The following is a 61,407-nucleotide window of genomic DNA, read 5'->3' on the forward strand; positions in this document are numbered from 1 at the left end:
AACTCAAGTGAAGATTGAGAACATTGAGCGCGCTGCTGCTAGATTGAATGGAGTTGTTCATTTCAAATGATATTACGTTTTCCACGAATTTTAGCATAATCTGATTTGACAATTACATTCAAAGGGGTACATGCTATAGGCAGAAATCGTGTGCACTTCATATCCAATTGCATGAAATATGTTTTACTATCCTTATTCTGTCTCACGGAATATACAAACTGATTTTTTACTTTGAAGAACGCCTCTGAAAAAAATGATGATCATATACGTGTAGTTGAAACGTGAGCCTGCATCAGCACGGTCTCTCAAAAGCATTATAATAGTTTAACTAGTTTTGAATGAGTACCTGTTGTTGAAAATGCCGGTGGATCTTGGCAATAAGAAAACCTACGAGGGTTGCCAGGGTAATGCAGCTCACTGTGAACTGTTCCATCATTTGAGTCTGCTGTTCTTGAGTATTTTCAGTTGAGTATCCAAGTGGTCAAGTAATATGAATAACATTCAATTGCATGTCATTAATGTATTACTGGCATGCAACGGCCCTTAGGTTTCAACTTGAGCCTGTGCGCATATGTTGACCAAGGACTTGGGTACCTGGGCTTTCATCTTTCCAGAAAATACAATATCTCGAGAGAAAGTCTTCAATGGATACCTATGGAATACGTTTGGTCCACAAGGCTACAGACACCTCTACAGGACCATGGACAGCGCTACACTGGACCTTTAGGTTAATTGCGAAATAATAACGATACAATATTAAACGTGTCTAAATTTAATACGTGCAGTGGGCCTATATCACAGGTTTTAATTGCTTAAGTGGGTGCGGTTTACTCCTTCGTCTCACTCGGTTTGTCTACGTTATTATCTAAAATTGCGTATATTTTAGCTGTCATTTGCAGTAGCCTTTAATGACGTTTTTATGCCATCGTGGTTTCAAGACTTTTTAATTAGCTTATCACGGAATTCAGTAATGCCGACTGCGAAAACAGTTAATACAGGCCTATAGGCGTACTTTGCGATACGGCAGTGATTTAAAATGCTTTACAATAGGCCTGTGTTACAACATTCATAACATGTTGACATTTTACGGTAACGTGTATTCGTGCCGACATAACATATGAGCAGTATGTCAAGTCAATATAGGAACAAAACAGGTAGCCGGCTCAAGTGGAGCCGGCCGGTAGTGGAACGGGAAAGATGTCTCCGTAGGCTGGGGGAGCGGAACTGTCCAGGGTTTCATCAGTAGACGCCTTCCCATCTGGTCTCTCCTCGTTCTCATGGTTCCTGTGAAGGATTTAGTAAGGCATTGTGTGACAGTCGGTATGTAATGGCTATAAATCCTTTAAGAAGTTTAAGTCTACGGGGTGTTAAATAAATCACAGCTTAATCAGCTATGGACAAGACAAAAAAGATTGTTTATATGGAAGTGTCTTAACGGCTTTGCTCTTGCACGTGGGTAGCCTTTATATGGGCTAGCTTCCCATCGTCACTGCGGGGAAATGGCTTAATTTTACTGTGCGAATCAATCAAACCGCAGAAGTGCTTTACGTCTGGCTGTCAGCAGCCAATTAGAGGATCTCGTATGAGTTACAAGGGAAGTAATGCTGCATTAAGTTCGTTATTGAAATTAAAGACCAAACAACTCCATGCTATTATTGAATGTGCAAAATGCATACAGGTTCACAAAATCTGTTTTTGTGTCGATTTTTGCGCATATACCTGCTATTACTGCTGTCCACCTGTAGGCTTGGTGTGCAATGGTCATCACCTGCGAATGATGGGTTATCCAGGGGATATATGGTACAGTACTGGGGCGGGCATGTTGTCCTTGACACTCCAGGTAATATCCCTCTGGAAGAAACATTATTTGCAGCGCCTCCGTCATGGGCGTAAGGTGGTGGAATATACTGGACCACTGTTGCCCCGTGGAATGTAATGGGTTGGTTAATTCCGGTGAAAACAAAAGACTGGGCGGACTGTGGAGGTTCTGCCTCTTGGGGTCGGTCATCACAATGTTTACAAAGCTTGCATGTCAGCATCTTGAATTTGCAGACGCCAATTAGCACAAACGTCACGCCGACTGAGAGAAGGATGGGCCCGAGCAACTGGGTCCATTCGAAACTCTTGCTGATGTCATAATTTATCCATCCCATTACCGTGAACGTTATTCCAACCAACCCCAGAAAAACTCCCGAGAACAGTAACGTAGCACCAGCTTTGTCCCCGTCTGACACTTCGATATCCGGTCTGGTAGGAGGGTAAGGAGTGACGGAGAAAACATTTAGTGAAAAATCCTCGGTGTTGTTGTTTCTGTCGCAGGTGTTCACTGCACTACAGGTAGTTCCACGTCGTTGTTCCATCGTCAAAGCTATTTTGAATAAACTTTTATTGTCTCAACCTAGGACTCTTTACATGGTGTGAGGAACTTACCAAACTCTGTCCAGTAAAGTCCAAATGTCCTGGAATAGTGGAAAATGCTGTGAATATTTAATGTAATGACTGAGACATTCAAAGTTACTCATTGAATGACATTGTGTCCCATTCAAGGTTTTTCACTTGTCCATTAATTCCGGTGTGCAGTCAACTGTTAAATCCAGCAGAAAAATGGAACTGGATTTTTGGAAAACAACGTCTGCGTATCTCTTGTAATATCGTAACCCTAAATTCATTTTACATTATTTATACACTATATTTCCTGGCAGTTATTCTGATAGTGACTATTACTAGTGCTCCAGGGAGAAAAAAATATAAATAGGCCTATGCATTTAAAGAAGTACGATTCTTGCTACTACTGTTACAACAACAAAAACAACAACTACTACTACTACTACTACTACTGCTACTACTACTAATAATAATAATAATAATAATAATAATACAATTAGTAGTACTTAAATAGTTAGTAAAAACTTCAAATGTGTATTGTTTCTTTTAGCAAATTTGAATTGAAACTTGGATAAATGTATTTGGGAACAAAACGTATTTGGGAACGTTTGGTTCATTGCTGATCTCATGAAATCAGCGGGGAGCTCATTACGCCTTCCTGAGTTAAGAGATAGCGAGAGGCGAGTCACGGCTGAAAGACGAGTGCACGCATAGATGGTGGAAGGCGAGAGCAGTAATCCACCTTGTCAACTATCATTTCACACTACAGTGTCTGAAGTCAATGTTATACATTACTCATCACTACGAGCCCATACTGCAACAGTTAAACAATCGCTTCAGCATGTTCAAGTGAAAGATTTCCCAAGTATATAAAACACTGCGTGCTCCTGAGCGATCACGCAATACGTGTCTTTGAGAATATGCAATGAGGAATGGTGTATTAGCTGGCACACATGCTCTGTACTAGATTGCTTTCACGGTGCTTTTAAAACAATCCCCGGTTGAGCTGCCAGCCTTCCTCTAAGATGTTACACAACCTAGAAATTTTATTCTTTGAGCAGGTAATTACAGTTATATGTAAAACCAGCAGTGCAAAAATACGTGGTTTTTTATAGCTTGTAAGCTTTCAACAAATTAAAGTCAGAAGCAGCATTTTGATAAATTTCATAAAGAAATGGGGAGCAAATTAGATGACGTAAAATATATAATGAAGAACAATGCTGCACAGCGACTCCATGTCTACATTCTCACTTGGCAAATATTTCGTTATGTTGTTCCTAAACGTGTTTTCAAACGGCTTGACATTTTAAATTATCATAGGCTATAACTGACATGCGTGACCTAATGTACTACCCGGAGGCATGTTTCTCCACCCCAGTAAAACACCTACAATAATAAATTATACATTTCCCATGCAAACATGGCCACATGCAGACGCGTTTTCTTCAGCTGAAATTGAAATAACCCTTTGCGAGTTGTAGGGAATAATGCTATTTGTGCCATTCATCCTTCCCCGGGGGAAAATGACTCAGGCTTCATGCTCAAATGAGGGCTCTCCCCAAAGTTTTTCTTAACTCTCACTTTGTGTTTATAAAGAAACTAAAATAGGGTGCGTGCTCCATCCTTCTAATAATTTTATTCCATCCGAACACTCAAAAATCCTTTTCTATCAGCACTGCCCTTGTAAAGTAGGGTCTATTGAAACAAGCGTTTTACTTAAATGCCATTAGGATAACATATTTATAATGTCACCAGAACCTAAGTCTGATGATCATTTACAGTAGATGAAAGGGGAGTGGCACACCAGTGGGAGCTACGAGAAAATCAAGCAAAAATGCAGCAGAACGGTACCCTTTTTATTGCGCTGTTTAGTTGATCTAAGAGCACACTGCCCCCGCCTGGTGCGATTGACTGAAGGAAAGCTAAATGAAAGCACGGACTCCCAGATTTTTCTGGGAGTCCGTTTCCCTTACCCAGAGAAAGCAGCCCTCCACCAAGGCCCAGGTCTTCTGAACCTGCCACATGCCACCCATCATGTGCGAAGTGATGCAGACCAGGGCGCAAACGATGCTGACCCGCAGCCAAAACACGGCGTTTGAGGGAGAAATGCCAGGAAGTGCTGCGAGGCCCATCGGTGTCCTGTTAGCCTACAGAGGACAGGCCTTTGATGCTGCGCTTTCGGGGCAATATTACACAGCTGCAGGAAGAGGAGAATCAGGAAGCATTTAACCAAAAGGGCGAATTGTTGAGATTCGCTCAAGCGCTGTTGTGTAGCGGGTTCACTATACATCCCAATACACATGGTCGTGCCGCTCTTTCTTTGTGAGCTTGCCCATTAGTTGCAGGGACTTTGACGTCCCCTTGCCCGCGCAACAACACAACCGCGCGTATACCGACTGTACACGCCGCAAGTGGTGTACCTCTACGCACAATTAAATTTTTTCGTGACATTTGCGAAACGTTATCTTTCAGAAGGGCTTTTTTTGTACAGATGGTGATGGATATAGAAACGTCCAAGGCAAAGAATCAATGTGTTTAGAGAACATCTTGGAGTTTCTGGACTGCAGACCCTTTTGATTAAAAAAGTCCAAATATTTGTAATTGGGACATTTCCCCTCAGCAGATCCCTGGCCCCCTGCTGTTTACCTTATTTAAAACCATGAGGAGGAGTGTGGGGCCGGTGTGCGGCCAAGCCCTCGGGGCCGGGGGAATAATTGTCGGAGATACGGGGTCCAGATATGAGACTCCATGAAAAGGCACTCAAGCGAGTGATCTCTTCTGAAGATCCAGGGACGGAACGGGCAAAGTACAGCGCAGCGGCCTGGGATCACTGCTAGCTCTGAGGGTTACACAACGGTTTAACAGAAATCGGCACGTCTGCCTTTTCTAACAGTGTTTTTCCACAAGTCGGTTCACCGCATTCCAGCTGCGGTGTATCTGCGCAAGTCTTGCGTGTAAAATAACACTAAAATTGGTAAGTTAACAAAAATGACGATGGCACAACAATATACAACTAAAAAGTTACAGAGCTAGGATGTCTCTTAGTGGAATGATGAACTGAAGTGTATTTGTAAGTGGTGCGGGTAAGAAACAAAAGGGGCAATCAGCATAAACCAGAATATGGGACGGTCTGTTTGATTCATACCATCCAAAGCCAGGAGAGAAACTTTAAAGTTCCCCGATCAAGCCAGTTCTGCTAATAACATAAGCTTCTGCTTGTCAAATCTCAGCCTTAAAATAAAATTCTAAGGTAGCTCAGTCACCTCAGTAAATAGACTAAAGGGGTATTAGTCAATATTCAAATGTCTGATACTAAACTTTGGACAATTAATGCCTCTTTCACATATTTCACAGTGCAAGAATGACATAAACATCATAGCCTTCTTAGTCATCTCTTGCTCTGTGATCCCTGGGTAGGCTATACTCCCCCATCCCCACCCCATAACTGCAATGCCAACTGTGAATATCACTGGTGCCTTATGTCCAGGCTTAGATTGGATTATACCTTATATCAATGCCTTGCAGTATAAGTAAAGCCACTAGATTTCACAATTTGAAAATGGATACAGTAGGGGGAAAAAGCGAAATCTTGCTTTTATAAACAGTGAACGTTGATTGACTCACTCGGAGGAGGTTTGTAGATGCTGCTGATCTCTGTTATTTCACAGTGACCAGCGACGGACGCCCCCATCCCCCTCCCCCCACTGCGCGTTAACAACAGCCAATTGCACAAAGCCTCTCGCTGCACGCTAGGTTTCCAGGGGCGTCGGTCACAGCCCGCCTCAGACCCTGCGGTGGGAGGACCAGGGCCGGGCCGGCTAAACGGTCCACACGGCACGCTGTCAGGAATCTGCCCATCCTCTCCATAACGGGTCCCCTGTCCCTCCAGAGCACCGGGTTTTGAAGCATGTTCCAGCTAAGTCAATCTCAGCAGGGGGCCGGGCTCTCGCTGCCCAATCCAAACACACCTAAGATAACAGCCTCAACGTCGAACTGGTCACCCCCTTCGACCGCAGCCACCACCCCCGCACCCCCCCCCTCCCCCCCCCACCCCAAAAAAGTTTTCCTTCCAAACCGCCAAAGGCAACAGGAACCAAGCGGAGGGCTATCTCTCGCTCCCTTTTTTTAATAGAGCTGACGGTTTGCGAAAACAGCATAAGCGTAAAAAGGTGTTTTTCCAGCCCCATGCTCCACTTCCATAAATCCCAGAATAATTGGCATCACGCAGCTCCAGCGGTTCATTCCCTGTGCGAGCGTACACAGCAGATCAAGACAGATTTCCTCTTACAGAAGACAATTCCAGCCCCGATATTTTGCCTTTCCTTTAAACTGTCAAGTGATATTAAAATTACTCCGCTGGTGCAACATGTGTTTTATATCCATGCTTTTCTTGTGTTGTCACCAGGCTCCAGATAAAAGGGGAAACCCAGAGGGAATTTTCTTTACGGGTTTAAAAGGCATCCCTATCATTACACTAACAATTCGGACACTAGTGTATAATGCAGGAATGAAAGAGCCATTTCCTGTTCCTTTTGTTGTGGTCGTGAACAGAAATGGCTTCTTACAGAACATGAGAAAAACTGTACAGCTTCTTTTTTGGGGGGGAGACTCTCAGTATGGTAAGGCTACCACCTTGGACAGTGAAGCCTGACTGCGAAACACTCGACATAATGTTGACAAGGAGGAGAGAGTGTGGGACTAAATACGTGGCCGTCCTTAGTCCCTTTGTGACAAATAGGGTGTGACATGCCTTTGCTAGCTTGGCACGGAAGCTAATTCTCTTTGCCGATCTGGCAGCGTTTGCCTTTGGAGTTGAATGTGTTTGAGCAGTTCCCGCACACTGCCCAGACTTGAGTTCATTACCGCAGTGATCCCTCTCATTCAGTACCTCAAGCACACAGGCTTGTTTGGAGGCTCAGGTGGGTTTTTTTTTTTAGCAAAACAAACAAAAATACCCATACAGAGAGAACTCAAGGGCAATGAAAGCCAGTAAGAGTGAGCTGAGGTTCCGTGCAGTTCTACAGAATCCGGTGAAGACACACAGAACCTGAGAACCCCCAGATGAGCAGGATTTAAACTGTTACCTCTCCTCCAGACTGACTCACCCGACAGCTATGTGCCACTGTGTTATCATTCAGTATATATGAAGCCCCGAATGAGCAAATGAGGAAGCTCAGACAGTCACTTTTCCAGCTTTGTGGTATCATGCAGGAATTTATGTGCTTTTTCCCATAATTGCATTAAGACCTGTATTTACCATAGTCACATTTGGAGATTTCCAGTTGACCACAGTATAAAACATGAACATTACAAATCACACTGAAGGAATGGAAGAATACTACAGACAATAAACACTGCTTCTGATTACTACACGGGTGGCAATTCAGCATGTCCTGAACTGCCAAATACGGCACATGCAGCCCTTTGAGGAAAGACAGTATAATGTGGGTAGAAATAATGGTGCTAGCAATCAGATCTTAGAACATGTTCAGTCACCATTGAACTACGCTGTTAAAGGAACATGGGGTCTCACAAACTCTCCTGCCTTTGAGTTGCCCAGCTTGCAAGGGGCACCATGCCATTCCCAAGTCACCTGCAAAACAACATTGCTTCTGTGTAGTGTCATGGGTCTTTATATAAGATAGCAGGTAATGAGAAGGACAGCCTGTGTAAGCTTCCTGTCACCACCTAAATACTTTCTTACAAGAAACCAAAGGTAAGTAGTAGTACCCATGTTAAACCCACTATGAAGAGCAAATCATCACATGACACCCACACAAAGTGACAGGAGAAGCGGAGTCGTTCCTCAGAAGGCGTACTGCATTCCAGCAGTTCTAATGTACACGGATGGATCTTACCCACTTTGAAAAAATATGAAAGAGGTATGTAGTTCCAGTTCCCACCAGAGGGGGCACTTGTCCATGTCCTGGTGAGTTTACAGATGCTGTTCACCAGGACAAAAACCAGCCCCCCAATCAAAGGACCCAGAATCTCCTGATGGATCCAAGCACAGCTTGCCTCTCTACTTACTACTGGCTAGTATTAGTATGCTGCTCGTGGTGGTGGTGCCTCTTTGGGTTCGTCAAGTGGGAATAAGGACACCATCAAGATGAGTTTCAGCCCGACTGATTGTTACACAGATCCACTAATCCAACCGTCCCGGTCGAACTTCTCACACAAGCACCTGGAGCCTGCTTCAGGTTGCTGGGGAGATTGAACGCCAGGGGTTTGTCCAGAAAAACATCATCAATGCTACAAACGCGAAGTACTCCATAGGTAGAAGTCTGACACTCTTCTGTGAACTGAACACAGAACGCACCATTCGAGGGACAGAGGCACACATTATGAACCAATGACATATGATAAGTACTGTGGGAGGCGGTCTAATTGCTCAGATACTCCAGCTGGTCACTGGAAACAGTAGTTAATCCACCTCAGCAGATGTCCAGTTGTATCCATTCCAATTGTGAAGAGAAATTTTTTCATGCAAGCAAGACGCAGAACCATACTTGCACCATTTGTAGATGGTAGCCTTTTGTTTCACACTATCAAGCATTGTTTGAGAACAAAGACTTGCAGGACCCCAATCTGTCAAAAAAAATCTGGGAATAACAGAATTATATTTAGACACACGATTTGACACGGGAACGGAGATTCCCAGCCAAGCTCCCAGTATTTAAATTACTGAAACTTCATTCCCCAGGAATCTCCTGTATGACTTAATATACTACTGAAAGACCTGAAAATATAATTAAACGCTGGACATGGAAGGACTTGACTCAGTGGAAAACATCTCTATCAACTTGACGTACATTTAAAATGCTGGAACGAAACATCTCGAGTTGCTGACTTGTCACTGCGGACCAGTGCGAATACTTTTTCCAGGGCCTGTTTTCAGTATCAGTGTGGAAGGAGTGATCCTGCCCCTCTCCGATCTGAATGGAATGCAGCTCACGTCTCCAGCATTGCAGTCTGACCAGTTCAGCGTTTGATTTATTCTGGGGTCCTCCGGGCTTTGACAGCAAATCCACATTTAATGCAATAAACTTACACCATCTCTATTTTTTCAGATGTTTTTCCTTAAGTTTAGCAGAGATCAAATAGGCACATCTATTATAAATTGACCATAAACGTAACCGATGTTCTACACATTTACTTGGCCAAAATAACTCAATTTTATCACCCCGTTGGGCCTTTGAACAAACACCACCATGACAGCATTTAGAAAATATGAAGAGTTCCCTCCTCTCGGCAGGTAGTCATTTTTCAGGGAGTAAATAACAAACCTCCTTCACATCTGGGCACTAGGCAACCCCCAATTAATGTCCCGGGCCTCTTCTTGTATGCTTAAGTGATCTTTTCTTCTTAGGGGATTAAAACTATAGAGGGATATATTAGTGGGGTAGGAATAGCTCACCAGGTGAGAAGAAACAGAGGAAACGCATGAGAAGAGCAGTTACCTCAGCGACATATCTCGGCGCCATTACTTTAACTTTCCTGGCTCGGTCTCCCAAGCCGGTCCTCCAGGGCAAAGAACACTCTGGAGCCCAGAGCTCCAGCAGGGCTCTACAACAGAGCCAAACAAATCCAGCAACGGCTTCCTCCTGGGACCTTCCTGCATAGTCATGCAAACATCTTATGCATTGACCTGAGAGAACTACTGCGTGCTGCTTGTCATCATATTTTCCTTTCAGTTGCAAAATTCCCTTGGTTAAAGAATATGCAACTACCTCCCAAGATACTTTGCACTCATATGGACCATTCAGAATGACTCAATTGCTGACACACTTCCACAACAGGATTGCCAGTCCATTACACTTTTACACTGATACAGTATTTTCTTTGGCATTCAAAGCCCCATCTAGAAATAGATCTGAACTCTTTTGGTAATGAAATGCATTTTATCCTGATTATTCCACAATGTATAGAAGATATAATATGACTGTGCAATAGTTTGGCTGTGTATTTATTAGGGCAGTCTCAGAGGAGAAACTGTCCCCCTGAAGGTTCTGTACAAATCATGAACGGAGATGTCGACATTTATATTTGCATTACCTGGGCGTGTCGGTAGGACATCCTCTGTAAGTGTCAGTCCATCTAACAGCTCTTCTCCCAGACACTTTAAAGTCTCTTGAAAACTCTTTGGATTTCCCTCCTATCCTCATCAGATCTGAGTAATTTCTTGACTCCTATTTGTTGACCTTACTGAAAGAGTAAATTTATAGACTTTACAGTGCTGCCCAGAGAGGTAAAAACAACAGAGTCAGTTGGCTGCATGTAAAAGGGTCTCTGCAAGGCCAATAGGTAAATTCTACAATAGTACTTCTTTCAGCAAGTATGCTCTGGTCCCAAGATAGAACCGCAAGACCCTACATTCTTTTCGGTGTATTTTAAATGACCATGTAGTGACCATGCTCTCTCCCTGATCAATGCCTATCCATTGGATAAGCTGCCAAATAATTAAGTCCTTATGTTGACCTCTAGCAGCTCCCTTTTGCAGTATAGAATCTAAACAAGCCAAGTACAGTTTATCACATAAGAATATTAATCCCTATATTTGCTACACAATATGGCAACCATGCAAGTCGGTAATGTAGTGCTTATGCACTGTTTAGGACAAATAAATAACTCAAATAATTTAAGCAAGAGCTTTTATATTATATGTTGTGACTTTGGCCAAAAGAAGTGAAGTAACGCATCACTAAGGCCTTGCCATTCAAACTGTTCTTTTTGTTTGCCTCAAAACACACTTGTAAAATGACAACTTGTTTACACTGATTTTGTGATGCTTCCACAAAAAGGCAACCTGTCTGTCACAAGGTTTCCGGCTCCTTGACTAAACTGTTTGGGCTTAATGTTACTTTAATGTGAGGTGTGTATTTGACCTGCAGGAATACAAATGACATACCTTTGAGCTTTATGTATTTGAATTCTCTGAATTCTCAACATCAACATGGCAAATTTTCTCTCAAAAGCCCCAATGAATGTAATGAAATTGCACCAACATGCATAAAAAGGACACAAAAACTGGCAATCCAGCAAAAAATGAAATAATACACAAGGCACCATGTTTAGTTGTAATTTTATATATGTATATATAATATATATTACACATTTATTACAGGCACATTGAATTATAAAGACAAAAGTGGCAGAGATATTGTAATATTTACATATCATGAGAAATCATTTACATTTACAGATTGTTTCCTTTCTAATACACGTTTTAACATACGACCAATATGATAATGAAAGCTCCAAATGCCTTAGAATATTACTGATGTTGTAGAGGCAGCAAGAGAGAGATTTCTGTGTGGAGAAGCAAGAACCAGCTCGCTAAATATACATTACATATATATTCAGTTCCTGTAGACTTACACTTCAACTCTGTGCTTACAACAGCCTGGGGTTACCAGTGTTATTTGCATTTATTGATATGAGTCCATCCTTAGCAAAATCTTTGCAGCTCTAGGCCATTTCTTTAAGTGGATACAAATATTTTAAAAATGTCAGACATGTACCTAAAAATTTACAGTTAAAATAATGATTTGAAATTTGATATGGTGCCAAATTACAGTACAATCAATTATGTCATAAATTCATTGTTGACGTAAAAAAAAAAAAAAAAAAAAAAGAAAAACTTGTCATTATTTCCATGAACACACATTTTGCCATCCATCACCCGGTCATGGTGATCAAATAAAAATAGCCAAGCGGACAGCCTTTTCACACAGAAAGGCCTTAACTGTGTCTATCACTGTGGCCTTGTGTGTCTTGAGGGAATGCTGTTTTAACAACCCTCATACAAATACAGAGGCCTCTCCGCAATGGATTAATAACATGCTGTTGGTATTACATGTTCCCCTCTCTTCCTTAAAGTCTATAGATTCACTTCTTGTTCAATGGTGACACATAACAATAAACGACCGTAGTCAGTCACCTTTTTTTTCTCTCCAAATCCTAACGCTTCTTTGTTCACACCTCAAAGACTCAAAGACTTTTCCAATCTGCAATGTATTGCTATATCATGGACAGTACAGTTTAGGGAATCTACAAATGCAAAACAACAACTGAGGGCCTTTAAGCAGGTCTAGTCAGAGTTCTAGGATGCCTTTTACTTTTAGTGGATATCAGACACAGTAACCTCACACACTACTTAGGCAATTAAATGGAGAGTTGTAATTAAGTGATGGAAACGTGTGACCCACCACTGCAAATACATCACAGACTACTGTTTTAAAAGATACTTCCTTCAGCGAAAAGTAGTTAAATCAGAAATGTTGAAATTCATATAGCTGTAGATTTTTTTTTTTTTTTTTAAATAATATATTGCTACCACTGACTGTCAGGAAACGTATCCCTTTCAGATGTGGTCTTTTAGAATGAGACGACGAAAAATCACACAAATATTGCATCGGGTCAAGAAAAAAAAAAATAAAATTAAAATAAAGTTGAGCACCAGAAGTTGAGTAGTGAAATTACACACATGCGCACAAGCTTTTCTCAATGACCCGACTCGAGTTTACTAGAAACACAGAAAAACACTCCGCTCTCTCAACAAAGAGAAAAAAGGAATTGTTTTAGTGGCTTTGACTAAAGACTCAGGTGGAGATGGTTGCCTATTGCCCTTGATTAGAAACTTCAGTGATATTGTAAGAAACAGTGAATCCGGGAGAAAAAGTTTCATCTATCTGTATTCAGTACTGTTTCTAAACTCATTAGGCAGGGTTAGGAAAATACGGTATATATATCTTCAAGTTATTTGCGTCATACACACACTGTTACATGAATATTTTCCAGAGGTACTCATATTAATCAGTTTACACTTGTACATGCTTCAAAAAGGTAACCATGACTTAAAATGTACGGGAGAAAATCCACTGTTTTAATTATTTGGTTTCATTCATTTTTTCATGTTTAAATACTGTTACTTGTACAAAGGACTTTTTTTGGGAATAATGCTACATTGTTTTCTCAGAAATTGTGTCAAACTAAAATATAATTTATAAGAATAATCACTGTACAAAAAATTACAGACAGCTAAGTGAGCACAATTCTTTTTAAAGCAACAGGTTTTAATGCAGATACAGTATCAACTTAGGAAATAATGTGGATTTCCTTGAGCTAATACAGAGACTTTGCTGTTTCATATTAGTGTATATTTATGAAAGCTGAGGAAATATCGATGCAACCTACTTCATTATGATGTAGACATAAATACTTAAACTGGGCCTATAATTAGCCTGTTATGATGCTACTTCTCCCCATTTATCAGAGTGGATCAAATTTCTCACACAGGGAAGAGGGTTTTTGGTGTTTTTTTGGCGTGGTAGACTACTGTGCTTGTTAGGAAGAGCTGTGGGCAGCTGTAGCCAAGATGTCAGTGAAAACTTGGCCTTGATGACATTTCCCACAGAATGATTGTGACGGATGTGACTTACAGTACAGGATAAAGTCTGAACTTTAATGGTAATTGGAAAAATACTCGCTCCTTTTTGGGAGGTCCCACGTGACTGATTCAAAACTATATCAGAAACTACAATAAAAAGGTGATACTGATAGCGTACATAAATAGTAAGAAACCTAAAGAAAAGTTATTTTCCCGTGACTGATCATTTTGGAAGACAAATGTCGATATTAAGGTCAACTGCTTAAAACTGAAATAAGGCAGCTGCACTTCCCTTCAAAATCCGAGTAATAATAGTACAAAAGATGGTAGGCACAAATTCTGTGCTTTCTTATGGAGCTACAAAATATAAAAAGAGTATAGGAAAGTGGAAAAAGAGAAAACGAGGCACATTTCGATTGATGGTAGTTTTCATAACAAAAAGAGGCACTGATGTCACGTTGCTGTTGTAGGAACAACTGACAGAAGGTTTTCAACAGTCATGTCCGGGTGACATGAATCTATCTGTGCCACACTTGAGTCCGTTCAGTTTAAGACAGCTTATAATTGAGTCATTGCACAAGATCGGGAAACAAGTTTAAAAAAAAAAAAAAAAAAAAAAGAAAGTATCACAATCTAATCTTGGCTGCCATACTAAAATGTTAAGCCTTCCTGGTAAATATAATGATAAAGACACACTGAGGGAAACTGTAGGAAGGCATGCATTAATATGTTATTCTCATTCCAGCCTTAGAGGTTTGTCTAAGTTCAAAATTACTGGCAGAGCTAAAGCTGAATATTATGCACAGGAGAAATAAACATTTGTAAAATGGCAGGAAAGATTGTTAGTGCAGGTTTTTAGATTTTTAGCAGTCCGATATATTCGTATTACAAGTATTGTTATCTATACATATCAAATAAACACTACGGTTTTGACTTTATAAAAGTCTGAATAAATCAAAGGTTAAAGAATTTTAATTTCATAAAGTTCCTGACAGCCCACATTTTTTATTATTTTTTTTTAAACAGTGTTCAAAATTCAGTGCTAATTTTCATGTAGTAAAAATATTTCTTCCAAAAGGTGCATTTCAATTTATGCAAAGATGTTTCAAAATGTCAAGAAAAAAAGGTATTATGAAACCCTTCAGATTTGCTTCCACCTTCCATAAATAGGACAAAAAGACCAGACGAAGAGTAAAATATTGAAAAGACACTTTCAATAGTGAAATTGTGCTTTGTGGGACTAACAGTTCTGCAGCATCAGCAGTCTGCCATATATCGTCCTACAAGAAAAGGAACAACAAACATTAAGACAAAAGATCAGGGGAGATTGAATTTAAACCACTGCTTTGATCATTTCTAGTCCTGACTTCAGCAGTTCTATGCAATTAGGGTGAAAACATTGTATTGTGAATAAAAAGACTTTTTCTGCTTTTTATGATCTGAACACTGAGCCTTGAGGCTCTACCCTTCATGTTAATCACCATTTAAATATCCAGGGGATGTTAATCAAGCATTGAATCGAGTGTTGATTTCACCATTCACTTATGGAAGGGTTACGGGTAAAGCAAAAAGAAACTGAGGTCTCACCTGTAGCGAATCTCTTCTTAGTCAAGGAAAGTCTGTAGCCCGTCCCAACAAGTTCCAGGTCGACTCCAGAGAGAGTGCTCCCTTCGCTGAGAAACTGCACTGCAAGTGTTGTGGGGTTGCTAGGTCCGTCTGACAGTTCAAACTTGGCCCTGAGTGATCCTGAACCTGAGGTACAACAGTACACAAGACAAGTCACCTGACTGACGTGCACCCAACCCTCTCTGTTTCCTGCGTCCTGGTTCGCTGCATGTTTCTGCTCCAATCACAGAGCAGCATGTGGTGTAGTGGTTACGCCAGTGGGTGCCGGTGCACCAGCAATGCAGTGCTTTCCTGGCTTTGTAACAGGCCCATGGAGTACTACACAGTCTTATTGGTTTAGTCTCTAACCAGCCTCTTATGTACAACTGGCAGGCATGGGTTAAAACCACATGCACTCCTGCTTCATTTGTTTCTGTAAGAATGTAGCTTCATTCAAGAAAATGTGCAAAACACAAAAAGCAAACTAATGCTAAAGTAAGACAGACCGATGAGCACATCAAACTGAAAAATATCCATGTACACAAGTAAACCACTGAAAGGAGCTTACAATTTGCCTGATCGGAGTTTGAGTGTGTAAAGTGTGGAAGATTTTCGCATTTTAGGCGGGTCACACCCTGAGGCACGTAAGTGCTCACAACCGAAGCCATTCATGCAATATATCTCCTGTATGAATCTTCGTCAGCTTGAACATCTTCTTTTCCGTACCTTCATTCTCAGACTTCTCTGAGATATCACTCAACTTCCACAAGGACTTGTTCTGTTCTGCATTCCTGTTTGAAAAGACGCCATTCATATGTATTAATATAAGATGAATTACACTCTTCAGTTCAAATGTGTGTGATATGAACTGCAGTTTACTTTGCTCAACGGCCCACAATGATTAACAGCTTTTTCTTACCAATGCCACTCAAAGAAAAGCATGAGTAAGTTTTTGTTCATTACTGATTGCCAAAAGAAAAACCCACACTTCACACAGTTTGACGAAAAAAGTAAAGATACAGGCGAACCACTGCTGCTTACTAAAGCAAATACACAAATACACAAATACACTTGTGTCCATTACAATACTGGCAGCCGTGTAGCATAGTGGTAAGAAGCAGGACTCATAACTGAAAGGTTGCCGGTTTGATTCCCCGCTGGGGCACTGCTGTTGTACGCTTGGACAAGTTACTTAATCCAGAACTGCCACAGTAAATGTCTAGCTGTATAAATGGGTAATATTTCTAACAAAAAAATGTAATTGCAATTGTAACCCTGCTCTGGATAAGAGTGTCTGCTAAAAGCCAATAATGTAATGTAATGTAATATTGACTTTGCAAAACATTTATGCATATCAATTCATTGACCCATCTTAGATATGTCACACACTGCAGAGGAGGCCTTCACAGGCTAGTGGCGCACGTACCAGATGGCAGCTGGCAGGGACTGCATGCTGGTGACGCCCCCGTCCACGGGGACGAGCACCTGCACGTTGGACAGGGGGCCCGGGGTCAGCATGGACTCTGGGTTGTATCTGTAGTCCACCCGCAGGTCGGTGGTGGTCGGGGTGCACTTCCAGTACACAGCCAGGTTCAGCGGAGTGGACTGGATCCCGTTCGAGGAGACCTGTAACAGAATGCACGGTCACCTGCTGCCCGCTGCAGTCTGCTAACAAAGCAAAAGAACTGCGCGCAGAGCCAAAGCCGTCTGCTTTCACATAAAGAGCCCCTTTAGGGAATTCTCCCAGGCGCCGTAAGACGCGCCCACTCTGAATAAGGTTTTGCTTGAATACAAATTTACACCCCACAGCTGAATGGGAAATAAATCCCTGGCAATGGAGACAGGCTGAGTCTAATGTGCAGACAGGGCAGCACAGCTTGAATGGACATGTATTAATAGTGTTGTTTTAGTATAACAGTATTATTATAAATGCATTATTTTGAAATGTAACAGTATTGTATTGTAACTTGTAAATTCCATTTACACACCTCTACATTTTCTTTTTTTTTTTTCTTTTTAGAGGATGGGCACAGCTTCATTAATGTCATCCAAGCAAACTGCAGGCGCCTGCTGACTTACCCACTACTATGCCCCGTGGAATGGAGCCGATTTGGTCCGCGGCTGTGGGCACCTGGTCATCATCAGTTGATGACACGTCTGGGATTGAACCCAGGCCTTAGAGCTTAGCTTGCACTCCACACGAGGGCCTTAACCAATCAACTACTCCGGAGCCCCAGCTCTATAACCAATCAGCTACTCCGGAGCCCCAGCTACATACCATCTGAAGCACTGCAGACGTCCCTACAGCTTAATTCTTCAAAAGGTAAAGGAAAACAAAGCAAGGCTAGTAAAAGCACCTCTTTCAAGATGAGCAACAGTCAGTCTGGACTGACCTGGTATTTCAAGATGTCCACATTGTAGTAGGAGGCAGTAGGGTTCTGCTCTGATGCTTTCCTGAGGTAGGCCGTGAGAGCTTGCATGTTCATCCAGAAGTCTCTAGTGCTGGAGTCGCTTTGAGAGGGATCACTGTATATAAAACACACACGCACACACACACGCACGCACGCACGCGCACACGCACAATGAGTATCGAGCATTGTAATTCATTCTTAGGCACTCTCCCAGCTGCACGTAGCTTCCAACAGCACGGAAAGAGTGACCTCTTTATTGCCACTCCTTCTATTAAATCATAAGTCCTGTTGATTCAATGAGGCATGCCACGCAGAACTGCCTAGAGGAAAGCCGAGAACACGCAAAACTCCTTCAGAACAGAATTTACTTTTCAAAGAGGATACAATGTGTCAACGGAACACAGTCCCTTACACATAAAGAGGTCCATTCAAAACCCCTTTAATGTCCTCTTTGCTCTACCCGGTGGAACATATTGACAGGGTCTTTGCTATGAATGCATGCCAGTGGTGGGTACTGTACTGTTCAAACACAGAGGTGTTTTTTTTTTAAATCATGAGTTTAAGCAGGAGCTAAAACGAGAGCATGATATGGAGAGATATGCTCTTCGCTGATTTAATTCAGCTGAGATGGATTCTCCTTTAGTGAGCAACCGTGGAATGAATGTAGGAGGAAACAGCTTGGATGCGATGTTTCCTACAAGAGCATCTTGCATAGGTTATGGTGCCTTCCAGTGCACTTTTTTTGTGTCAGTACTAACAACCTAAAAAAAAAAAAAAAAACTAAAAAAACAAACAAACAAACAAAAAAAAAAACGGGATGACTTGAAAGCACTCGATGACTATCCTCGTCTCTCGTAACAGTGGTTGTTTGTACGAATGTCACACAATAAAGAACCCCTTTCCTTGAGGGACATGTCAGGAGGCTATGACCAGACCACTTTGATCAGTTGGTCTCTCCATGCATATTGGACACTGGCCTGTTGTTGCAACTGCCTCTGAGACTGAAACATTAGAGAGCGGTTACTCACCACTTTGTTCTACAGATGTTTCCTACCCTGTAGCTACCTCAGAAAAGAATACCTCCCGTTACAGCTAAATGGGCGAGAACGAAATGGAAAACATTTTTCTCCTGTTGTGTAATGATGGCTTTTTTTTGTAAGCTAATCTAATTTCCCTGCAGTGACGTTCTTTCTCGTTCAGCACTATTGACTGCTATAGGTGCTGTTGCTGCTGCTGGGATGAGAGAGACACTGTAAGACTCAGACCTCTAAAAAAGGTCCTTGCTGGGCAGGGGGAGGTGCTACTATGCTGTGTTTGATCTGATAGGCCCTGTATGACTCAGACCTGTAGAGAAGGTGCTGGTTGGGCAGGATCTGCTCCAGCCTGCTGCTGTTCTTCAACCTGAAGCTGAGGACCGCCGGAGACGGGTTGCTGGTGAAGATCTTAATAATGCCACTGGGGAAGGACAGCGTCATGTCACCGGTGATTTTGACAATGCACCTGCGAAGAAGCAGCCCAGGTAAATCCGACGGTCACAGAGTGTATAACAGCAACAACAAAAAACACAACCTTACAATATGAAATTGATACAAATCCGATCTGAAATATAGATATTATTACAATCCTTTACAAAACACAGAAAACTATCCCTGCAGCACGTCCCTAACAACAGAACAGGAATGGCTCTGTTCCTTCTTGAGAAAAAACACTTTACGCCTTACTTGACTTTGGTAAATCAAACCAACATATTATTCAATTATTCAGTTAATTGCCACTTCACTTGTAGGTTTGTGTTATAAAAAATTTAGAGATACACTAAAAAATGGGAAAAATGTATACACAGATCTATCCACAGATATGTAGACAGATGAAGAACATGGAGACGAAACTCTGGACACAAACCGTGTGAGAGAGGATGAAACTCACGTGGAGCCTCTGCAGCGGTGTCATCCAGCCCTCTGTTTCTAATGTGTTTCCATTAAAATGTTCCATTCTGTAATCCTCTAAAGCATAAGCTTTTGCACAGCAGCAATTAACCAATAAAGGCGTGTATGTTTTTCCTGCCCGCGCTTATCATTTCCCGGCGCGGGTTATGCGCTTTGAAAGAATGGTGTCGGGAGAATGGAGTAAAACTTTCCACGTGCGGTACGGTAGGCGCTCGGAGCTGATGGGCGCTCGCTGGAGTGTAATGTGTCCCAGACGCGGCACGGACGCCGTGAGTGCGGGCGCAGACTGAACGCAGGGCTGTGACGTACGGCAGGGCTCCTGCAAGCCATTATCCTGGGCCCAGAAACACCTGCCTTAGCGCAGAACATCTGAAATGCCGTTTCTGGGACTTCCTCTTGATATTGGACAGAAGCGTGGTGCTGTGGTAAAGCGCAGGGCTCATAACTGAAAGGCTCAATTCCCTAGTGAGGAACTGCTGCTGTACCCTTGAGGAAGGTACTTAGCGTACAATTGCTTCAGTAAATATCCGAACGTATAAACGGATGAAACTGTAAGTCGCTATGGACAAGAGCGTCTGCTAAATGACGACAATGTCATGTAATGTAATGTTAGGGGAACTGGGACTTACTTTGTGGGATCAGCGCCTTTGAAGTAGGCGTTGACCGATTCGGTGAAGGCCACGGCAATGGGCAGAGAGTCCTGGGACCCCAGCGTGACTGGGCTGGGCCCGCGGGATGTTCCTGCAGGAGGGAAGGAAAAAAAAAACGCAGCAGAGCGGTCCTCGTTAATCTGCATCCACAGCATCCGGACCATTCCTCTGATCAGTGCTCATACTGTGTGAGGTTTCTGAGGTGACTGTTTGATGCGGCTTTTTAGAAACCGGTGGTTACTGGCGACAAAGATTTTGACAGCAGTGTTTGGAGTTGACCTTTATATTCAAAATGACTTTTTTATCGTTTCAGCAATAAGTCTCTTCTTGTTTTTATGTATCTATATAAAGGAAGCAAGTGAGTGTCTAGTTGCGGTCTTGCTTGAAAACAGGTAGACAACAGTAACACACAGCACACTGGAGCAAACACAATGCACACAAAGGGAACAGGTATCCCTGTATTGTCATGCAAATAAATATTATTAGACACTGCAGAGAGAAGTAAAACAGTTATTACAATTACACAAAAGGGTCAAACAGAAGAGCTGAACTGTAGAAAAAAATCACATCAGGAAATTAGTCAAAACGTTACATGCATATATAGTGAAATTTGGTCTTGACTTCTTACAGCATGTATATATAATATATATGGTATAACAGGGCATTTAATTTCATATTTAATTCCCCTTCATCTTCCTGACTTCCTTCAACTTTGAAAAAAATTTTTTATTTCATAAACATTCCGATTTGGCTCATGTGAATGAAGCATTACTTGTCTAGTCGATTCATCAGAGGCTGGCCCGATTCATGTAACCGTAAACCTCACGCAGACACAAGCGCCATTGGAATCATCATGACCCCAGCCGCCACACTCACTTAAACTGCCAGTTCATAATTCAAAGAATATACAGAGTGACAGACGATGCCTTTGCCTTTATTAACTGCAAAGATGTTGGTTTGCCTCTCATCTCAATAGCGTGAAAATAGCCTCGAAGAAAAATCTCCACCATCAGCAGAGGGAAATGTGACGCTCTACCACTGTAATAAATAAACACAACCCTATCGGTGTCACACTCTTCATTGCTCATTTGTTATAAGAGCAGACAGAGAAACAGATGTTTTTCCAGGTCCTTAAGAGTCCTCTACAGAAGGGCCTTCAGGAGGGGGAAAAAAAGGTTAGAGTTGAGGGCGACGCAAAGCAGGCAGGTCCAGAGGCGTTAGTACGGCGGACGCAGCGAGGAGCTTCACCACTCTTACTGTACCTGCGGGGGTCTCGCTGCGCTTTTCGAAGGTGGGCAGCTTCCCGACGAACGCGTCCTCGTCTTTCAGAGCGAAAACCCAAGCCAAATGAAAAGAGAAGCCCACAACACACATGATGATGGGGTGGGGGTGAGGGGGTGGGAGGGTGAGCAGGCACACACCACTCACACTGCAAGCCTTTGGGATCTGATTCATTTACCGCTGTTCCTGTGGCCTTACTGCATGTGCTTATGTGCCCTGGCTTTGTAAGTTACTCTGCATAAGAGAGACTGCCAGATGACTACAGGCAAATGCAATGCTACTCTACAGTCTTAAGACGGTCAGCGCAAGCTTTGTATATTCAGAGATCCAACATTCTTCAAATGAAAATATTTTACAGTGCTTGTCAACATATTCTCTATAATCAGTTGTTCAATTGTGACTTACACCATTACATAAGTATATACGGAAAAGCAACCCTTTTGATGTACACTTACAATGAGCAGAACTTATACATCATTTTGTAAGATGAAAAGTTTGAGATCAGTCACAGCTGGTGGGACAGACAAACATGCCTTGTCTAAGCCTGTCAAAGTGTCATTGTAGTGAGGTTTTTCCAGAGGAGGCTGGGTCAATGGTATGGAAAGGGAACTGTACTACTTAGAGGATATGTTGCACAATGGTGAGAGCGACATTAAATAGAACACAAAGTCCAACTGCTCTGCTTCATGTTGCTTCTGCGTTGAGGTATTTTGCCTCTGTAACACTCAATAATCTGCCAACAGACAGCTCCCTTTACTGCACATTGTGAATTTTTAGAAAAAGAAAGTGTCAATGTGAGAGCGTCTATGTGGGTTCAGCCCATGAAGAGGATTCACTGTTGTGCTTGGTGATTCTCAAAATGACAGCAGCACAAGGCACTTTTGGGGGACAAAGGAAAATTGTTCATAACAGCCCAACTTTCTGTGGCATCGATGGTCTATGGAATGGAGCTAAAAAAATGTCAAGTTTCTTAACGTTCTGTTTTTTGTTGGTTAACATATAGAGACTATGTGTACAAATACACTTAGACCTGACTGTATAACCCTTCATACATTATAGTCACATTAAGGTTTACTTTCTTACTATCGGTTGTCCTTGACATTCAAGTTTAGTTATATTATTTATTACTTTCTTATTACTTTTCTTTAATAATGTCATTGTATCATGCAAGTGTCTAAACAGATTCTAACAATGTTTAATAGATGTGTTGTAAAATCTAGGATGACAACATCCTCAAATCACAGGGTTGGCATGAGAGTCAGAGAGAGAGAAAAGCACACTCATGATAATTAACTTCGTTTTTACAGAGGACAGAAGCTTTTGCTTAAGTTATCCGACGCTTCAGGGTTGGAAAGTGGGTGGCACATGTAGGTGTGTGCCATTAACCTGTGCAGAGGGAGTGGGAGTATATCATAATTGGATTTACACACTTTTGGCTTGCTCTGTCAGTATTTGTTGTTCTCTGAGCTCCCAATCAATGCCATATTCAAAAGCGGTATTTTCCATTACCTGGGAAAAGTAAGTCCGTGACAAAGTTTGAAATTCTTGATCAATGGCTGGCCGTGTTCTGATCTACAGCTGATCTACAAATGCATGTCAGCGGGTATGTAATGTAACTGTCAAAATGACAGGAGAAGCAGAGCAGGAGAAGGATAAACCATAGAAGAAAACAGAGAGGTCTGTAGGAGGTGAAGGGCTTATGGAGGAGCCATCACGTGATGCAGGAGGAGGAGGAGGAGGAGGAGGACCTTACCCACAGTGGGGGTGTTGCCGGCACTCAGGGAGGCGGTGGAGGACAGGGAGGAGGAGCTCTCCGCACGGGCCAGGGGCGCCGCCGGGGGAGGGCTGGCGTTTGACGTCTTTGGTGGGCTGAAGGGTCTGACCTGGAGGCAAGGAGGACCGTGTTTCGGGAGACCGCTCGCGCCTTTATAAGCTCTGGCCAAGGTGATACCCGAGACTGTTACTTACAATTTCATTGATGCCGGCAAGTTTGCCAGACGGCAGTTTTGGTCGGGAGGGCGGTCGGGGCGGAGGCACTATGGTTCCGACTGCCAGCGGGGTGGTGGGCCGGGCCTGCGCGGACGCTGCTGAAGGGACATCAGCGGGGGTGAGCACACGGCAGTGAACACGCTGCGATGCTACAAATGCACTGACCCAATACTCATGGAGTCACAAATTCACAGATCAATCACTACAACCTCAGTTCATAACCAATTAGTCAAGGAATTCATGCTCCCTGCAGCCGACACTCATGTAATTCCTGAGACATTTCAGCAACTGAAAACAGCATGAGATGTGACAAATAATCTTTCCTTTCAACAAAACATGGGAACCTAAACAGTATGCAACCATGCAACCGCTTGGACACATCATGGACAAACAAATCAAATCCAATGGAATAAAAATAAATTCAGAGTTTCAGTAGAGCAAATGAAACATTTTGAAGCATAAAACATTCTTTTTATGCAAAAGAATGAAATGCAGACAAACAAAACAAAAATCAAACCAAAAGTCAAACACACTCGATCACTGCAATATCCGATGAACCACGACAACGGCCCAAGCACTGAACGCTAAAGCATTTCAAAAAGTAAAAGGAGAAACATTATAAACACTATCATTCTCAAATTCTGTTTTATTAAAATAAAGAAGCCACAACCAAACGAAAAAAAAAAAAGAATCAACCGGCACTCTCAAAACGATAAATAAATAAAAAAGTTAGGCTTGCAGGACTCTGATGAATAGAAGCCACACTGAAAGCAAACCCTTCATGAAAGGCATTCGGGCCACACGCGGCATGCCTCTGGTTACCGTTGTGCGCGTGGTTAGCGGGAGACTTCGAGCTCTCGTCCGCCGCAGCTGGAGAGAGCCTCGAGGGGAAGGCGCCCTCTTCGAACAACAGACCGGCGCGGCACGCGATTTTATTGTACGGGTCGTTCGGGTCGTCCGAGAAGAACCTGAAGGCTTTGGCCGGCGGCAGTGACAGCGGTCTTTGGTGCTCCCTGGGACTGGCATTTGGCCGTCTGCACGGCGCAAGCTCGTCATTGAAGGCTATCCACTGGCTCTGGGCCCAAGATACGGAGGAGAAGACATCCGCGCTCTCCTGGGAGGGCCCGGCCGCTGCCGCCGTGCCGTCGGGCTGCATGGGGGAGGCGCCCTCTGTGCGCGGGAGCGGCTTTAGTCCCAGGACGGGCTCGTCAACTAAATTCCAGGGTAACGCGGGCGAGGAAGCGGGAAAGGGGGAGCCCTCCTGGTGCACCAGCACCTCAGCTGAAGGAGACGAGGAGAGTCCAAACCAGCACAGTGTGAAAAAACCCCGTTACATCACATGAGCGGGAGAGAGCAACAAAGAGGCACCCCCAAAAAATCAGGACCCCCACAGTACTTAATCGCTTAAGTATGCATAAATAAAGACAACAGTCTAATCACAAAGGATCATTCAAAAGCATGCAGCTGGGAGTTTAGCTGAAAATGCAAACAGGTTGCGGAAAAAGTGTTACACTCAAATTTTGAGGTATTAAAGCTAGTTAGTTACGATCGTTAGATATTAATATTTAAGATATTTAGTAAGTTAAAAAGCATCAGAATTCAGAGTAACAGCTTTCTGTCCCTATACTTTAGGAAGTGAGGCTTAAAGGCCCATCTGGACTTGGCTGCAGATTTGAACAGGCAAATAATAAATAATATTAATAATAATTATAAATAATAATAATAATAATAATAATAATAAAAACTTCCAAAAAGTGGTCCTAAAATGTTACAGTCAAAAGATCAGTATTTTTGGAATGCTGACTGAACAGGATATCCTATATAATTTTATCATGCTGTTACCAACGTTTAGCATATTCTAACAATTTGTAACATGTTTTCTTATTTTCTAATTTTGTAATGAATTTTCTAAACATGGGATGTAAGCAATTCCCATTTTTCCCTCTTTTAGTGAAAACATAAAAATATGTTTGAAGAAAATGGGAGTCTATAAAGATGCAATCTTCAACAACACAGACAAATTACTTTCCTCCCTGGCTTCAACTGGTGAATTGTCACAGGGTGGCCCTGTAGTTAATCATTTCACTACTTTTGCCGAAACTAAGCTTTTTCTCATCCAATTTCACGTGAATATTTTTAAATTTTTTAAAATAAATTGCATACTTTCATACTTCATGTTTCACGATGAATAAGAACAATTTGGGAAGTTTGGCAGCAAGTAAGAAAACTGGTTGCAAAATAGTGTTTTTTCCACACTACTGTTTATATTCACCCACGATGGACAGATTATGCCTCATGGGTTATTTCAAACTGTTATACTAAAAGCTTCAGTCTTAATAACTCTCTCTGTATAAAACAGGGTGCACACTGGATAAATTATTTTTCATTTTTGATAGCCAAGATCCAAAAAGCAATAAAGATAGGTAACAATATTTTCAAGCTCAGAAAAATGACAAAACAAACAAACCATGCAACAGGCATTAATGTAAGGAGTAATCCCTCTTCAAAATTAATAACCTTATCTAATTTTGCTTGCACCTGAAAATCAAAGCCAAAAGCTTACACCTGTGAGAATATAATACTCCAATTAAGACTGTGTGCTGGTTTTCAAAAAAGGAGATAGTTTGACATTTTGTTGTTGAGATTCCAAATGAGTCATATGTAACCTAGAATTTTCAAAAAAAAAAAAAAAAAAAAAAAAACTCTTAACTCTAAAACTGGAATAAGCAGCAGAATGTCGAAAATGGTTCTGCCCCACTGGAATTAACACATTTGGAAAAAGATGAGGATGCAAACAAAATCTTGGGTCTAGCACCTAGCACCATGGGTCCTAGGAAAATGCTATTTCAACCCTACTGTATACTTGTATATAGATGGGCTGACAATAAAACCTCTCTTGACTCTTGACTCTTCTGCAAACAAACAAAAAAACCCTACAAACCAAGAAAAATCTCCTAATTTACCCATGAAGGAAAAAACTCTTATAGTGTCAGGTTTGTTCTGTTTTATCATTTATCACTTATCCAATGATTGGATAAGTGATTGTACCAGTCCAGACTGCAACCAGTTGCTGTTTTTTCCACATCATTAGTAATTTATTTCTCTAACATGAAGTCTCCTTTTTTGTTCTGGGTGAATTTTTTCTTTGCCTTTTCTCCCTCTTTTTTAATTTTGTGTCTGAGAAGTTCTGATTGCAGAGGGGACATTTTGTTTGCAAAGACAATTTTTCTATATGTGGCTGAGACTTTTCAGGGTGATTTTTTTTCCACAGTTAAATTTTCTGCAGATTCTTTTTTGTAATTCAGCACAGGTTACACAGATTAATAACATAGTTCATTTCAAACTTCAGGTTTTATAATGGTAGCACTGGTAACATGACAATAAGGATGGAACAATAAGCAAATGATAATATAGACAGTTTGACTGAGATTAAAAATTCATGGAATTTGTGAGTAGGATTAGTTTCAATCTGATTTACAGTATTTTACCTGTTTCACTAGAGGTACAAACTTCAGGTTCTTTAGTTTGGAGAGAGGGAAGGAAATGTGATTGGAAAAGGGAAGCAATTTCTGAGGAGTGCAGTCAAAGGAAAGGAAAGGAAGGAGGGAGGGAGAAACTTAGTATTGTTCTTGCACACAAAGAGAACACATCACAGGACAGTCATAGTAAATAAACCATCTTAAAGATTCCTTTTTCACTCAAAATTAAAAAGAGCTTCCGTTAAGAAAATCAACACGGGCAACTCAGTGCGGATATTAGACTATCACAATGTTTAGCAATCAAAATTTCACCACTGTTTACAGAAACAGACGGGATAAGCTCGGCTTCTATGTAATGCGCTTTCAGCACGGACTTGCCAAGTGTTTTCATCACTCCCTCTGTGGAAGTTCTTATCTTTCACATGAAGGTGGCCGAGGCCAGGGGGCTTGACAACAACGAATTACTGTTTGACCACATATACATGTCAGTGGCATTATGTGCAGCCTTTGTGACTGAATAAGGTGCCAATTATCTATGGATTAAGATTAGGCCTTGTAAGGGTCACTGCCAGCATAATTCTCCTTAACCACTGGTGTCATACAGCAATCCGTGAGAATCCAATCCTGCTAAACAATGTTTTCTAATGAAACCAGAGGACACATGAAAACAGGAGGGAAAAAAAAGGAAACACTCCTACACACTGTAATACTCACATCTGAAGACGGCCAAATGCATACTAAACAAAACTGCAAGAGGAGTTGCATCAAAGTGAAAAGATTTCAAATTTTTTTTTTGTTGTGCAAAAATGTGAATTTAACAGATGCCACACTTTGCACTGATTCTTTGCAAGTCGCTCTGGATGAGAGCACCTGCCAGACGAGAAATTGTAAAATGTATATAATAAAGAATAACAGAATTAATATGTAAACGACAAACTGACTGCAAATGAATGTAAACACGTGTCACTAACCCCTGAAGTCATTCATAATGTTTTCAGCGAGTTTCATCAACTTCAAACATGAACAAAGACAGACAGGTTTAAAAAAAAAAAATCACACATTACGGCTTGCAGGAATCTGTCAACAACCGGTCTGCAATGACCAAAACTGCAGTAGGTTCGGTGTATTCCTGTATTCCCATAAACAGGGCCTTCGGTTCACTACTGTTGTCAGGTTCAACAGCTCCATCTATTGTGACCCCAAAGAAAAACTCCCAGGCGGCTGCGCCTGCAAATGCTGGGAGAGGGACGCGGCCGGGAGGCAGGGAGAAGCCAAGGGCTGACCCACTGGGACACCATGGGAGTTCAGTGTGACAAAGGCAGAATGCGTGGGAGGAATGGGCCTGATTTACTAGGTTGCTGTTTATGTGCCAGCGATGCAAAAAAGAAGGGGGTGGGGCGTTTCACAACCAAAAACGAGGGTTTCATAAAGTTCAGTTTCTTCTACTGTGTTTATAAATGTGATTTTCTTCATAAATCATAAACATAAATCAAATTGACACGACCTGAAAATCTCCCAAGAAAGGGACTAAAGTAAAGACAAGATCCCTGAACAAAAGCTCTGCACACCAATGGTGAATTAAAATAGCCACAAAACAGACAAAGGAAAGTTTTAACCAAGTATACGTGGTGTGTGTGCTGAAGAGAGCAAATAAGCCACAATGGCATTTTTGAAGAGGGGAATTAGTAATTGAGTATTCTGAAGAGTTGTTTATGCCTGCAGTTTTCTGCAGGTTGGTCAAAACCAGTTTTGTCATCACGGGTCCTATGGTGTCCAAATGGGGTTCACTTAGGTTGTTTCCACTCTTTGCCACATTAACTGAACACTGCCTTGTGTAATAGAGCTGGTCCTGTGTAATGCTCTGTAATGCTCTGTAAAGATGACAGTAGTGAACTGAAAATGCCCGTATCTTTTTCTATGCGATACCCGTGATGAACACTGGGGGCAGGAAGGAGGGGCGAGCTGTGAGGTGTTACCTGCAGAGGAGGACACAGAGGAAGAGGAGCCTGCCTGGGGAGGGGCGAAGGGGTCCAAGGACAGCAGGTCGTTACTGACCAGCTTGCTGCTGCAGAAACGAGGAGACATTCAGTCAGTGAGTGATTCCGTCAGCACCTCTCCGACTAGCTTTGCGCGTTTTTTTACTTTATGTTTTGAAAGTAATAAGCCAAACACAATCATACCATAACAAAGGGGCATTCAATTTAACTGCTGCAGCACACTGCCTTTAACCTTCAGTTATGGAGCTAATCAAGCGTTACATTTTGTAGATTATTAAGCAATATTTTTTTAATAATGTCAAGAGCTGCCGTTGTGTAAAAAACAAAAAAGTAATAACATGCTTTAATTCTTTACTCAATGGTAAGTGTAAAGCACTATAATGGTTAAACTGAATGTCTTGCAGTCTTTTGTATCTACTTGACACATGCAGTGTTGAAGCTCAGGAATAACTTCACTTCTGCTTGCCACAAGCAGAATAACAAATAACCCTACTGCACATTTCTACATCTATATGTGATAAATTATGACTACTGTGAAAAAGGTTTTCAACCAATATATTTATTTCACTTGGTGGGACTGTAAATGTTATATGCCTTTTAATAAATGGACAGCAAACATCTATTTCAATTAAACTACTACACATAAGTTTGTGTAGCCTCATGTTTTGATCAGCATTTCCTGGGGACATTTTACACAATGGAATTTGTGTGCCTCGACAATAGAAGGCTCGCAGTGAACGTCCTGAGCCACTGTCCTCAGTAAGCTCGTTGTCAAGTTTTAAAGCGTGCTGTGGCTCGGATAAAATCAAAACTATTTCTTGTGCGTCCATCAACTGTGTTTCATCTGTGATGAACCACAAGACAACATATGGTTGGCCTTCTGTCAAAATTTCTTTGTTGACAGTATTTGACCCCTTACACTTCCTACGGTGCTTGTCTGAATAAATATACATTTAAGTGGAAGCATACATTGCTGCTTGAAAAAGAAAAACAACTGGGAGTTGGAAGAGACAGGGTTTTGGATATAAGGAAAGTAATTGTGATAATAAGGACACAATTTCACTTCACAAAAATTAATGTAAAAATAAAATTGCTATATTGACTGTATGGGCTTGCTGCATTTCTGATAAGCATGTAACTAAGGGTTGTATCTTGAATTTGGAGCTTTAAGACTACTATAGCTGTTGCTACAGCTGTTGCAGTGCCTGAAAAATGTCCATGCTTTCAGCAATGAGACTACAGAAAAAGTATGTCGAAATGCCCAAAAAGAACCATTTCAAACTGCAGACCATCTCAGGTAACAATATCATGACAGAGAGTCCTATCACAGGCTGCAAGGTAAGCTACCTGTACATACACACTGTACAGAGCCATGTCATCATCGCTTAAGGAACGAATAGTGATAATAGCAGTGACAAGTGCCACCAACAAGCGCTAAGAGCTTTAAACGAGGATGGAATCACTGCAGGGCCTCCACCAGCACATTCGCTCAATAACTACATAAACATCAATATAACACTGCTGGGATGCAATCACACATGAGTCAGCATAATAAAACAAAAAGACTGGAGCAGGGACAGCATGCATGCTGAGATGAGACTGCTTTGTCAAAGGATTTTTATACTTACTCATTATAGGCTGACTGCTGCCTGGACCTCACAAGTTCATCACCTGTTTCGTGGTGGAAATAAAACCCAAGTTAATCACCAAAAAAAATTAATGACTGACAACTTTACCTGGAATGGGGGTTTTGCTTCAGTAATTATCACAAAAGAAAATCTATATAAATACTAAGAGACTGCTATGTGGGGACAGTAAGGTGGGGGGGATCACTACTGCTACAGTTTTGCCATCTCATCCCTAATGGGGCTTGGTGGAGCGGGATTCTATAAACTCTAGGGGCATTACAACGCAGGACTGGGTAGAGGACAAACTGCAAAACCAGACATTATCTGGAGCACCGGTGCCATTAGCACATACTCACAAGGACACACATTGTTTTAGTGGTTAAACAAGTAGGAAGGTTAGTATCTCTGCCATATGCCAGTTCCAGTGCATGAGACCCAGCGTTCAAGCAGTAGCATGTTTGGAAACTGTAAAAAAAAAAAAAAAAGAAAAAGAAAAAGAAAAAGAAAAAAAGGTTCCAGAGGTTGCCACCAGCAAGATGCTTTTCCCTCTGTGAGTGTGTCTGTGCGGGCATTGAACAACACGCTACCATCTGCTATTTCCAGATCAGATTTGAAGGTTTTCACAAATAATATAAAAACCCATTAGTGCAACTGTCCATTCCCTTGTAATAGATTTAAGCTGTCAGGCCATTGGGGATTTAGAAATGGTTTGGCCACAGAAAGAACAGCTGGTGACTGGAAACCTGGCGTGACTTGAAAGAATTAGAAAAATCATGAGAGTTGTGTTTTTTTTTTTGTTTTTTTTTTGCTGCTGTCCCACCTTCGGAAACCACATTTGTAGTGTAGTATCTGCAGTTTGAATTGTTTAGACCTTAGAAGGCTTTCATTATTTTATTCAGTTTAAGACACTTTTTTAAGTTTCTGAAGGTGACAATGAGAAGTAAAGTAAGCATGAAAAGGAAAAAAGGGGGGGGGGGGGGGGGGGGGTTGCCTGTTGACAAGCAGGGCCCCGCACACTTCTGTCAAGCAGACAGAAGCAGAGAATGTGCCTCGTGTTTTCACATATTATTTACAACCACCCTAAGACTTGCAATAACTGAAATATTGTAAATGTATGACTATTACTATAGTGCCTCTCTATCATGGGATGTTTCCTGCACATTATCTGAAAGATTTTATATTTTAAACATTCAAAACTATGCCTGGCACCATTAATGACAAACAGTATTATAAAAATCCTTGTATTTTCAATCTTATGGTTGACAGACACATCACCGGTAATTGTCACACAATATAAGTCATAATATCAATCAGAAATTAATTTTACAACAAAGCTAATGATTACTACTACACATGTACGACAATCAATCATTATATTCTAAGCATTATAGTCGGAGCAAGGGATTATTCGCTGGGAGATGATGACTGGCTGAACTGACCACGACATCTACAGTCTGTACAATGTCAGACAACACAGCTGCAACCATACTTGTAGACAATGTACACTGCTGGAGTTCTCAGAACGCTCTACCGTTGAGATGGAGTGCCACAAACAACAACACACATGGTGAGCCTTTTAGCTTTAAACATGGAACATTTCAACAAATAAGTAAAATATTCTTTCAGTATAAAACACATCATACGTTGACTTTGAGTCCTGTTAACATAAGTTTATATGTCGCACCACTGTTCCTGTTTTTGGCAGGCGATATTTTTCCCGCTGTCCAAAATCAATTGATCTATGTTGTTTATGTCTTTTGCCAAGTCAATATGACTCTTCTCCCCCAAGATTTTGATTTGCTGTCTTGGGAGGGAGAGTCATTTGTGAAACACAACATGTTTTTTCCTCTGTGGGGAGAAAAACAAACAAAAAAGCATATGGAGAAAACTACAGCCAATTTAAGAAAGGACAACCTCAACCTTAAACTGCTTCTCATTTATTTATCATAATACAAAGGTCATAAAAACATCTATCATATTAAATATTACATTACTGTGGCATTAGGAAAAAATATGTGTTAAAACAATATCAACATATGTGTGTTGACTTCACAGCAGTTAATCCTAAACACGGTTTATATAATAAAATTTAGACAAATTTATACTTAAGTTGAGTAATTACAAACAACTACTATAGTTTGTAATTACTCAATTACAACTCAAAATTGAAACTGATTATAGTGTAGTTTTCCTCTTTTCCTCAACTCAGGAGCAGATATTCTGTGATTGCTGCAATTTGATTGGTGCCAGGAGTAGGAAACATTACAGCCTGATTATAGAAAATGGTGCTTCACAACTTTGCAAAGGTAGCTTGTCATATGTCAACTTTGTCTAATATTCAGATGTGGGGTTTTTTTTTTTCACAAATTCCGAAAAGCAGCCCGACAATAGTTACCACACAGAATGTGCTTTGTTACACTGACAAAATAATGACAAAGATGCAGGGTGCCATGTGATCTAACACTGTGTTATTTATGGTTATTTTACTGTATTATAGTGACGGTAATGAAGCCCTCGTGTTAATGTGACTGGGGAAGGCTGGTTAGCAGCAGTGGATGGCTTCAGGTGAATGTTCCCAATAAGCTGAGAAACAGCCACCTCCACTGTAAATGGGGACTCACTGAAGAACAGGCACTTACCTGACACCTGAGACTGAGAGTCTAACGGTGCTTGTGAATACAGTCCTGACAACCCTAAGTCATGTGAAATACATATTGAGCATATGTTCCTTATTGAGATTCACACTGTCTTCAGCTCTACAGCAAGGGATTAAATAATGACACCACATAAAGAAGCATCAGCTGGAAGTAAACGATATGCCATTTTTTGCCGTGTGAGGAGAAGTTTTTTGTGGTATCTGAACAACGTAGTGTTCAAAACTTTTGGTCACCTTCCATCTCTTAATAAAATTGCATATCCTGCAACCTATGATAAACGTGATTAAATGTGTTAGGTGTACACCGCTGGGGGGAATTCAGACATGTAAGGTCTGCAAAAACTGCAATGCTTTACAAATTGGATTGTAAATTAGACAAATTAATATGCTGGGGTCTCAATACTCTGCATCCTTACATCATAAATGAACCCAAAGGAATATCTAGCTAAATCTAGAAAAGGCTGTTGTCTGAACAGTGAGAAAAACCTTTTTTTTTATTTCAAATGCACCTTGCTGTCATAATTTTTAACTTCTAGTTAAAACACATTTCTGAGATCCATGCTCAAAGTTGTGACGTTTTGCTGCAGTTAGATTTTGTTCATGCACACAACAGAACCAATCAATGCAGGCACAGATTTGCTAACCGAAACAGTTAAAAATTTAGAGCAAAACAACAAGTAATTAAGTAAGTAATCTTACTTGGAGCATAAAAGACAACCCTGTACTAAACAAATACAACACATACAATGATATCCATTTTTTCCCTGGAATATGTTAGTTTTGGAAAGGTCACAGAACAAATAAACAAGAATCCCTTCAAGCTCAGGGCCAAGAAAAGTAAGTTAGGAAAGCAAAATTGCAACTCTTTGCAGCCCTAAAGCATCCAAACTGATACACAAAGAAAACGAAAGAAATACTCACTGGACGTATTCCTCCTCATCTGACCCTGCAAATAAATCAAAGCATTAATTGAAAGTGTCAACTAAGACAAACACAAAATATTGATGAACTTAAACCTCTAATGTCACAATGCACAAATATTCCAAAAGTCAACACTCGCAAGGAAGAGCAAACACAACCAGGTTAGAACAGGTTCAACACTAAAAGTTAATATGCAGAGTCCATTATGTGTGGGATGCTGGACAAAGGCTCTTATCTAAAGGCAATGGTACTGCAATGTCAGCTGCACATTCTTAACTTCTGTTAGGCTAAGACACCTGAAGCACGATGTACTGCGGACTTGCTGCCTGGCATACCCAAACTAAGACGCATGAACTCTACTCCATATTCCAGTGGCACGCACATAAAAGAGCTCCTGGCAAATATGCATTTATAATTCAAAGCTTGTGTAGGCCTCAGCTAATGTCATTGGGTGTCACATTCTCATAACTCTGAAACTACTTTGCAACAGCTTGAACTTCATTCACTAGATTAGTGGTGAAAGCGCTGGGACTCTCTTTCTTGTGGTTCCACTGCACTAGTGCCCAACGATGATTAAAGACAACAATAACAAAAACACGCCAGCCCTGCTAAGCCGAGTTTCGAAATACAGATCCTATTATACTCACCGGGCTAGGTCTCTAAAGCGTCGGCAAGAAAAAAAAGAAAACATTTAAGTTATAAATTTGGGTAATTCTTATTTGGAAATTTTGAAAACTGTATTATTAACTATTCCCCATAGTGAGGCATTTTCCTTCTAAGAGAAAAAAAATGACAATAAATTATTTGAAAACTTTAAAAAATACATACCAGACATTAAACCTAGGGTGAAAAATGCAGCAAGACTGAACACAATATTTAACCCTGTAGAACAATCAATCACAGTCACAGAAAACACTTTCATGACTGGAAAAGATGGATCTCTAAATCACTACTGACACAGCAGCGCGCATGAGAAATGCACTTCTGTACAACTGGATGGAAACTTTGCGCATCAATTTTAATAAAGCATTTCAAAAAAGTATAGGAAATACAGTTAAACCGTTAAACCACTGGAGACCTATAAAGCTATAGTTGATCCCACAGGCATTGAGAAGCAAATGGGTTCAATTACTGCGCTCTGGCCACACACTCGACTTCCACTGCTATTTTAATAAAGAATTCCACATAAGGGAGTTGGAGAATAGGGTCTGAAGAAAGGGAAAAAGAAAAAGAAAGAAAGAAAAAAAAACACTTTCAATAATTTACTCCAGATGATATAACATTCGTCATCATCTACATTTTTTAACTTGAGAACATTTAACACAGAACATATCTGTCAACATAAAAGCTAAAGGACTTGGGTGTGGGGGGGAGAAACGAGGAGCAAATATTCCAAATATTACGGTGAAAGTAAAAAGACCAGAAGAAAAAACAATGCATTACTTTTTTGGATGCAAAAATATTTGAAAAGTTAAGTTCAGCCGTCTAGGGACGAGAGTTGCATCAAGCCGAGTAGCAAGTTCAGCCTTGACAAAACATGTCAAATGTTTTCCAGGAAATAGGCTATATGTTAATAGTTCAAAAATCCAATAAATACTGTGACCACAAAGTCCAAGTTCATCCACAATAAAATAACATTTGTTTAAAATAAATAGTTGTTGAACAATGCTTTTAAAATCAGTACACACAGGGAACTATATTATCCCATCATATTTAATGACTGAAAATCTACACAGGAGCATTACATGAATTAGTGACAGGAAACAGATCATTTCCAGCAGAGGCTGAAATGGGCAAAACCAAGCTGCGATGAAGCAAAATAAACCAAATAAACTGTAAAAGAATCTGTGGAGAGAAATTCTGTAAAACTATACTTCATAATAAAAAAAAAAAAAAAAATTACGCAAACCCACACGGTCATAACACTAGCTACATATTTGACCACCTCCGTACAGCAAAGCTATGGAAATTCAGTTTACAACAATTTCCATAAAACGTCTGCGCGCGATGTCCATTGCGTAAACATGAGATATTCCCCCTATGTAAATACAGCTGGAACAGATCACTTTGTTTCTACGCGAAAGATGTGTACGTGCCGTAATCAATTTATGGGTGTCACGGTGCAGAACGGCGAATGCTAAATCAGACGAGTCGACTTTGTTGATGGCACGCCATAGAGCTTTTATCGGCTCGGATTTGGCGGGTTCTCTTCGCCATTCCAAGCAGGGGTTTCGTGACAGCGGGTCGGGTTGGCAAGGGGCTCCGCTGGCTGGAAAGGGCTGCGCTCGCACGGTGCGTGGCTTCTCCTCCTCTTTCACAACGGAAGGGGCCTTTAATTGAGCATTTCCATTCCAAACACGCAGTTGCAGTTTAAACTTTAATGACGTGGCTATTTGCAACCTTCGCAAACAGAGAGAGAGAGAGCGCCGCGCCGGGTCGTGAATTCACACAATACCGACGCTTACGTTTAGACTGTGTCATGGCTGAACGGGGCGGTGAAAAGCCAAACTCAAGGGGGGTGTTCAGCTGCATGGCTACAGCACTTTCAGTTTGGAACTGAATTCAGCGCTATATTTTTTCAATTCTCACATCTTCATCTCCTTCATCACAAGACCAGCAATCACTGAAGTTAAATGAACATACTGAGTAAGAATCAACACCCAGTTGCCATCAATCTCCTGAACACTTGCAAACTGCGTAGTACGTGCAGTCCTGGTAGGAAGCAGTTCACACCCCTAACTATAGGTGGCGATGCTCCATTTGTGACCCTGCAATAAATTCACCAAAGAGGGCGCAAAGGCCTGCAGGCCAGCGATTTTCAGCCACGTAAGAGCCAGATTGGAAAGATAGGGCAACTGACAAGAAAAAAACCGAAGTAAGCAAAGAGGTTCACATGAAAAGGGACGATATCCTAACAAGGGAATTCTGTTGAGTGGCAGAGCTTTTGTTCACAATGCGGGGAAAAGAAAGTATAAATTCACAGTGGGCATCATTCCACAAAGTTGGTTTGTTTAGTTCGTTTCATCCTAGGGTTTATGCCAGAGATTTGGACTAATGTAGGATCAAAAGAAAGGCATTACGGGCAAAATTTAATAACATTAAGGATATGCTGGGTACATCCTGGAGCTCTGCAAATGAAGAGGATATTTTTTTTTCACTAACATTTGACAGCAGACAATTAGGATTTTTAACAAAGGTAAACCAAAGTTTCCACACATCACTTTATACCAAAGTAATTCATCAGGAGATGAAAGGCTCACAGTCGAGAGCAAAACGCCTGCAATGTCAGTGCAGTGTAAACCACTTTGACTGTTAAGAGCTACTGTCAGCAACAACTCATCCAATATAAAACCAGATAAGGCATTTAAATGTGGCACTATTTCAAACATTCTAATCACAGTGGTGAGACTGAGGAGGAAGAACCTACTGAAGGCTTATTTACCACTGCGTGTCACTTTAATACTGTAGCTGGTTTGTTAAAAAGGAGCAAATATCTTTTCTTTTTTTTTTTTTTTTTTTACAGTTCAAGTCTTGGCCCACTCATCTAACTAGATACACACACAGCACATCTTTCATCTACTATTGCCCCCTAGTGTTTCTACTCCACACTAGACGGGGAAAAAAATATCAGACAACCGCTATAATCCGTGAAAGAAGAAGAAAAAAAAAACCTTTCTACAGCTACAGCAAGAGGGAGAGGGTTCGGGCTAAAATGGAGGGCCAGGTTGATGCAGAGTCCACAGGCATTGGCCCAGACAAGGAGGCGTCAATTATTGATGAGTCTGAGCGGTGGTGTGTGTGCAGTGGGCAAGCGCACCGCGGCGTGTGTGACAGCGTCAGGGCTGCTGTTGGTGCTTTCACGTGACAGGTTTCCTCTGGGGGGCACAGGAAGAGAGGGCAAACACACACACACACACACACACACACACAGGCCAAGTCACTGTTTATATGGCGCAGGATAACTGATGGCAGCTTCCTTCTCCTGTAAACTTGTCTGCCTGCGATGTAAATGAGCTGCTGAAAGCAACGACCTGTGGACACAACAGCCAGTCTGATTCAAAGTGATGCAAAATGCTTGTTGTGACTCTTCTCAACCCGCCTCATCCAAGTGCATATTTTGAGGAGTGCCTTTGTTGTCTGTGATCCTCAATATCACAGCGTCAGCAACATTGATGGACCTTTCACAGGGAAAAAGCATGCTGGCCCTGATTGTCAGACAGACGTCATTGTTTTACGTACCAATGCAGAGGGGGAAAGTGTGATATTCCCGATGGAAGCCTTCAGCTCGTCTATGGAGGACCGTGATTGGTGGTTCCTGTTGTTGGGCTGGACCGGTTTGATCTCCACATGAAACTTCCTGGGTTCATCTTCATCATCGGAGTCACTCGATGAGTAGAAGGAATTGTCTTTGGCATGTTTTGAGTGAGTTAAGGAGCTACGCTGCTGACTAAAAACATGCTAGTCTAAACATCAAAACAGACACAAAACGTGTTTAAATTTGTAAAATTCATTACAACAAAACACAAGATCTAAATTTAAATTTAAATACACAAATTCATCAGTCAGTTTATCCTGAATATGGAGAGTCACCCTCCCCAACATTAGAGTGTTATTGCCATAGCTTTATATTATGTGTTAAAGATTTAAAAAGTGCAGTTCTGGACAAATTGCAGAGGTATTATGCAGTGTGTCTCAGGATATCATTTTCATTTGCTTCAGGCCTGATGCAGAAGCCCTCTTCATCAACCTGGGGGACATTCTGTGAGAAATGTAACATTCATTATGACCAAATGTACACATCAGAAGGACACACATGCATACACTGTATATTAACAGGTATACAACCTATATACATATCCAGACATGTTATTAGCATATCGTACATCTTCAGAACAACTTATTGTGGATGAAATGCCGAACAAGGTTATTCCATAAATGGAACGACAAATAATCACTAGTAATAATGACTAGATTATGGAATATACAGAGCAGGCTGTCAAGCAAAGCCCAACAAACCATGTGATGGAATTCCTTTTAAGTTCATATTTTTATAGGGCCGAGTAATCGAAAGACAGGGTAAATATCAAATCGTGCCACAAAGTCGAAAGCACTCAGCATTTCACAGAACAGAGGATGCTGCTAGTATTTGAAGACGAGGAGATGCCCCAGGTCTACAGTGTAGAATGCGAGCAATCTCACACGCCAACATCAGAGCTAACCAAACAGGCCAGGAGCATTTGCACCCATCAAACAGATATCAAGTCTAATACAGGCCCACTCGTGGCCCACTTTAGAGCAGGGATTCCACTAAAATAACAATGCCAAGTGTCATTCATGTGTGGTAATGGATTGCGCCTGCAGCAGTTTACTTACAGCATTCTGAAAATCTATTGTCCCATAATAGCCAGGGGGAGCTCCATTGGATGTCTTCTTGAATAATGTACATACGGAGCATAGACAAAGAGAGATTGTTTAAACAGACTGTAATTGCAGAGGAAAATCTGAATGAGAGTATCTCTTTTCTGAGGAAAATTAATTTGGAATCATATAAGCAAGATAATGGATTTTGATAGGGTAAGAAAGTGACTGTATTGGCTCTACTTAATATAGAAAAATATGCAAGAAGACAATTGGAAAATGCATTTGTGTGCAAAATGTAGTTTAATAAAAAAAAAATTAAAAAGTCAATATTTTCTATATTTGGTTCTGATAGGACACTTATAGACCACATTCCATCAGGTTGGTAGATGTACTGAAGTTACCAAAGATTATGTACTCACAACAGATTCAGCCTCTGTAGATTCCCTGAAGAAGTATGTAGAGCAAAAGAGGAGGTAGAAAGAGAATATTATTTTATGTTGACAATATCCACAACAATAGCATATTTTGAACAAAATCTATTTTCAGCATACTTTCTCAACAATCACAAAGAAACACAGACACAAACATGCTTTTTAACAATGCAAAACATTAATCTATTATGAAAGTTCAATTTTACACAAAATTCCAGAGAGTATTTCACATAACCTTACATTATGTCATTTTATTTAAGACACTGAAATTTGCACAGAAGGTTTTCAAAACTATTCCAAATAATTCTGCAATGAAAGACCGGAAAAACACCTACGTTGAGTCTGTGTCCTTGTCTTTCCTGCGCCCTGGTATTGCAAATGGTTTTCTCTTCCGTGGCTTTGCTCCTACAGAGAGCCGTCAGTAAACATAAAGGTAATGCACACAGAAATGCCAAACGTTCCACATTCCACATGCAAAACATAAAATGTTTTTCAAACTTCTTAAATAAATCAAAAAACTTCAAAAAAAGAAAAAAGATGCTGTAACCCCCATCCCCTGCAAAAACTACAGTATGTATAAAAAACAAAAATAAAAACACAGAATATATAATACAGTATAATACTGTTTGGTTTAGCATTTTCATTGTGAGAATCATTATTCAAACCATGACTAAATATTCTGGTAAAAATACAGAAATCTAAAACTGCATTTTCAAAATAATAATGACAAATACAATCTGGGATGTGTGATCAAATTACTAAATGAAAGTGAATTTATAGCAAGTATATAATATATGACATAGTTGTGTGTGTTTGTAATGTAGGACTACTAACCTTCAGTGGCAACAGCAGTGTTGCATTCTTCAAACTCAATGGGTCCTAATAAGAAAGAAAAAAAAATAAAACTTTATTCTGCCATTTGTCTCCTCACAGAGGGAGCCACATTTTGCTCCAGAGGGCCTGAGCGTCTCTCACACACACACACACACACACACACACACACACACACACACACACACACACACACATATATATGCACACACACATACGCACACGCACGCACATGCACACAGACACACACACACTCACATACGCGCACACACACACACACACACACACACACACACACATATATATGCACGCACACACATGCACACGCACGCACATGCACACAAACACACACACACACACACGCGCACACACACACACACAGGAAGCAAAGCGCAATGGCGGAGCACAGGAAGAGCCGGGGAGACCCAGAGGGCAGCTTCAACAGCGGAGCCGACGCCGCGTCTGGTGACCATCAGCGAGATCCGATACCCCATACAAATCAAAGCAAGCACTGGCCCGAATCTACACCAGGCATGCAGACACGCACAGAGTGCCGCTCAACCTCCGCTGTTTACAAACAACCGGCGTCGAAGGAAAACAAATGCAAATCCCAGTGCCCAAACAGTGCATTCCTCTGCGAATGTGCGAGCTATGAAGTCAGTCAGTGTGTCAGCGCTATTTAAGTTTGGTGAATGATTTAAAAAGAAGAAGAAGAAAAAAAAAAGGATTTGGCTTCAGCAATGGAGGACCAAAATCTTATTTTGTAATAAAAACAGATGTGCGGGTGTTTATGGTGAAATTCACTCATACGTGTGTAAACAAAAACACCCAGAGAAGAACAACAAAGGCCACGCTTCATTTCATGTTCATCAATTTTACATATTTACCTTCCAGCGCTCCACTTGAAATGTCAGGTTTCTAGCTTATCTTTGAGAACGCGATCGCAAGCATTTTCGATGGGCGGAAGATTTGAAGAGTGGAAAAAAGTTGACGGTGATAGGGGAACAGCGGGGGCTACACTCACAATGAATATTCATTTAGCTTTTCTGACATTCTCTGATGCGTGCTTTAACCAATAAATGCCAGAGAGGGGCCCATAAATAATGCAGCCCTCATAATGGTGGGACTGGGGGACTCCCATCTTTAACATATGCAAAGCGGCCATGCTTAATGGCTTCTCGTTTTGATATAAAAATACTTTTACTTAATAAATCTGTCAGATTACAGAGATGACATATATGAGATTCATCACAGAAGAATAGCCTATAAAACATGTAGCCTATATACACACATACACGCACACACACTGTATTATACTAATCTTAATAATGCACTACACATTGAATATATTGTACACTACAAACAAAGGTAGGTATTAATCCACGTATAAATACTTACATACTAATCAGACATATGTGTACATAGAAAAACATACTACACAGCATAATTCAGTATAATGCATGCACATATTTGTAAAATCAGCACAAAAGGCTAAGAAATGCATTCCTCAAAATCAGCTTATTTTATCAGTGGCTTAAATTAAACTCTTACGCTTAGATTCACATGATAAAAATGGTTTACTGGTTTCTAAATTACATCTGTTAGTTACGTAGGAAGAAAAATAATCCTCAGAAACGGCTCTGGCCTACGTGCCTTTTTTAATCTTTCCTTTGTATTTATCTGAGCAAAAGCTAATGCACATCTAGGAAATGGAAAACAATGTTTACTACCAGACCACACAGGAGCCTGGAGCAGTATTTTACAGCGCAAAATGCCTTGACCTGAAAAAACAAACCTAATGATATTTAAGTCAAATAAATATGGTGGTGGTTCAATCTAGATTCCCTTGAGAACGGCCGTCAGAGGCAGAATTGATGCATTGTTCAGTGCGCTGTGTGAGGACAGGAGTCACGAGAGGCACGCATCAGCAAGTGAAGTGGATAAAGTACACCAATAACTGATCTACTCTACTGTGCAATATCGGGCTTCTCTGTTTGCTCTCTACCCCCGGCCAACACACTGACGTGACTACTGTGTGCGCTTAGCTCCAATCAAAACAAAACGCCACGCTCGTCTGAAACTAGTTCATGGGGAAAGACCCCCCCCCCCCCCCTTTCCCCTCCGTTCCTACCCAACCCCACCCCTTAACTGTGCTCTCTGAGCCTCCGCCGCTCGGGCCCGCTGCAGGTAGATGGCCGACTGATTTTGATAACGACATCGGCAACGGCGAAGGATCTGGCCGTTTATTGGGGGCATCCCGTTTGGTTCCCCGAACAACCCTCCCCCCCCAAACGGGGAGGGCTCGGCGCGGGCAGGCGCCCGAGCTCTGCATCATTAAGGCCAGATCTGCACGTTTTGCCCTTAAAGCCTCCCTGAGCCGCACGCGCTCACTCCCGCGTTGCATGACTCGGCTCATCCGCGAATCGCGGGAGGGCCACGGAGAAAAATGGAAGGGGGGGGGGAGGGGAAATGACAAACGTAGAATCAGAAAGGCTCGATGACGCCGCTGCTCGATTCCATCTGACAATATTTACACACGCTGAGATAAAAAAAAAAAAAAAATACAAAAGTCCAAGCAACAAACACGCCAGCCTTACCTAAATCAGGGAGCCATTAGGCATTGTTTAAACGTTTTGTAAGCAGACAGACGACTTGGTTTATATAAAGGGAGATGTTTCTCTTCTGTTTTTTTTTTTTTGTCGGAGGCATGAGCTCACGCATGAAAGAAGGATGGTTTTTTAAATTGCATATGCTTCACATGGCGCTCGGAGCGGCAGAGGGTTTGCGTGCCTGGCTCTGAGCCAGTTGACAGCTCAGCTGGATATCAATGCACACTCTGACCCCCCTCGCCGCGTGTCACTTCGGAATTGTTTCCGCAGTAGAAAGTTTATTCAACCTCTCTCTCAAAAGCACTGGACCGACCATCATTCTCCTATTTAATCAGAGGGGGACAGGTTATTTTTCTGACAGCACTGAAGCCGGAGTGCAATTTCTAATGAACAGCTTGATACAAGTGGAATTTCGCCTGTTTTAGCCTCAATTAATTCTGCTGTCAAAACAAATGATCACTCCTGATGCTTGGATGCTGTGTCTGGACACAGAGGTCAACTTGTGTGTACACACAAACACACTTAAGAAGCCCCTTTTGTTTTCAGTATCTGATGTAATGTAGCACAAGCGCTGGGAAAAAATGCTTAATGTGAATTATCGGGGCTGTCCATTTCATGTACTGGGCATCTCGTTTAGTTAACAACCCCTAAAAGCAGCTTGAGGAAAGCAGTACTTTCAGAGTTACTCAAACAGTGTATGTGAGGCGCAGTATCAACCACTGATCACAGCACAATGCAGTGCTGGCGAAAATGGCAGACATTCCAACAACACTTTTCTAATCAAATGGGAACCAACGCTTCTTATGTAAATAAGAATAAAAGACATCCCCCCCCCCGGGAACACCACAAAAATGTCCCTTGCAGATCAAATTGAAGTAATTGCTTGATATACTGGCGGGTGGGTTGGAGCTAAATTTCTTCCTGACTGCAACAGATTCTGAGGAAAGGGAAAGCAGCCATTGCACGACACATGAGAGAGAGAGAGAGAGTGTTCAGAAGAGAGGGCAAAAGAGGGAAAGAGGAGAAAAGAGAGAGGTAATTAGGACCCAGAGAACCTATCAGAGTCAATAGATTTAATCTCCTGAAAAGGGAGGCAGCCTTGACATTCCAGTTAGCATGTGACAAGTAGTACGGCTTTGCTTAACTTCTGGACCAAGCGGTCAAAACTGGCTTTTATGGGGTCATGGCTCAACAATTACTCTTGTGTAAACTACGCTATGCTACAGTAATCAAGGGAACTCTAGGGCTCTTCGCTGTTTGGCTTTGGGAGATGTTCCGATAGCCGGCAGCTCATTGAGAGCCTCTCGGACAGGCGAATGTGGCGTTACTGGAAGCTCTCCCCAAGGTGTGCTGTGGAAGGTGACGCTGGCACGTTTGAAAGCTTTGTCGTGTGTGTCCGACTGGATTGTAGGGAATGCTTTTAAAGAGCACTAAAAGGGCTCGGGCTCTTACCGGGCCTCTCCTTCCCAGTTCCCTTGCTCTCCGCAAACTTCTGTATCAAGCTCTCCACTGTAGTGTTCTCCATGTTGTTTACAAACTCCTTGTGAACCTGAAAAACAAAGAGAAGCTGAGACGCGAGGAACAGCACGCGAGGCACTCGCAATAACAGCCTGAATCATTTATTCCCGCGCGTCTTCGCGGGGCGAGCTGTGAAACCGCCTGTCCGTCAGAGGACGGGCAGCCGTGCGCTGCGGAGCGCGGGGGTGATGGAAGGACAGGCGAAGTGACAGCCGGCCTCCTTGGGGGCCGTGCTCCGCGTGCTTGTTTTTATGGAACACTCAAAAGCGGTGACAAAAGCAATATGTCTGGTGCCATTTTTCCCTCCTTTTTTTTTAAATGTGAGGATTCCCCAGTGCCCTTGTTGTTTTCTCTGCGTTTAGCTTTATTTCCCCTTGCATCTGCAGCCTGTACTGACCTCTGCTTGTGAGGTACATGCATTTCTGCCTTGTTTATGTATTTATTATTCATCGCTGTGCTTCAGTATGCACCTTTGGCCATAGAGCCTAACAGGGAAATCTTTGTGTGTTTTCTTTGGGGCGGGGGCGGGGGGGGAAGCGTGATAAGATGGAAGGGGGCGGACAGACCGTGTTCGTCTCACCTAGCGATTAAGACGTTCGTGTTTCTGCCAGCACAACAGAGCACGCTCCCCCCTTCCCCTTGCCCCCCCTCCCCGCTCCCCCGTGTGCCCACTGGCACAGCGGAGTGCATTAACCCGCTGCGCCTCCGCGGGGGGAGTGGAGACACGGCGGGGAAAATGCTCACTCCGGCACACGCAATCTGTCAGGTGCTGCCGCCGCCGCCGCCGCTGTCAAAGGAGAGGGCCGTGATGTCATCGCCTGCGTGTTGCCGCCGACGCTCGCCTTTTTCGCACGCGCACGGAAACGGCACCATCAAGGGCACCTCCCCCACCCCCCCCCCCCCCCAAACACAACGGATCACCCCCCACCTTCACTTTGCACGGCATCGTAGCACCGCATAGCTGTGAATGTGAGCGGGCCAATTTTGAACAGACTCGCACATACTTGCTCGCAAAAACACATAAACCTATAAATTCTCCATCACAAGTCCAGAATAGGTTTAGAGCAGCGTTTCCCAACCCTGCTCCTGAAGGCACACCGTCCTGCATATCTTCTATCTATCCCTGCTCTACCTACCTGACTGAACTCATCAGTGGCACTTTTGATTAGCTGAGCACACCTGATTTAGTCAAGCAGGAAGGATACATAGAAGATATGCAGGACAGTGTGCCTCCAGGAGCAGGGTTGGGAAACACGGGTTTAGAGGACAAAACTGTATTAATTCAACACTAACAGTACTCTCCATATTCTATTGTTTACTGATCAGTAAAAACATTAGCAGGCAAGGTAAAATAGAAATGTAAACATAGAATGGCAAAATATCAGTGTCTCTCTCTTCAAGGCTAATCGCTCATTCAAGCTTCACGTCTGAGCTCATGCAGCACCACGTACAGCTCATGCTGTCTGACAGAGCCTTGGGCAACCGCTGTCAGGGTAGCAAAACGCTGTTGACTTTACTAACATCGGGGAAGTGAAGCACTGACAGAGGAAACCGAACTCAAGGGATGACTATCACAGCGTCATTACTCTTGTATTATTTTAACAGCCCCGCAAATTGCAGTGAAGCCTGCCATTTCAATACAACTGAGAAAACCAGTGAATCACACCTTCAGCAGGGTGGTAAAATAACTTCTCCATGGTTTCGCGCGTAAATAGAACGGGAAAACGTCGCTGACGTCTGCTTTAATTTCATACCAGCGCGGCGCGGCGGTCCGAAGCGTGCGACGTGAGAAGCCACTTGAGTCCGTGTAACAAAGTGAATGATTGGATGTAATTGCGGAAGGGTGCGTGTAATGTGGAAGAGCACTTTCGGGTGCGGGGCTGTGCGTGTGTGTGTGTGTGTGTGTGTGTGTGTGTGTGTGTCAGAGATCGGCTCCGCTCTCACGAAGAGCAGCATCCGGCACGCGGAGCATGGCAAAAGCCCCACCGTCATGGGGGAGCGGCACTCTGAGCTACACACAGGGCTCACTGGCAGCGGCGGTGGCGGCGGCACAGGCTATTCATCACGAAATCACAATTACATTACTGCACTTCATTTTCCAGCTGTTTGAAAATGCGCTCCTCACCTCCAGGCTGCTTTTTAATTAGCTGCCGCCACATTGCAGCGCATCGTTATCTGTGTAGATGTGGCGCCCCCCCATGACTGCAGCTGAAATTGCAGCCCCCTTTGCGTGCAAGTGATAAAGCAAATCCTATTTGGGGGAGAGCAGGCTTCCTTTCACTCATGTGAGTGCATTTTCTTTTGCAGATTGAGGTTGTTTTTTTTTTGTTTGGAGAGAGGAAACCGGTAACACATGACAGACAGAGGAAGAGTTGTGGCCATTTTGTTTGGTTTTTTTTTGTGCAACCAAAAACTCCTAAGTTGTGTCTTTGACCCTGGGTAGTGTTCATGTTTTGTCTGAGAAAGGTAGCGTGAAGCGGTCTGCTCCCTGTGTCTCTCAGGAAAAGCTTTAGCGCAGAGAAAGCAGGTCAGCAGCCGGTGCGACATTCCTGCTGTCTCAGTGCATCCTTAACAAAAAAAAATACACCTTTCATCTCTTAAATTTCGAAGAGAGCTTAAAATACAGAAGGCTTCTTCATATTAAATAATGAGAGGCTTTCCGCCTTCTGATAAATTTATTACCAACCGGGCAGTCTGTATCATTAAACGCAAGCTCCTCGTCCTAAATCAGGCCTCTCAGCCCTCCTGGGGGAAACGTCTGGGAGAAGTCTTATTATTTCCATTTCTCTACTCATAAAATACATATGAACAGCCCTTTTGTGCATTCTGAATATGCTTTTGATTAGTATTTTAATTGGTTCAAATAAATGCCTGTGTAGAACGTTTCCTGGTTCTCAGTTAAACAATTAAAGGGATCAAAGCTCTCGCTAATTGATCTGGCATACTGTCAATACACCGTAGCCCTAAACCAGCGTAAGGGCTACAGTATCCACATAAGCTGTGCCCCCTGCTCTCAGGGTGATTAAGGCTCAGATCCTACCCCCCCTCGCAACATAAAGCGCATCAGCATAGACGGATACTGATGTGTGCCCCTTACAAACACAATGCTGGCCACCACTTACTGCAATAGGACTATCCGTGAAAGTGTGCTTCCTGATTAAGTGCACCCACCTCTCCTATCTGAACGTGCGTCTCCTCTATGGACTGGGAGTATGACTGGATGATCTCCTTCATGTGGAGAATGTGTTTCTCTTCAATGTCCTGGAATTTCTGTAAACGAGGGGGGAAAGGAAACGGCATTAAAATGAGCGCCGCGCACAACGGCGTGATAATCACGCCATATTAAAATGGCAAACGGATTACAAGCTCCGATCTGCTGTTTGTCGATCTTTAAGCAAATAACACAGATGTGTTTAGTCTGCGTTCAGCGTATGTTGTGTCTTTAAGGGTCATAAACGGCAACAGTTCATTTGTGCTTCACAGGCGTGTTAGAGACTTTAGTGAGGTTAAATGAAAGGCGTTGAGGAGAAAGCCGTTCCAGCTCAAATTGAAAGGCTCTTTATGTGATCGATGGAAAGTGCAGGGTTTAGGCGCTGGGGAACAGCGCGTTCAGACCCGGTTCAGGCACATCTTGCGTCTTCTCTCTGGGTGGTCCGAGCGAGGACGCCACCGGCACGCATCCCAGCAGAAGATGTCAATTATTTGGGGTGGCCCGTACACGAGATACACGGAGATGGTATTATCTCTGGTTTCGAAAACAGGGGGTTACGGAGGAAAACAACTTTAATGGCGGTGTTTACTTCCAGCTGTTAGCATCACTTTGCTGGACAAAATTTTGGTAAACCAAGGAAATGGCTATAAATAAGCATAAACTTGAAAATCACAGTGTGCATGTAAATTGAAAGATGATGGTGTCCGCATAAACACACACACGCATCACACATACACACACACACACACACACACACACACACTCACACATACACTCACGCACACACACACGCACTCTCACACTCACACTCACACAATCACACTCACACTCACACACATACACATACACATACACACACACTCACTCACATACACTCTCTCACACACACACTCTCAAAACACACACTGTCACACACACAGGCATATGAACAAACGCACTCAAGCGGACACATATGCATGTACTGTTTATAACTCCTTGAGCGAAAAACCCAAGACGAACCATTGATTTCTTGATTTTAGGATATATCCACGTGATTTTGTTTTCTCTTGGGAACGATGCTTCCAAAACCTAAAAAACATTGTATCTATCTGGTTTTCCTGTGGCAGAAGTGGATACTGAGTCCAATTGTTGTTGATCTGATTTTAATTTGTAGTTTATCCAATCAGTCTCATATGTTTCTAATCAGATTTTCACAGAGCGATTCCATTAAAAGGGGAAAAATGGGACAGAGATATTACAGAACACGGAATGGAATGTTTTAAAATTGCACACTGAGCTGGATTTGGAGTACATGAACATCCTCCCAACACTCCAAACTCAAAACCAGTCAAAAAAAAAAGACATAACGTTTCTTTTACGATGGCAGCTGTACTGATTTTTATGAACGTAGTGTGGAGTGTGCAAAACATGTGGTTTGCGCAGTCTACCACTAAATCATTAACGGAAAAAAGCTGATACACACCAGCGATCTCCTCTCTCCATCATGGCTCTGATTCACTGACTCAAAGCTAGACACCTACTTGTTCAAGCAAAACAGAAGAAATCCTCAAAATAAGGCACAATAACAGCCATTGATGCTGTGACTTGGCGAGCGTACCTGTGACAGTAGAGTTGCTGAGAGGACCCAAGGGAGTCTGAGGCATCTCTAAAAAGGTTTTTTTTTCTGTTTTCTTGCTTTTTGTGATTTTTTTTAATAACGTGAGGAGTAAACAGTAACCGGCTTCCCCACGCAGCCAGTAGGACCGCAGCGCCGGAAAGGAAACTCGTCTTCCTTTTACTTTCACTGCCTCCGAAGCACAGATGGATTTTTAATGAGGCAAATGCCAAACATTGTGCTCCTCTGCAATTATGTAACCCCGCTTGTTTACTATGGTACCGGTTTGCTCCCGCGCGCTCAGTGTGACGGTGCTGCTCGGGATCAGAAGGCACCGTAAATCTGAGGAGATAACTTCAAACAGTGCCCAGACCCCACTGTAAACACTTAGGCCCCCATGTTTTAACAAGACATGGAGGGCTCATGTGTTTATGATTTTTTTTTTTTTTTTTTTGCCCGCCTGTTTTTCTTTTTTGTTTTTGATGGAGCTAACCACCGTCACTGAAATATTGATTTAATGTTCGTTGTCATCGCTGCCTTGAGGACGTGCAGACAGGCGAATGGTCTGGCTTACAGTCCCTCGTGCTTCCCAGCTGAATTATGGGAATGCTAAAGAGCTGGAACACATTTCCTCTGTTGGGACTGCGATGCGTTACATTAAGAAATGTAAGACAGTGTAAGGTCAATGTAAGACAGTGTAAAGTCTCTTTATGAGACACCTAGATTTACCTGAGCGGTTTCAGCCATCTTCTGCTCAAACTCAGACTTTGCTGTGGCGTACTTTTCAACATAGGACTTGTAGGACTCTGTGGCTTTCTTGGCCTTCACTCCAGCCTGTGCGGGAATAAAAGCAGACAAAACGACTTATACAATCATTAAAAAAAACATGCAAGCATTTCTTTTTCCACATACTTCATTAGCTACACATATTGATCCCCGATTAGCCAAAGCAGAGCACCGCTGATTAGTGCAGTGACACTGGGCCACCAGAGAGGCCTAGAACTCATTTAGGCTGTTCGCATTCCAGAACAAGTCCAGGATTTACAAAAGCTCTGTTAAAGCGAGCAAAATCAGACTGAAGTAAACCTCACGTTTTTGAGGGTCTCACAGTGAGCGCAAACAACACAAGTCAAAGACAGTAGCTTTACAAAAGCTCGTATTATGGCCCTGAGACAGTCTTGACAAAAGAAGATGTGAGATTTGAGGACCGGGACAGCGAGGCGCACCCCCCACCTTCTCCACATCCCTGGGCGCCGCCCCCTCCTTGCGAAGCCGCTCCTGGTCCACCGTCTTGGCGTTGTAGTTCTCCTTGGATTTCTGCAGGGCCTGAGAGATGCTCTGGATGTTCTGCACCGCCTCCAGCGTGGCGGCGACTTCCTCCTTCGTCTGTGGGACGGAGCGGCAGAGGCAGGCAATGACACCACGGCCCGGGATTTGCCCCCCCCCCCCCCCCGCCCCGGGGGGTTATCGGCACACAGAGCTTCCCCGTTCGCAGAGCAAACATGAAAGCGAAGTGTTTTGGATACAATTACTAGATAAGAATAGCAGCAGCAGTAGCAGCTGTCTTATCAATAATTCATTCTGTTTATTTCACTGTGTGTCTGTTCCTTTCCGTTCCCTCTCCCGCTGCAGTGACAGCTGTGTTTAGTTTAATGCCACTGAGTGTTTTATTAGAGCTAAACTGAAATGCTTAAATCCAACAGTAGGTGCAAAAATGTCGCATTATTTTGTCTGAGAACACCGTAAGAATATGAGAACAAGGAAAACAATTGACTCCACGCAGTCGAAACTTCGGCCAGCGCTCGGTACGTGTTCAACTTCCGCACACTGTCAGGGTGGTATCTGAAGGCTGTTCAGATGAACCTCTCATGATTTCAAACGGAAAATAACAACAAGAGTCACTGGGACCACATCACACTGTGCTCTTACAATAGGGCAGTGGAATTCCAAGCGCTGAGGCGCGGAAGCTTCCAAGCGTCAGAGGAAAGGGGAACTACGGAATAAAGCGGCAGGCTGAAGCACATCAGCTGAAAGGATCTCCATAACTGAACCTACAGTAACCACGTTCCGCTGACACGTCTGCGATGTCCTGTGTCAGGCTTGGGAGAAAACACTTCCAGGCTAGTGCAGTACGGTCTAAGGGAGCCCTGCTGTTACCGGGGAACAGGGCCTGCTAGTAAGGGAGACTGGTGGACTGGTGGAGACTGGTGTTTTTCTCACACCCACACATCCACTGTGGGCTAGAAGTGTTTATGTCTGCGGGCAGCGGTCAGTGGTTATGTGAAGGGCAGTGCGTGACCGTACTCGTGCTACGCATAATATTTTTCACACTGCTAAGAGTAATAAACAAGTACCGTTTCATTATCCACCAAATGTGAAGAACAAATGACTGAAATGAGGTTTACTTCTATATTCATTTTCATTACACAACAGTTAAAAAGCTTTGTTTTTTTTGAACAGTAAGATGAGAAAGACAATAGGGGTAATAAAGCTGTGTGTGCACTGACATTAATTTATAGTTCTGTTAATTCAAAATCATGCGTTGTTAGTGACAATGGAACTAGTTGCCTCATACATTTATACAAAATGATGTAAGTTCAAGAAAGCCATAAAATGCAGCTTCACCCCCATTGTGCAGACACAGCTGTTCGGTTAGTCATCATCAGACTGTTTGGCCAGTGACATGAATCGCAATGAGACTCAAACCTTCTTGTGCGCCTTTGTTTGGTCGTCTGCGTACTTCTGAACTTCCTTTATTAATTCCTGAAGTTTCCGAACTAACTCTAAATGGCAGCTCGCCAGCTTTTCGGTTGAGGTCTTGAAAACGTCCCACACTGGTGCGAACGTCCTGCAGGAGCAAAGACAAGACAGAAAGACACGCTGCAGTGTGGATCGCAGTGACTCTCGCCACCCTGAGGCGGCTCTCGCCACCCTGAGGCGACTCTTGGCGGGTGGATGGGCACCCGTCTGTATAGTATGGAATAAGAGCAGGGACTGTGAATTAAGAAAAAACAATTACGTAGCTGTACAAGTAATGGCAAACTTTAAATTTATGAATCTTTGTAGGAGCCTGTGATCTTAAATGGTGGGGATTTCGATGTGGGATTTGTAACATTTTTGTCTAGACAGAGACAGACAGACACAGATTTTTTTTTTTAGTAATCGAAGAGAGGAATCCCTGTCACTTACCCTAACTGTGAGAAATTGCTAGCTGATTTGGCCAGTTTGGTCATTGATCTTGCATATGCTTCTTCAATGGTAGCCCTGTGGAAGAGAAACACAATCAATATCAGGCTATCATTTTCTTTATTCAGAGCTTAATTCTATCAGAGTGCTTAATACAATAAAAACATTTGAACCAATGCTTTTGCCAGCCACAAAAAAATAAAATAAACAAATTCCCCAAAATGTCTACAGGCACAAAGCACTCTCCTTCACAGACCTGGTTTTTCCAGACCCATTTTGATCCAAAACAATCCACATTAAAATAGGCTTGGCCTGCCTCATCACCTCCCCGATTATCCTGAATGGACCCGACAGAACTAAAAACTTAAAACATTGTTTTACTTAAGACTGTGAATAATTCATGTCAGACACATCTGAAGTTTCGCTGCAGCCTTTTCATCACGGAAGGAGAACGGGACACTAACAGGGATTTCTTTGTGCTGTTTATTGTACATCTGTAAGCCATTGATTGAGGGAACCAGCTATACTTGACACAAGCGAGAAGAAAAAATTATGGCAAGACGACAAAAAATCAGAGTTCTGCGGCAATAGTAATAATCATTATTACTGCTCTAGGACTGCCTCGCACTGCATCGGAACAGTTACATGGCTAAATGCAGATGCACTCTGCATGTTTTGGTAGGTGTGTGTTAAGGGCACAAACTCACACAGTTCTTAAATTCATGCGGCTTCTGCACCCCAAAGCCACAGCACCCTCGCCTACATAGTAACTGGACTGTAGTCCTAACTGCATTCCTCATTTGTGAAGGGAGGGCAACCATTAAAAAAAAAAAAAAACACCTCAAAATTTCTGGCATGAGCTACATTTATGATTATTCAATTTATGAGGAGTGTCTGTGGTGAATTATGTCAAGTGAATGTATGCAAAAACCATCGACAGACACATTTAAATAATAATGCTCCTGGAAACACAGATGGTTCTGGTAAAAGTGGGCAGAGCGGCCATTACCTTAATTCACAAATCTCTGGGAGTGAAAAAAAAAAAAGCCCCTTGTGAGGTCAGAGAATCGCTGAAGTATTGCGGAGAAGTGGCCAAATGAAACAAAAAGAATTGTCTCAGTCAATGTTTGTTTGCAGATTAGACTGAATGAAGGCAGTCTGGAGTAACGCAGTAACTGCATAAGAAGCTCTGTACGGGCTAGGCCGCATAAGTTGGTGTGCGGCTCTTGTAAAATAGCCGCCTGCTTCTCATCTCCCCTTGACACTTTCCACGTCTCGCGTGTAATTGTTTAACTTAAATTGTAAAATCTCTCCCCTTGCATTGCAGTGGGGGTAATGAGTAAAGTGCGAGGGGCTGTGGCCGGGGCTATAATCAGAGAGGGTTTTTCTTGACGGCTCGCCATGAGTCATCACCCACACTCTATCTGTGGCACTGCAGTAATAACAATCTGAAGAAACCTTTTCCAATAGCGAGGGGGGGCCGGCTCTCGCACATGTTTCGGTGAGAACACCACTTAAAAGGCATCTCGCCGTGACTCCACAAAGAATATGCGCACCAGGTGTGTAAACACGCGAGAAGCCAACAACCTGCTCCTTCTGAATTCATGTGTGCAGTCATGTTCTGTAAATTTAAATGTGTGACTTTTCGCCTGTATTTTATTTCTTCTACACGTCATTTCCATTGTGACCTATTTATTCATCCATTATCGCTGGTGTTATTGTTTAATAGTAAATACCATCTGATGGACCTTTCGAAATTTTGGGGGTATCCTAAAACAGTCTACACGTATGCTATCTTGTGTCCCAGATTTTCTGCCTCAATATCATATGTTTGTATGAAATATATTACTGGGCAAATCTCTCAAACGGCACTGTATCATGTTACATTTGATTGTCTTGAGTTTTTTTCCTTTCTTTCACCAGAGGGCGCTAAAGTGCAGTGTGAATAAAGTACAGTGCAAATCTGGAGCAGCAGCTATCACAGGGAACAAATTCTTACAATACTTCTGACATGTTTGAACAATTTTATCATGCTGAGAGGAAATGACAGTAATGCTACACATTTTATGATAGCTAGTTAGATAGACGAGACTGGCATTAGCTTAAATAGTTTCTATTCTTTGTATATAATGCAGTGTCAAGTTTGTTAAAATTGGTTATTTATTATACAACATTACCTTACAAGAGGAAATGAGTTCAGACCTGACCCTTGTCTTCTTCCTGTTGTGTGGAGGTGTGCAGACATGTAAGGGAAACTAGGTGCGAGACTTCAATCTCTAACTCAATCTCAAACCCCCAAAGCACCTGATACCCAGTCTGACCATCTCAGGCAGCAGCTGTGCGAGTGTCCCGTCCCCACCGAGGCATTGAAGGCATTTTAACAATGAGAGCTTTGCATGTCTGGCTGTGTGGGTAGCAGCCCGCGCTGCCCTCCAAACCTGCGAGCGCACTTTCACACAGGCGGCAGCCCTCCGCCTGTGGAACTTTAGCTGCGTCTCGCAGGTGCCTGCGGGTGGGGCGGTAACCTGAACCCTCACCTATCAAACCCTCATGGTTTATAGCAGGAGAAAGGGTACTCACAGAAATAACCTCCAGTTATTTTTGGATACTATAGAAATGCACACAAAAAAGAAAACAGACGTTTACTCTGTGGAGCTTTTTCACAGAATACAAGAGGAAAGCAAAACATTCAGCACTGGGAGAGTCGAGGTTTTAGGATTGAAATGCATTGTCATATTTTTTTTACAATAGCATATAATGTCAATCTGTGTGAAATCCACACCCTTCCTGACTTTCACTCTGTCAGATTTCATTGAGTACTGTACTTCCGTGTGAGGCACTGCTTGCTCGGGATGCATTTAAAATTAAGACCATATATCTTAGATAGATATATCAAATCTGTTTATGTTTCACTAATTATAGAAGAAAATTAACATTTTCAAAAATGTCAGCACTATAAGGATATACTGTAACAAAACAACTCTGTTTTTGAAAATATTTGTCCTTTACGTCTAGGTCAGTCTTAAGTTAAACGACCAGGAAGTCTTTTCCCTGAGTACCCTTAGGAGACACTGCAGCTCCACCCTGTGGCAGAAAAAGTAAGTGCAGCTGAAATGTCTGTATATCCTGGAAGCACAGGAATTCTCAATAACTCAACATCAGGTATTGACGTGAATGTGCTGCCCTGGCTCAATGAAGTATTTTACATGACCACAAAGAGACATAGTGAAGTATGTTCTCCCACCGTGAACGAGAAAGAGGAAATGATCACAATGGAGTCCGGAAACAGCTGACTGACCACCTGCTGAGAATATGAGCAATGACTGTTAATTAGGCCTAGTCCCCATTTTAGAATGTCCCGCCAACTGTCACTACCACAGGACAACTCAGCTGTGGACCCAGAGAAGTACAGTTTTTTTTCAGCTCTGTCTGAAGCCACTACCACTCTCAGTACTTGGGTGAGCTAAATTGTTTCAGTTGAGACAATGATAAGCTGCATAAGGCGGCAAAGTGCCCGTCTGTAATGGAGGCCTGCAGGCATGGCAGCCCCTGAGGACCACGCTTGAGCAGCCGTTCAGCTCCATCACACACAGTCCTTTAGTGGGAAGGCCAAAATGGTCTTGCAAGCCTTTCTGTGTCCCTTAAAAGGCCCCGCATTAGACAGTGTAAATCCAAAGAGGAGGAACTGGTGACCTCTGTGGCTTCAATTAACTTCCTGTCAGATGAAATCACGGTCGGCACAGTGACACAGTTCTTCCTGGAGCCTGATTGCAATTTTGGAAAGTCAGTCTAGAATGGAAAATAAGACAAGGATGTGTGCAGGCGGAAGCTAGAGCATATAACGTAGTGTATATATGCTGTTCCAGAGGATGTTAACAGTGGTGTTGGGGAATAAGACCCGGATGAACCCTCGTTCTGTGTAACTGATAAGCTGTGCATCCCGGTGGCTGTGTGCCAAAGCACTCCTCTGATCGCTGCGTCACAGCCACACCTTCTTAACATGCCATTTCAAAGGGTGTCCAAAGCTTAGCGAAGGGAAGGAGGTTTCACTTGCTGTCACCTGTCGCACTCAGTGCAATTCACCTGCATGTACTCTACATAGAGGCCTACTCCGCATATCCTCCCATTACACTCATGTCTCAACAAGTCACAGGTCATTTTGACAAATCTGCAAGACGGCAAAATCCAAAACCACGACAACTTACATTCGCTTCATGATAAGAGCTACAACTGAAGGGGCGATGCTACGCTAACCTACAGGTGACTGGGGTTCTTTTTGGTGAAAACTGTGCTTCAGCTGTTCAATGGTATGTGGGTACAACTAAGCACTAATTTACTTCAGAGAGATTTGCTAATCACTGCTTTGTAGCCATTAGAATGGTGTAAAGTCAATGGCAAACCTTTCCCAGGGATTAAAAAGCAAATCTATTTTCAACGAACATCTGTGTGCCTGGACAGGTCCTGTAGCTGCCAATATTAATCTTACAGGCTGCCACACGCAGCTGACATGACAGCATGTGAACACGCTGGTTTCTTAAATAAAAACCAGTGGCTACATATGCTCACACTGAAAGCAAAAAACAGAACACTAAATGTTTATTTTAATTTGCATGCTCTTCAGCTGCAGCTGACAGTAAATTCCTCCAACATTAACAACAGCCGGGATCCCTGTTATCAATCATTTAATGTGTTTACGAGGCAGTTTTCTCAAGTATTAGAGAGCTCTCACATACACACACAGCATTGGAAGGAACATCGGTTTGCACTCAGAATGCAGGCCCCGGCGTTAATGTGATACGCAATACTCAGAGTGAATCGGAGGCACTCGATAGCTCGGCCCTCTCCGGAGCATTATGTAGCAAATGCATTCTGGGCAGGAAGTTCTGCCATCTATGGTCCTCGGGGTAGGTGGCGAGTTACATTCGAGACGCGAGATGATCCAATAAAGCCACAGGAAAAACGAGGCCTGGCCACACTCCCACCGCTCCACTTCCCCCGGTCACTTCCACCATGCCAACGCGTTAAGATTTGGAAATGATTTTGTAGGTAGGGCTCCACAACAGCACTGGCCCCAAGACTTGAGGCCATTTGGAGGCAGCCTGTATTTTAACTCCTGCCCTGTCTGGGCTTCTATGAGTCCAGGGTCAGGGTTAAATCCCAAAACCTCAAAAACAGAAGAACATTCATCCAAATGTTCATTTTCTTACTATATGTTGTCTAATGCCATTGGATGAAAATCTTAAAAGAACAAAGAAGGGGGTACTGCACCACTCTGCCTTCTCTCATAACATTAGCCATCAGGCTGCAAGTTGGTTAATAAAATAAACGCGCTTGTAGATCAATAAACTGGACTATTTTATCTAGGCTATTTTTAAACTGCCCATAACCCCAAAGAAGGCCAGCTCTCACTCTCTTAAGCAGATTGCTTGCTAACATAAGATGTGGAAAACTAGGTACTATACCTGTCTGGCTGACTAGCCAAATTGCAATACTTCCAACAGCTAAAGTAGTTACAAAAACTAAAGCAGTTCCTAAATCTGGTTTGTATGTATAGCCACATGGATAAAAATTAATAAAGAGGGCCAGCTTTATTCTGAAAGGTTGTGCCCATTTCTGCAAGGCTTAAATAAGTCAGGATTAATTCAAAGTAACTCTCTTGCCTGAAATAGGCTGACTCAAATTAACCCCATTTCGTCAGCATTTCATACATCAAGCCTTTAAAGGAATAATTGATAGTGATCACCAATTAGTGAAAAGGGGTTAGAGGAAAGGCAAGAAATAGACAGACGATGCTTCTAGGCCAGGAAATACCCACTGCATTTTACATACAGACCTATGTACTACAACATGTGTGAAATCAAACAAATTTCTCACGTAGTGTCACACTGATATTCTGGGCAACAGGCTAGAATTTGAATGCAAAATGTGAAAGGGCTTTAGTATTAGCAAGCCCTATTTCCAAGTGAGGTGACTCCTGTTACGTATCACATCAGAATTTGACTGCACTTCCATTTGCAGACAATGGGGTGGATGTAAAACCAGAGTGAATTGGGGGGATCCGGATTTTCCCCCTCTCCCGGCAAGGTCAGTAGGCAAACCAACTTTGAAGTAAACACACGGATGAAGATGTAGGATAACCCTCATTCATAACAGGTGGTAAATTACAAGATCCTCTGTTGAAAAAGATGCATTTGCAAAAGACCGTGGGTCCACTTTCCATATTACAGATGAGTTTCTGTTAAAATCCAAAGTTCTGTTAGAGAAAGCTAGCAAACTAAGTACAAGTATGTTTGTTGTGCTGCCAGATGGCTAGCTTGGTATGAATTGCGTAAGATAATTATTTCACTGGTAATGCTGGACTGTGTCCCAGAGTGAAGGTTTTCTACTCCACCCAATTTTCATTCACTCCAAAGCAAAATGAGCTCTCTGACTTTAGCGGGGATGGCCGGATGACACAAGCAGTTGATTTGTGTTTAAAATCAACGCACTCAATCAAACACATTCCAATATTGTTTGAATTTTGATTACAATTTTTAGCCGATTCAGTTTCAGTTTTCCCAGTCAGATATACTGAATATGCATAAAGCTCATCAAGATTCAGAGCACGTACTATTATTGAGGAAGGGGAAATAACTTGTGTCCAAAACCTATTGGAAATGTATTCGACCTGCTTAAAAAGTAGGGTTGACATTTCAAGGCACATTGTTTATAATGCCTTGATGATGACTTAAATACCCATTAGCAAGACAAAAAGAGAAGTATGTCCACACCTGCCAGACAAAATCCATCTCCTCTCCTCTATTTAGAGAAGCATCCAGTGGCGGCACTGCTAAAAAGCAAGGCCTTCCACAATGACATCAGCCATAAAGACAGAAACAGCCAATTCAGAGCTGAGAGGCAGGATGGAAAACGGAGAGGGGTACAAACGCAAAAGATTGCCTTACCTCTCTCTGATGAATTCAGACAGCTCCTTTGTTGACATCTGGCCATGCTTCATGTTATGGTAAAGCACATCAAATCCATTGTTCTTGTCACCCTGGAGCGGAGGAAGGAAGGGAAAAGAAACGTTTCAGTTCGAAAGGGAGACGTTCTTTCCACCTCTTCCAGAATGACAAAGCCCAGTCAAACGCTGTCCCATTTTAACCACTCATTACCATGCTGGCTCTCTCAGTGACAAGCATTCTCATGGTTTGTATAGCTGTCAGCTGCATTTTCAGAAGCCTCTGATCAACCATCTTCATTCGGGCCATGTTGTCAGGTTCCCGACGCCCTGTCTGTAATACTCGTGCAGTAGGGAATGGAATGATTCTAGGCAAAGGAGCAACCAAACCACAAACTAGCTGAGGTCTCACGTTCCACAGTATTTAAAAATGCATAGACACATTTAATAATTCATTGAGAAGAACACAACCAAAGGCCTCTACTCTGAGATAAAGAAACAACTACCCTTCATCTCTGCGATAAAGTAACATTTTGCTTTGAACTGATCCAGAGAATGCAGAATTTCATGCAATGCTTTACATACTTACTACCTCATATTTCACAGGGCTGAACCTTTATCAAATTCATAGACGTAAAAAACTGCTATTGCAACCTTAAATATTAAAGAGGGCAGAGGACATACTGTACAAACACGTTTCAAATATCACCCAAAACTGCCTTCTGTTGTTGTTTTTTTTTTTAGCCTGTCAATGACTCAGATGTCACTTGACTGTCACTGAACGAAAAAAAAACATTCAAAAGCTTGCCTGACCTCAATTAATCTCCGTCAAAATAGCTTTGTTTTTTTAAACAAGGGAGGATGCTAGCCGTACAGTGCGTTAGTTCAGTTTGGCGGAAGCCCTTGCCCAGACGGCCAAAAGAGAAGTGAGCTTTCGCTCTTCTGGTTCAAAACAGGAAATAGCCTGAAGAAACAGCCTATTGTCCAAGAGTAACCAATATTTCCACTATCTGGAGATCTCTGAACAAACACACAAACAGAGGAGCGAGCGTGGGCTACGGTGGGGGCTATTTGCTGTCTGTGCTGATAATTTGCTCAGAGTGAATAGGGAGTCCGGAGCGTAGCAGTAGTGGATAACCTCCTCCAGCCAAAAAGCCCCGTTCTGCCAAGGCAGACAATTCTCTGCTCTCAGTATGCTTCAGGTATATCTGCAAAGCAGCACAAACCGAACTGCCTGAGCACAGCACTGTTCGCACAGTGTGGTATCGGTTTCCAAAAATATCGAGAGGGGTCAATATTCAAAACCATCCTTCCTGTTTGTTTGTTAAGTGTGTCGTTCTAAAAAAGAGCTTGTCTTCGTTTGTGGTTTGTGGTTAAGATCAGCTGTGT

At 42.4% G+C, this 61,407-nt stretch overlaps 2 protein-coding genes across 2 annotated transcripts; both read right to left on the reverse strand.

Moving 5' to 3' along the window:
• Positions 1–1,163: 1,163 nt before the first annotated feature.
• Positions 1,164–2,360, reverse strand: tmem174 (transmembrane protein 174). Its single transcript, XM_036528762.1, has 2 exons — positions 1,720–2,360; positions 1,164–1,284 (listed from the first exon to the last, which is right to left on the reverse strand). The coding sequence occupies exons 1-2, from the start codon at positions 2,358–2,360 to the stop codon at positions 1,164–1,166; spliced, it is 762 nt and encodes a 253-aa protein (XP_036384655.1).
• Positions 2,361–13,530: 11,170 nt separating this feature from the next.
• fcho2 (FCH and mu domain containing endocytic adaptor 2) lies at positions 13,531–60,291 on the reverse strand. The gene is made up of 30 exons (XM_036528146.1): positions 60,233–60,291; positions 60,023–60,114; positions 53,082–53,156; positions 52,599–52,740; positions 51,126–51,278; positions 50,622–50,726; positions 48,259–48,357; positions 45,022–45,118; positions 40,964–41,008; positions 40,465–40,534; positions 40,118–40,142; positions 39,711–39,767; positions 39,039–39,096; positions 38,577–38,752; positions 34,985–34,996; positions 34,338–34,362; positions 30,761–30,803; positions 29,112–29,200; positions 27,145–27,174; positions 24,479–24,937; positions 23,636–23,754; positions 23,421–23,550; positions 21,649–21,708; positions 20,366–20,477; positions 19,135–19,290; positions 17,773–17,905; positions 16,806–17,005; positions 16,106–16,170; positions 15,362–15,526; positions 13,531–15,054 (listed from the first exon to the last, which is right to left on the reverse strand). Exons 1-30 carry the CDS (start codon positions 60,287–60,289, stop codon positions 15,032–15,034), a joined length of 3,072 nt encoding a protein of 1,023 aa, XP_036384039.1. The 5' UTR covers positions 60,290–60,291; the 3' UTR covers positions 13,531–15,031.
• Positions 60,292–61,407: the final 1,116 nt, after the last annotated feature.

Source organism: Megalops cyprinoides, chromosome 5, assembly GCF_013368585.1.
Source record: "Megalops cyprinoides isolate fMegCyp1 chromosome 5, fMegCyp1.pri, whole genome shotgun sequence".
NCBI classification, from domain to species: Eukaryota; Metazoa; Chordata; class Actinopteri; order Elopiformes; family Megalopidae; genus Megalops; species Megalops cyprinoides.

Excerpts from the sequence above, each read along its gene's own strand:
- tmem174 (XM_036528762.1), bottom strand. The coding sequence starts at position 2,360 with ATGGAACAACGACGTGGAACTACCTGTAGTGCAGTGAACACCTGCGAC. Across the intron at positions 1,285-1,719 it reads GTGGACAGCAGTAATAGCAG|GAACCATGAGAACGAGGAGA; the intron begins GTATATGCGCAA and ends AATCCTTCACAG.
- fcho2 (XM_036528146.1), bottom strand. The coding sequence starts at position 60,289 with ATGCAGCTGACAGCTATACAAACCATGAGAATGCTTGTCACTGAGAGA. Across the intron at positions 27,175-29,111 it reads CTCTGTGTCCTCCTCTGCAG|AACCTGAAGTTTGTACCTCT; the intron begins GTAACACCTCAC and ends TCCAAACTAAAG. Across the intron at positions 17,006-17,772 it reads TGGACATCTTGAAATACCAG|GTCTCCTCGAACGGGATCCA; the intron begins GTCAGTCCAGAC and ends ATTCTGTTACAG.